Source organism: Paroedura picta, chromosome 2 (genome assembly GCF_049243985.1).
Source record: "Paroedura picta isolate Pp20150507F chromosome 2, Ppicta_v3.0, whole genome shotgun sequence".
Classification (NCBI taxonomy): domain Eukaryota; kingdom Metazoa; phylum Chordata; class Lepidosauria; order Squamata; family Gekkonidae; genus Paroedura; species Paroedura picta.
In genome coordinates this window covers 48,746,179-48,818,267 of record NC_135370.1, presented here as the reverse complement: position 1 = coordinate 48,818,267, position 72,089 = coordinate 48,746,179, and the positions used below count along the sequence as shown (strand labels likewise).

Below are 72,089 nucleotides of genomic sequence, written 5' to 3'. Positions count from 1 at the left end.
TTCTGTAACCTTGAGGCCCCTTCTTTTAGAACTTCTGTCTATAGCCATCTTGATGGCTCAGTAGAATCTGGGAGACTAAAAGTTAAATGGAATTGGCAGTTAAATAATACTATGAATGAGTGGATTAATTCAGAGCACAGCATCAAGGTGTACTCCAGATTTTTAGGAAAATTAGACAACAGTTTTGACATCCTTAAGGTATATAACGAACTCATCCAGATTCTGAAACCACTACTCTCTAGGCCTGGCTCAACCTCCACTGCTGTAAAGGTACCCTCAAGAAAGTGGTTTGATTAGGATTGTATAAATGCTAAGAAAGATCTTCTTTTATCCTTTGCTGCTTGCGAAGCTAAGCCATCTCACCTTGCTAAATTAGAAGTTATAGAAAAAAAGAGAGGGTACAAAACTCTTTTAAGGAACAAAAAGAAGGCAGAAGTCCATGAGAATTGGGCATCTATCATTAGATCTGTCAAGAACAAGGACTCTGTAGGCTTCTGGAGATTAACATCTACCTGCTCTGACTTTGCAATAAGTCATATGGCAAATGCAATCACAGCTAAGACTTGGGAACCAACTCTTCTTCAGTAATCTCAGGGCTCTCTCAGCCTCATCTCCCTCACTGGGTGTCTGTTGTGGGGAGGGGAAAGGGAAGGTGATTGTAAGCCACTTTGAGACTCCTTTGGGTGGAAAAAAGCAGCATATAAGAACCGGCTCTTCTTCTTAATATTTGCGGCAATTCACAATTTCGCAAGTTGCAGTCAACATGAGTTATGTTTTGTACACCAACACAAGATTAATCTGTGTTATCTCCAGGTTAAACCTGGAGGATATTTTGCATTTTCAAAAGGGATCTTTTGAATTTTTCTCTGGGAAACATACTTCCAGGAAAAGAAAGAACTTGGACACCACATTCATGAATCTGATGGAATTTTGATGATGATGTTAGCCATTTAGTCAAGTCCAGCTCTTGGCAATCCTGTGGCTCAACTTTCACCATGTTTTTCAATCTTGTACTGCTTCTTTTGTTTGGATAATGTTCTGGCCAATGTCCATTTTGAGTATATCTAGCTTTGGATCCTCTTTGCCTGACTCCTATTGGATTGATTGATTGATTATTTATTATGGTCATTGACCAGCATCAAAGTATCTACAGACCACATATATTATTACAGTGTTTTAACAGGACATTCAGTATCAGGGAGTTAACAAAGGCACAAAACATTAATTCAGCATTTTGACAGTCAGGTCACTCAGCATCAACAGTAACCAAAGATTACCGCACTCTGCTGGCAGTATAGCAAAACTTTGCCACCATGCAAGAAACAGAATTATCTTTATCTGCAAGCAAGATGTTAATTAGATGATCATCTGTAAGTCCAGGGAAACTTGATAGCAAAGGCAAGATTAAACGGCTTCTGGCAACCTTATAAAAGTCACAGTATAATATAATGTGGGCAATTGATTCAATCACACCTGAATTACAAGGATATAATCGGTCCTCTATAGGCACACACTGCAGTCTTCCACTTAGCAGTGCTGATGGAAATGCATTGAACCAGGCCCTCGAAAAAGTCCATCGAAATTTAGTAAAGGTGATATATGTTAGATATGGTGCAGTAGAAAATGCCTCCCAGTACTTTAGTAACCTATATGGGCTTGGGAGTAGGGCCATCTCATTTTGCAGCTCAATATCCATAAGTCATTGATAGACGAGATGTTTTGCTTGCCTGTGCCCCATTTCCAATAGATGATCTGGAGCTAAACCAATTTTAAGAAGTTTGTTAATTATTTCTGTACACCAAGTGGGTTGTGGGTTAACTGACAAGAAAGAAGGAATAAGGCCTACAGGTTGAAGATGAATTTTTAGCCAATAGTTAATTATTGTTATCCATGCCCTGGTCTCTACTTTTGTCAACCCTGCTTCCTGCCGGAGAACTACATTAGCTGTACACCTTGGAACATTAAAGAGGGCTCTTAGAAAACCTGCTTGAATTTTCTCTAAGGGAGCAAAATTGGAGTAAGGGCCTAATTGGGCACCGTATGTAAATTGAGCCAGTAATTTGGCTGAAAACAGCAGGAATGAAGCCACCACCCTTAGTTCGATAGAATCTTAAGATAGCCGCTGCACTCTTCTCACACAAAAGATATTTGAAGCATTTAACTTGCTCAATACGATGTTGGTCAATATGCCAAGTAAAAAAATTTGCCCTGTTGTTAAAGCACATAATTTTTGTTTTGGTATAATTGATAACTAGGTGTTGTTCCTGGCAATGCAAAGCCAAAACTTCCAAAGCCCTTTTCAGGACTATTCTGGTCTGTCAGAGAATTACTGCATCATCAGCATACATAAGTATGGGTAACCTTTTGTCTGCAAGTTTAGGGGCATGAATGTCTGAGTTCTTTAGACGTTTGATTAATGCATCAATATAGATGTTAAATAAAAAAGGAGCCAGAATACAGCCCTGTCTTACACCTTTCTGTGTAGGGATTGAGTTGGTTAAATGACCCTTTGGGCTGAATCTGACACGAAGACTTGTATTTTTGTGAAGTTTATAAAGTAATAGCAAACACCGTTTATCAATTGTTGAGTTGGATAATTTTGACCATAGAAGATCTCTAGATATTGAATCAAATGCAGATTTAAAGTCAACAAAGGACACAAAAAGTGATCTCTTACCAGAATGCACATACTTGTCAATTAAGTGCTGTAAGACTAAACAGTAATCCATAACTGATCTGCCATGTCTAAAGTCAGCCTGTTCTTCTTCTAAGAAACCTTCCTGATCAAGCCAATCACACAATCTTAAACTAAGGTGTTTAGAGTATAATTTACTGATTATGTTAAGGAGACTTATGGGTCTATAATTGGCCGATTCTTCTCTACTGCCTTTCTTAAAGATGGGAACTATGACTGCAAGACCCCAGTCTTGGGGAATCTGAGCTGTCTGGTCAATGTACGTGAATAAGGGGGCTAAAATTGGGGCCCACCAATCTAAGATGAGGCTGAGAGAGCCCTGATATTACTGCTTGGTCCAAACAGCTTTATCAGGGCTGTGGTGAGCCCAAGGTCATCCAGCTGGTTGCATGTGGGGGAGCGCAGAATCAAACCTGACTCACCAGATTAGAAGTCCACACTCCTAACCACTGCACCCAGCTGGCTCTCTACACCCAGCTGGCTCTAGTTGGCCATAAGGGCATTGAGGGCTCCTTTAATTGTCATGAGGGTAGTGTTATCCTTCTTATGTTGGTCCACAGTAATAGCAGTAATTGACAGCTGACCAACCCAACCAATCACGGGCACCATTAAATTAAATTAAATGCATTAAATTAAATGCATAGCAACTTTCAGTTCAGTTCTTATTATTTGAATCAAATTGATATAATGATTGATTGAATGTTCATTGATCTTAAAGGTTCTACTGGGCTCAAAATTTGTTCTGCTGCTTCAGACCAACTTGGTTACCCACTTAAATCAATTCAGCCCCCAGGCAACCTTCAGTCCACTTGACCTGAGGAGCAAGGGTGTGTGGAAAAGAAGCATTCCTGTGTTAGTCAGAAATGGGTTTATTCTGAACCCTAGCCAGACTGAGGCTCTTTTCAGTTCTATGTAATAAATTGACTAAGGATCCAATAAAGATTTCAAGTAGTTTTTAACTATCAACTAAATAAACAGCAACCCTTCCTGATTTTTAAACAGTTTGTCTCCACCCCACCCACACCCCAACCAAGGAACCATTTACAGTCTAATCAGATAAATACCTGCCCCAGCCACAGAAACAAGCAGCCGTCAGGATCCAACATTTCCAACCAAAGATCTCCCCCCCCAAGTTAGTTCTCAGAGTGGGACTCAACAGTGGCCTGCAATTTGGCCACTTACTGGCAAGCCCTGACCCCTCCTCTTCATCCACCTCAGTTTCTGATCTATGGTGCTTAGGCAAGCATCCATGTTTCAGACTTTTGAGGGGAGAAGTGAAAATCATTAGCATTTATTAATAAATCAGGAATTCAACAGAGTGGTTGGCTATATCTTTTGAGTTACTTATACGCTTACAAGTCATGATGCATCACCTTTCCAAGAAGGTGACAGAACCTCCAAATATCCCCTCCCCACCATGGATTTTAGTCAGGAACTTTTTAGGGAGGGGAGCTTTGAACTCTCTAGAGAGGGCTGGAAAGTATAACATCACAAGAGGTTTTTGAGTTAGAATCAAGTTTTTGGGAGTGCAGTCTTCTGCATTCCTTAACTTTTATTAATGCTGGATATACTCCTTTTCCTATTCTTGAGGTGGGGGATCCAGGACCTGCTGGAGCCATCTCCTACTTGGCCTCCTCAGGATGTTCCTCCTTGGTCTAATGGAGTTTGGCTGGCAGCTGTTTTGTTTAAGGGAGAAACGGGGGAAGTATATTAAAAGGTATGTCACTACACCAAGATACTAATTAAATAGAAACAATGTTGGCTAAAGCAGTTTTGGTACAGCACATCTACCACTGCACTATTGTGAGCCACAGTGCTTGATGGGAGGCCAGTTTTGAGGTCAACTTGTAGTCGTGGGTCACATTGGTGTTGTTTGACAGCACAACTGCAACACCACCTAGACACCACCTTTTCTTTGGCATGCAGCTTATGTTCAAAGGGGCTCCCATCTTCACCCACTCCTTTCTGCTTGTTTGTCAAGACCCCAAAGAACATTTTAACCCCTTGAGTGAACATTTTAACCTTTCAGGGAATCTACCATCCTCATGGAAAGCATGCAGCCCATAGCACAAATCCCCTTTTTTACTACCAAAGAATTTTCATTTTTGTCCATAGACAGCTTATAAAAAAACTTTAAAAACCATGACAAGTATGTTTTATTCAGTCAGGGAAACTGATAACAGCAGCACAGTGGCTTTCAATTGAGGAAACAAAAATTCAAGGACACACCTAGGTTCTTTTATTGCAGCCTCAGCGAGACTGACCTGACCCCATAGTTAAGCCCGCTGCCTTCCTGTTGATTTTAATACACAAGTGATTCCTTCAACAAAGTCATTGGGAGTTGAGAGTGTTTTCGGTTTGCTGTGATTATGTCTGAGGTTACCAACTAGCCAGGAAAAAACAATGTCCTGTCTTTTTCACAGAAGTGAATGGCAGAACTAATGGCAAGGGACAATGGGATTTTTTCATGGTATTAAGTTAAATAACACCAACTGATATTATTGTGACAGCTAGAGGAGCATTTAAAAGTTGGCCATGCTAATTATGTCCATGTTAAGGACTAAGTTAGAATGTTAGTAGCCATCAAAATCATGGAAATCTAACATATTTTAAAGAGTGCTTAGATTCCTACACGTGTTGCCCATTCATACCAGGATTAAGTCATATAGAAAAGAAACTGCAGTTCTGAAACATAACTGATAGTGCCTCTAATTTTGTTTCACATGTAAGGCCTTCTAGTACAATGACAGGAACTTGTCAGCCTGAGGACTTGTACTTTCCCTCCCACAGAAAACCTTGTTTTCCAATTGTCCTATAGGTATGTGTATTTTAATTCCAGTCATAGCCTTAACCTTTCGTCGGGAGCTTGCTATCAGCATAAGATGGTTGTAAGAAGGCAAGCTCCTGACAGAAGTGAAGAGGAATAAGCTTGGCATATTAGATATTGCCATGCTCAGAGACAGCACACTGCTGAGGCAAAGGAGGGGAGAAAATGGCATCACTCCTCCTTCAGGACCGGTGCCAATTCAGAAGGGGTGAGTGGAAGCTTCTTATAGACCATTTACGCACTGGAGGTTTCATGCCGGGCTGCAGGCTGGAGTTTTAGTCGTGGCAGGTTGCCCCACCTCTTCCTGCACCCACATGGGAGCATTTGGCCCAGTGCGCCTCATCCGCCCCCAATTTGTGTTCCTGCACGGGAGCTGGGGCTGCGAAGTTCCCAGTGGGTAAATGGTCATAGTGGTGCTCAGCCCAGTTTCTTTCTCTACTGTGAAGAGGACAATCTCCATGGATCTTTTTTGGACCTTTCCCGTAAGCATCCTGGGGGGAGAGCTTTAGACAGCCCTGGCCACAACCAAGGCTACCCTAGTTAATTTGTGAATAGAAGAGGCCAATGCTAGAAGAAGAAGAAGAAGAAGAAGAAGAAGAAGAAGAAGAAGAAGAAGAAGAAGAAGAAGAAGAAGAAGAAGAAGAAGAAGAAGAGTTGGTTCTTATATGCCGCTTTTCTCTACCCAAAGGAGGCTCAAAGCAGCTTACAGTTGCCTTCCCTTTCCTCTCCCCACAACAGACATCCTGTGAGGCGCGTGAGGCTGAGAGAGCCCTGATATCACTGCTCGGTCAGAACAGCTTTATCAGTGCTGTGGTGATCCCAAGGTCACCCAGCTGGCTGCATGTGGAGGAGTGCAGAATCGAACCCGGCATGCCAGATTAGAAGTCCGCACTCCTAACCACTACACCACTCTGGACATCAAACACACTAGGTATACTGCTGCTATTTGGTCTCAATGTTTTCTTCTAATTATTGTGTCTTTCAAGATTTTTTAATTGTGAATCCAGCTAACGGTGGTGAATGTGAAGTGAACAGGATTATATGACAACAGAGTACAAGATGTCCTCTTGAATTCAAAAGCAGCCAACTGAAATTGCTTCTTGGATCAGTCACATGGATAGTCCCAACCAACTGGGGCTGATATGAAGGAAATGACTTAATGTATTTACATAGCCAATCAGATCTGGTTCAGAACTTGTTGGCCAAATGTCTATGGAGAAGTCATGGTACTAAACTGATTAAGAGTAACAAAAGCTTTATTAGTGGAACTACTCGACTGGATTGGACAGAGATGAGATAAACCCAGACTTGCTACCAGAGAGAGACAGTTCTCCAAGAAAAGCCTAAGAGCAGGGTTTCTGCAGACAGACAAGGGGGAGTCCCTTTGAGAAACATTGTTCTTGCCTTGCTAGAGCTTACTGCTCCCTTGTAGTACTCAAGACATTTCGATATCCCAAAAGTATTGAAGCCACCAAGGACAACAAAGCCACGCCAGAGTGAGACCACATTTAAAGAATCCCCACCCCCAAATCTCCATGGTTGCCTTTCTATGATGCTGAAAATATCCACCCAAAAGTGTTACTCGTGGTTCAATGCATATGATATAAATGTGTAGATGAAGAGCTATAATGACAGTGACCTCTTTGCAATTTCAAATTGTTGCCATAAACGAGACAGAGAGATTGTTTAACGTATTGCCTGGTAAAATGAATTATTGTTCTTTTTAGCAGAAGTACCTTAATTTGGTAAAACTGCTGTCATGATGTCTGGAAACACAACTGAAAGGGAAATATTCAATAGCTTTCAAACAGTATTTTTATATTTGCTGCAGCTGTGTTGGAAAGGAATTTTATCAATTATAATTTCTCTCCAAGCCATCACAATCCACAATACTCACCTCCAAAGTAACAATGATTAATGGCAGTGTCTGCCCAGCATACAGAAGAGAAATGACTTCACTTATCGGGGTGTCCACGATGACAGAAGATTAGTGGCAGGACCGTGAGCGTCCTGCCACAAGCTGGGTATAAAGAAGGTATTTGGGCTCCTCTAGAGAGGCTCTGGATAGCTGAAATACACTTAAACAGAAAGTGCTGCATTTGGAGGCAATTTATAGAAATATTGAAATTTAATTATGCAGATAAGCATCAGTCTGTCGACTTGCTGCGGGTGTTCTTCCAAAAGACCTCCCTATCTCATGGTAAGAATGTATAGCTTGATCCAGTGATGCGAGGTCTGCTTCCATTCAACTCATAATCCACTTGCCTATTACCAGGACATCTCTGGGTGTTAAAAAATAACTTTTTGAAAAAAATTGGATTGCAAATGTGTTGTGGATTGCAAATGTGTAGGTCCAGGCAACCATGCAGTGCTCCCTTTCTTTTTGCTCTGGATGTCGATAATTTGGTTATTTTGCCAGATACCCAAAGTGAGTTTTGACTCATCCCCTGGAAATTTCGTTGATCTACTGGACTCCAGTTAAGGACTCTTAGAGGTCCACTAATATCTATGCAATGCTTTCGTATCTAGCTGGTTCTAACATTTATGGATCTGTAAATTATGATCCCATTGACAAAACTCTGAAGTCAATTTCAGCAATAGAGATTCAGAACTGGGTCTGAAGAGATGAAGGGTTTAATGTAATCAGATTTTGAGCATGTGCCCAGAGCAGCTTCTGACCAGCTGCTTCATAGGGCAGCCAGTGTAGTGTAGTAGTAAGAGGGTCAGACTAGAACAGGAGGATGCCCAAATCCAGACTGATAGTAGACATGAAGCCACCGGCTAACCGTGGGCCAGTCACTCTCTCAGAATAATCACACTCAGAGTGGCTGTGATGATAAAGCAGGAGGAAACTAGAAGGACCCCACTAAGGTCCACAATCAATCAAAACTCATGATTTTAAGAACATAAAAGCAACACAGATTTTATTATACCTTGTTGCTTAATTGCAAACACAATAAATGATAGGAAGAATGGACTCATGATAAAATGAAAATTATTAATAGTTACTTATTTGACAATGCAGTCCTAAACTGAGTTAAACCCTGTTATGTCCATGGAATTCAGTGAGCTAACGAAGGTTTAACTCTTAGGATTTCTAAGGATTTAAAACATGATCCTTTTCTTTTCAGAGCTGGCGATATCACATGCTTCATCCTGCAACGCTCAGGTCAATATAAGTCTTGACTGATCTTCTGCGAACCATGACAAAGTATTCGAGCATGACCCCAGTGGTGTGCCAGATCCGGATCCATTTTCCACTTGTCTCGTATGCACCTGTAGATGACCTTTTGATAAATTATTTAGACAAAAATATATGAAGTATTTTGGTCTCTATTAGATTTACAATGATTTGCTTCACTCAGAGACAACACTAGCTTTTTCTTGGACAGTGTAACTGTTGGGCGTACAGGTCAGAATTAGGTCTCCAGTGTGCCTATTCATACCTTCTTGCTTTGGAGAGACAGTGACCCAGAATGGGTGCTTAATCTTTCCTTACCCATTGCTCCTCCCCTTTGACTGCATTCGTTGTCCGCCCCCCCCCCACAGCCACCCTTCTGTCAGAAATTATTCTGGAACCGTATTTTCATTCATCAGCCATCTGGGCTGCAGCAAACACCTGCCACTGTTTCTCAACTGTAAATTGAGTCTTCTGATGCCTACCTTGCCAAAAACAAATCTTCTTGTGCGATTAGGTAGCAAAACATACTAGCCCTGAACGTGTTTGATAAATTCAATGGTAGATTGTTCTCCCTCGGCACAAGAACATGGTGCAGGACTGTCTTCTTTGAGCACAATGTGCCAGGCAGGCAAGAAGAGGTGTTGTGTGAATGGCAGGCTAGGTGCACTAGATGATGATGGTATCTGCTCATCCATCATTCCAATGAGACAAATGAAAGATTACAGGCGTACCTGAAAAGGCAGCGGTAGTGGCGGCAGCACAATGCCTTTTGCTCAAAATTAATTACCAGTTTCCCCTGAGCATTCTGACAAGTAAATTGCCAGAAAACAGAGGGACACAATAGCATCACTTCACCAACCTGGGCCAGCCAAAGGTATAAAGTCTCTTCTATGGAATTGTTTCCTTGAATGGTACATCTAAGCCTTCCCCCAGAAACAATATTGTTTTAGTTGCCTCAAAGAGTTTGCCATTTACTCTTTACAGCCTCTGTAATATTCTCTCACACGCATGAAGTAGAATACCAAGATGTCAGACAAAAGGAAGCAACAAATCCCCCTGGCTACATTTTGTCATTGTTTCTGTGTCTCTACATAAATTTCCCATTCCCCTGGTTTTATGTTCTTCTTCTTAGAGTTCTAAGGATTGTTATATTGTCTTTCCAACATTGATTCTCTTTTCTGAAAAACACTTGTGAGTCTTCATTTTAACACCATTTTATCTTGTCTCATGAGCAGCTGTTCCATGTTAGAATTCATACATTTCCCAACATTTTTACATATTTGTATAGGATAAATAATGTAAAAAATGGCTTGACAATATAAAATGGTATAAAAATGGCATGAAAAAACAAAGAACAATGGCTATAATAAAGTACATCTAAACCAATGACAACGTACATTTTAAAATGTATTGATGATCCCCAGCCCACGAGAAGTATGCCTGGCCTCGATTACGGCCAGGGCTTTTTTAATCCTGGCCCCAACCTGGTAGAATGAGCTCCCGGAAGAGCTGAGGCCCTGTTGGAACTTTCATAGTTCTGCAGGGCCTGTAAAATGGAGCTCTTCCATCAGGTATTTGGTTGAGGCCAGGGTCAGGAACATCAACTGGGTCCCTCCTCTACTTACCCTTCCAGTAGGGCATGGGAGGCATACGCAGTCTACTGAGTTCCAGGAGGGGAGAAGGGGGGTGGGTTGAGGTTTGGCTGAGTTATTTAACCTGATATATTTTATTCTATTGATGTAAACTGCCTCCAGCCGGCTGGCTGGGCATGGTGGTGAATAAATGAAATAAATAAATAATAATAATAATAAGTAATAATAAAAACTGAAAATATCCATATCACACAAAGCTGCCTTAGACTCTTACATGTCTTATTTTTGTTGCTTGTGTGCCCATATGTCTCCTCCTACCTTTTTATGTTAGAACTAGCAAGAAAGCCCATTGCAACCAGGGGACACCGGGAGATGCAGAGCTCTCTCTGTGTGTGTCTCTCTCTCCCTCTCGCTGCTTGTCTCTCTCTGTGCTTGGCAGCAGGAGGCATAGCAGGGCTGGTTTGTAGGGGGGAAGCAGGGCTTTTGTTCAGTTTCGGGCATCTCTGTCTCTCTCCCTGCCTCCCTCGCAGCAGGAGCGATAGAACGGAATGAGGGCTCATGTTCAGTCTGGTAGGGCTTTGTGTGTCTCTCTCTGTCTCTGGCAAGTCTGAGAGGATTGTGGATAGCCAACTTGGACAGCCAGACATATTCCACCCCCCAGGCTGTTTTACAAATATATGGAGGAACCATGGATAAGAATTAACTCTCTGTGCAATGTCTCCTGACGTGTGACTCTGACTGGAAACTTTCTTTGCCATAGAGTTAGTGAGACAGATAGGAGCACTGACCTCTCACCATCATCTCACTGATCTATCCTATAGGGCAATTTCCTGTTTCCGGAGTGTCTGTCTATCTCTCTCTTCTCCTCCATCCTTCAAGCCTGCAACATGGAACGCACATCTGAAGCACCACAGTTTGGTCACTCTTGCCCTGTGAGGTAGATGGAGCTGAGAGAGCCCTAACAAAACTGCTCTGTGAGAACAGCCCTAAGAGAACTGTGACTAGCTCTAAGTCACCCATGTAGCTGCATGTGGAGGAGTGAGGAATCAAACCCAGTTCTCCAGATGAGAGTCCACTGCTCTGAATCACTACATCATACTGACCACAAAAACAACAACAGCTGCATTCAAGTAAATTTCAATGTACTTTGTTAGTAAAGAGAAAGAAAAATTCTACAGGGAAAAATTCTTTGAGCAAACCTAAAAAGAGGCAAAAGGCAAAAAAACCCTGAAAGCAGCCATCAGCAGTAGTACTTATTGAAGTAGGTAGTAAGCCTGTTTAGAAAAGGGAGAGTTCAAACTAGGTCATGCTCAAGAAAAGTTGCCACCTAAGGCAGAATAATACGATTCTCTACAGTAAAAAAAAATTAAGTAAATGGATTATTTCTGCTACTAAATCTGTCTCAAACCTGTCACTTCTTCGTGGCTAATAATAAAACACAGCCCTGGATCTAAAGCCTATTTTATCCCATCCTCTACCTTCTCTGTTCAGTATGACTGCACTAGCATAGCTCACTCTCAATTTCTTCTTGAAATCTACCATCATTTTCCCTCTTTTTTTGGTACAAATTTGGAGTCACTTTCTAATTAATACCATTTTGATTAGGGAACAATTCAAATAAATGAGAAACTGGGAGGGATTTTTTTGCAATATTTCAGAACTTTACTCTGTTGATGCTTAGAGGTTGCCTCTTCTCAAACCTCCCTCTCCTCTTTGTTGAGCATCACCTTGTGGCCAAGAAGATAATATAATTGCAACTTTGACCTTTTATGCACTTGTGTTTCCCTTTGTTTTTGCCCTGCATTCCCCTTGGGTGTATTTTTCTCTTATGCATGTCAGCCTACTTTCACTTTGCAGGTGAGTTGGACTTACATTTTGCTTCTGACTTGTGACTCCCATTCATGGATTTAGCTCGGATTGTTTTCAATTCACTGTATGTCCATTTCTTTTAAAAGTCCAATTGTCCCAGTTTTTCCTCTTTCTTGGCTACCAAGTCAAAGGAAATTCACAAGCAAAATGACTCCATTGGAGTTTTTCCACACCACTACCTAAGAGGCTATGCCTCCACTACTGACATTGTATCACAGTCTCTGCTTATTGGTCAGTTTCAGACACGGGTGCCTTTTGAAATTGTAAGAGGATATTTTTTAAGCTGTTTTCACATCCGGGTAATCATCTTAATAGAAGGTGTTCTGTCTTCATTTTGTCTAAGCTCCAGTACTGTTTAAACAGTTTTTATTAGCACCCCTTAAGTCTTGCAAGAATTGGGGTTCAGAGCTAGTGACAGAGCTATAGACAAGCCTTTCTTCTGGATTCCTAATTTCCAGCAGCTACTCCCTCGCCTTCCAACATGTACATCACACTGGGGCAAGGGTGAGAAATGTTTCCGAGGTGAAGGTGGGAAAACCTACTAGCACAGCTACCTGGGAGTGAAAGAAGCTTTAAGAATTTTTCCTTTCAGTTTCAAAAGTCACTATTTGCCTGTATCTGACTAATGAACAGACACCAACCAACTGCAAGAAAGAAACTTGGCAATCTGGTATTTCTCATTAGTATGCAGAGTAATACTCTGCAATTTGAAGGAGAAAAATCAGAGAAAGAAGAAATATGCAGAGTGCAGGAACAGGATGCAAACAGAATGTGAATTAAAGATATATTGGTTTTAATTCAGTGATAATCAGAGTCAAGTTGTGAATTCAGAAAGGACCTTTGTTGATTTCACTTTGAAGAAAAGTGGAAAAAAGCAATGAATCAACAACTATATCTAAAAAGATGATTTTTAAAAAATCACCTCCTCATAACAATGCTAGCCTGCATACCTATATCCATCTAAGTTGTCTTCATTTGCCATTATATGTTAAAATTGGAGTGCAAATGTTTTAATAATTAGGTCAATAAGTATAATTTTGCCTGCACATGTTGTCACCCATTAAGCAAAACACACTAAACACATGATCTCATTGGTACTGTCAAGCGTAATATGGGGCTGATAGGCTAAGGGTGGGTGACACGCTCCATGTAATCCAAGCTTCAATAAGCCATATGTAGCCAGACAGAAAAGTAAATTTTATTAGATGAATTCAGACACTCCTACTATATTGGGGCTACTGAGTATTTTTTGTGCTAAAAAATTCGAGATATTTACATAACACCATATTATTTCTGGTCCAATGGAAAATTGATATTCTGGTAACAGAAATCAATTTACTGGGATTTTATACAGACACTTGTATCCCGCCACGAGCCATCTGGGAGTGGTGGGGTAATAAATCAAAATCATCATCATCATCATCATCATCATAGCTGAAATATGAATTTTCAAAGGTTGGGAGCTTTGCTGTACTTTTCACAGATGATGTTGTGTTCCTGAGTAAGGGTGCTTTCCCATGGCAACAACCAGCAGTAGTAGCAGATCAGATGCAGAACTCAAAAAGAAACAGGAGCAAGAAACCAGAGCATGCTTGGTTGTTCCTGTTGTGCTTCACTGCAATTTCAGCAGTTGCTTTGTGGCAGCTTTTCAGCATTTGCAAAACTGTGAGTCAGCAGAGACATTCAGAAACACAAACCACTTTCCTGAAGAATCACAAAGAATCTAGCCATCAACAAGTCTTTGTTTTCTTCATGTATCGTAATTTTTCATGGACCTTGTTGATACCATTTTTTGATCAACAGCTTATTGACAGAAACACCCAACATTAGTCATCATAGTCATTGCTGAATAAGCTTTACATGTCATCCATAAACTATGTGGAAAGGTTAATCAATTCCTATGTGGATTGCAGATTGATCCAAACAGGTGTCACTACAAAAACTTTCCTACCAGAATCTCCCAATGGCATCGGCAACTTTTACTGATTCTGCCTACACAGCACTAAGTGACAATTTAAAAATTCCTGCTGACACACACAAGTTGTAAAAGAAATCATTTTCAATCTAATTGTCTAAATCAAGCCACTCAGCACAGTTAAGAAATGTCAAGTTCATTACCTTCTGGGTGGAATTTAAAAGTTCTACCTCCAGTCATGGTCTTTTTAATATTCTTGCCTTACTTCTACTGAAGCTTAAAGGGCAAGGCAATAATCGAGCACAGAAATAGTCATCCCTAAACCCATAATTTCCATATGCAGGAGAAGAATGCCAAATGTCATGTACATTCGTAAACTATAGACTTAAATTTTAAAATGCCAATTTAACAATAATTTAAATTCAATACAGCATTTCTTTGGGTGCAAAGACTTTCACCTGCAGGTCTTGACTCCTGTAGACTCCCCCCATTCTGTGGCAAACCCAAATCCTGTTTCTAGAAGTGCCATCTTGTACAGATCTAAGTCTTCTGTAATGTTGCACTGGATCCAACCCATAGTGAATTCTGGGAACTGTAATTCAGTGAGGATAGCTGAGCAACTGAGGCTGAGAGTGTGTGACTAGCTCATGGTCACCCAGCAAAATGTTGGTTCAAATTTGGATGTCTCAGATCCTAGGCTGACACTGTAACCTGCGAGGTGGGGAGAGCAATAACAATTACATTGGTATGTTGGTATGAAACTATATATCACCCCTGCTAGATATGCTTTCAGTGTAGATACTGTTAAAACCCTATCATCTGCCCTTTTCTTTTCTCCACCCAAGAGTACCTGAATGGTAGAGCTATAGGAATACTCCAAATTAGACTTTCTCTGTAATAGACCTATTTAGGATAGCTCCTGTCCTAAAGTTTGAAACTTTTCCCACACCCACCTAGTAGCTTCATGGCTGAATTTGACTCACTAAACTAGTGGCTCATAGACTGACTTTTAGTCAATGCAGTGCAGTATTTCAAGTAGCTGATGCATCATTAGAGATTCAAAGTGCCATCTTCAGTGCACTTACATGCTTCCAAGTCTACTAAATCCATTGGGTTTAGATTGGAGTAACTCTATACAAGATTGCATGGTAAAAGTCAGCTCCTTGGAGGAAGCTTCGACATGCAATCCATACCACCTGGGTTTCCATCCTGGTCACGAGGTGGAGATGGTATTGGTTGCCCTGATGGCTGATTTCTAGCGGCAGCTGGGTAGGGGTGGTTTGGCTGTTCTCATGATGTTAGAGCTGCCAGTCACATCTGATGTGGTCAACCATGATGTCTTAGCCCACTGCCTTACCAGGACTGTGATTTGTAGTACAGCCCTTCAGTGGCTGCTGTCCTTCCTACAGAACTGGACACAGAGGTTTTGGTTTTAACCTTCAAGGCCCTAGCAGTTTGAAACTCACATATCTGAGGGATCGCCTATTGCCTTATGCCCCCGCAGGGCCTTGCACTCTGTGAGTACTAATGTTGGTGATTCCAAGGGAGGTGTGCCTGACCTCGACCAGGGCCAGGACCTGGAATAAGCTCCTAGAAGAACTGAGGGCCCTGCAGACACTTTCTAAGTTCTGCAGAGTGTGCAAGATGGAGCTCTTAGGCTGGGTCTTTGGTTGAAGCCAGAACAAGGAAGATGTAGGGACTCCTCCATATTTAGCTACATCTACACAGCAGGCACCCAGACCCTTGATGTTCTGGATAGAAGGGTGGGGTGGGAGGTGAGGTTGGGGTTTTTAGTTTGCCATCAGTTATTGTGGGGTTTTATACTGTTTTACTTTTTATGTGGAGTTTTTATGACTGTAATCCACCACGAGATGGTTTCCAGTTGTGGTGGAAAGTAAATCCAAAATAAATAAACAAATGAACAAATAAATAATAAAGTCTACCCGTGAGCCCTGGGCTTTCTGGATAAGTCCCACACCAGCAACTGAGTGGTAATAATTACTTCCCTCCTAAAATTGATTCCTCAGAATAATGACTTTCTTTCTTTATATACTATGGCTCTCAGGGCAATCCACAGTCATTTTAGTGTCCCTCTCCATTTTTCAGGTAAGGTTCATCTAGAGATTCTCTGTCTCGGTAGATTTCTAGTCTCACTAATTGGAAAATGAAAATCAAGTGACCCTGGAGAATCACTTGGGCATTTTGACAGTTTTGAGTTATATCCTGGTTAAGCCTTAATGACCTTTGCTATACTGAACATCTCACTTTATGGGAGATTTAATCAGTAAAATCAGTAATTATAAAACCACCTCTTTTTGATTTATGTCCAATTCTTTTTGCAATGCCACCACTCTGTGAGGCTCTCTGTTGTTTGTGTTACAAGGAGACTTATCTAACAGTTTAAAGAATTTCCCGAGAACAACTTCCAAATATATTGCTTTTATCAGTATGCCATATTCCCCTTCTTGAGCCCTCAATGCACCCAACTGAATACATTTCCTGGAAACATATTATGACTATCTATGCATTTTTGGTAGAATGCATTTGTCATATTCCAGAGTTTCAGGGCTAAAACTGAGCTTATAAACAGATTTCTGGATAAGGATTGATATAGTATAAAGAGAAAGTCATAGTGGGTCGTAATGGGTCCCTCAGGCACAGCATGAACCAGACTTCTAATCATTTTGGCATTTCTATGTATACATCCCAGTGAACTGAACACTGGTTTCAATGTCAGTCTTCCCCTATATTTCAGGCCGGTTGTTCACAAATGTTGCTTTTTAAAAAAATCTTATTTTGTGTGATTGTTCCAATGGATTTGGAAGAATGTGGATTCAACTGAAGGGGCCCAAGAAAGGAATGTGTCGACTGGTTATAGAGTGTGTTAACTTTGCCGACTGAGTTAAGGGAAGCAGCTGTTGAGATGCCATCAGAAGGCTGCTGGTTCCTGCAGGCAACCCGACTGCACACACTGCGTTCCATACACGAGGGAACCTGCCCCCACTTGCACACAGAATCATGCTAAATGATTCTGAACCCCAGCCTGAAACCCTTCGTTGGAAGTCCCCAGAATTCATGACTAATGGCTGATGTAGTGTAAACAGCCATGAGCTGGTGTGGTCCGGGAGTGGCACTCAGTAAATTTAAAAATAAAATAAATGAATAAAAAAGGCAAAACAGGCTCTGGGCCCAAATGCCGTCACTGAAGAAACTGCAACAGTCCTTTGCTGTTGGGGCTGAGCAGAAAGGTGGGAAGGAAATAGGTGGGAAGAAAGATTTCAGTGCCCAGTTTTGGCAAAGTTGCAAACATCTTTTTGGTAACTTTTGATGATTGCTTATTGGTGTGATGATTAGGAGTGCAGACTTCTAATCTGGCAAGCCAGGTTTGAATATGCACTCCCCAAGATGCAACCAGCTGGTTGACCTTGGGCTTACCACAGCACTGAGAAAACTGCTCTGACCAAGCAGTAATTTCAGGGCTCTCTCAGCCTCACCCACCTCTGTTGTGGGAAGAGGAAAGGGAAGGCGATTATAAGCCACTTTGAGACTCCTTTGGGTAGAGAAAGGTGGCATATAAGAACCAACTCTTCTTCTCTTCTAAAAGGATTGAAAGTGTTTGTCTCTTCAGAAAGCATTACCCAAACTTTGATCTGAGTTTATTGGCCACCAGAACATAGTCAAAATGACTTGGTAAAGTCACCATGCCATTCTTTCATAATGTGATACTCAGGGTTGGTTTATCAATGTAGCACAGGCCCTGCACTTCCAGGGGCCTAGCGCAGTGCCTTCCTCCCCCATGGATCAGAGCTAAAGCTTCTCTCCTCCCCCCTTTTCCCTCAGAGTGACACCCCTTTCCACTGTGGAAGGCTCTGCCCTCATTCTGGCTGCTCCCACCACATTAGTCTACTAAAGGTAAAGGTAAAGGTATCCCCTGTGCAAGCACCGAGTCATGTCTGACCCTTGGGGTGACGCCCTCTAGCGTTTTCATGGCAGACTCAATACGGGGTGGTTTGCCAGTGCCTTCCCCAGTCGTTACCGTTTACCCCCCAGCAAGCTGGGTACTCATTTTTACTGATCTCGGAAGGATGGAAGGCTGAGTCAACCGTGAGCCGGCTGCTGGGATTGAATTCCCAGCCTCATGGTCAGAGCTTCAGACAATATGTCTGCTGCCTTACCACCCTGCACCACAAGAGGCTCTTACACATTAGTCTACTAGGACCCTACAAATCCGTAACTGGTTCTGGTGCAATCAGATGATACCTGATTGGCTGGAACTACCTATGCAACTGAAAGCACCACACTCACTTTCAATTGTCTTGTTTACACTCAGTGATGGCATCACACAGCCAAATCAGATTGGCTACCTAGTATCCTGATGTTTCTTGTTAACAATGGGGTCTCTGCCTGGCAGTGTATGATGAAAAATTAAGAGGCTGGATATTGAAAACAGAAAATGCTAGTATCAAAACAGAAAAGCATATAGAAGTGCACAGTGCAGCAGTGAAATATCAACAAAGGATTAACCCTCTCACACATAGCAGTTTTTTTTCCTGATATCCTCCCCAAAGTACTAAGTCAATGCAAAAACAGAATTACAAGATAGTCCAGCAGTATCATGACTGTATTATTTTTCTCTGTCTGAATATTACAAGATTGTTTCATTGGTTAGCTTTTTAACACTACTGAATTTATATTGTATATTGGTCATAAAAGAGAAGGCTGGTTGTTTTATACCCCACTTTTCTCTACCAGAAGGAGTCCCAAAGTGATTTACAAACACCTTTCCTTCCTCTCCCCGCCACTGAAACCCTGTGAGGTAGGTGGCAGGGCTGAGAGAGCTTAACAGAACTACTTTGCAAGAGAACTGTGCCCTATGAGAACTGTGATTAGCCCACTGGCTCCGCATAGAGGAGTGGAGAATGAAAACCTGCTGACTCAGTCTGCTGCTCTTAACCACTACACCAAGCTGGCTCTTCATAGGGGGAGACTTTGTTTCATTTGGTCTTCCCTCAATGATCCCTCCTTCCTAATCTATGTTTCTTTATACTTTGTATGCATTTTAATGGTTTTGCATGTATTTTAACTGGTTTTTCCCCTTTTTTAAAAGTTGTTTTAGTGATGTATGTTTGGGTGGGGGGCTTGATAGTAATGGTTTTATAATATAAAATGAGCAACATGTTTTCAATTGTTAGTTTGGCAGCCCTTGCAAGGGCAAAAAGGCAGGATACGCATTTTGTAAACAAATAATAAATAAATTTAAAATGTGCTCTATTGACCTGTAGTCCCTCTCCTTTTTCTCCTTAGTACTGTTTAACATGATGAGATGGTGTTAGCATTTTCCCCCATGCCTTGCAAATGGCAGTTAACAGGAGCTGAGTAAACATTAATGTAATTACATTGCATGACACTTTTCTTCATTGATGCACTATTGGCAAACTGCAGGGAGAATGTAGGCTGATTTTCACAGTGAAGTTGTGTGAAAGATAGTTTCCCTTAAAAGACAATTACTCTAAAGCAGGTGACTGTAAGAACCATGTAAGTACCAGTATGCCCATTGCTGTAAAGCAGAATACTTTTACTTTTCCTCTGCTGATCGCCTACCCATTGAGGGTCCAAGGTGATCCCAGCTGGTGATTGATTGGTTAGTGCTAATTCAGTTATCCATTCAGCTGTATCCTTGTAATGTGGACAACACACACACACACACACACACACACACACACACACTTTTCCCCGACACAGTAGGTTTGTGAACTCAGTGATAGAGCTCTACATGAAACTCCTTCTGTGCATGGATTCTCCAAAGAGACTCATACCCGCTCATCCAGGGCAGAGTCTGCACTTACTTTCTTTATTCCATTTTGTCTCTGCGGTGTGCCCTTAGTACCTTTTTCTCTTGTGCTTGTATTTTGTCTGTTTGTGCATCCCCTTGTCCACCTGTGCTCTTGCTCTGCCCCTGCTGATTGTCATTGTCCAGGGTTCTTTCCACTGGATTCCCTAGTTTTCTTGGTTATGTTATCTTTCAGTTCTGCTACTGCCCCTGTTCTAGAATAGATGTGGCCAAACTGCAGCACTCCAGATGTCCATGGACTACAGTTACCATGATCCCCTGCTGGCCATGCTGGCAGGGGCTCATTTTACTTGTGGTCCATGGGCATCTGGAGAGCCACAATTTGTTCTAGAACATCTTCTAAACCATTAATTCCTACACAATATGCCATGTCCACGTGGGCTATGCATATGGCTTGAAACCTAGCCTGCAGCTGGATTCACTTCCTTGAGTTATCTGGCCTCTGCATGCACTTTTAGTTTGTGCTTTATGCATTTCGTTAGATTTATCCATGATGGACTGATGATATGACTGGACAACTGTTCAATTAAGCTTATGCAACTGCTCTGATTAACGGAATAGTGTCTAGAATATGCCTGGGTGCCAGATTTGTAATCTTCCGTTGAGTGTTCCTTCATATCAGGCCGATGTCCTTTACATTCTTTCAATGGCACTCATATATTCATTAGCTCGGTATGTTCCTGCATTCCACAGTTTTCTTTCTCATCATCATAATGAGGAAGCATCTGATAAGCACAGAGAGCAAGGATGCTTAAGGGGGGGGGGAACGCAGCATGTCTAGTCGTGTGAGCTGGGAAGAGAGTACTTCTGCTTGGGGGGAAAGACGAGGGTGAAATAAGGGATTATTTATTAGACTCTTGAGGTTTTGTTTTTGTTTAACTAAGGCAATTTGTCTAAAGACAGTGCCAATTAGCAAACAGATAAATAACACATTAAGGCATTATGGGCTTCCTGTGTTCTCTTCTGCAGAGAGTAAAAGGTTTTTAATTTCATACATCATTTACATGTTTGCCGAATCATCTCTCCAGACAACAAAGGAGATATAGCAATTCGATTTTCCTACCACCACTATTGTTATTTGGAAGGCTAGGTGATCAGGACCAAGATTTGTCTGTAGTTATGAGGAAGAAGCACCTCTTTCTAAATAATCTGCCCAAATGTACTCATGTTTATTTTCAAGGAAGTGAGTGCGGATACAGAGGGCCATTCCACACAAGGACCAACGTTGCCAATTGCTTTCACAAAGTGGAAACGCTATTTTAAATAGTGGAATCTCGGCATTCCACATACCTTCATTCGTAGTGGAATCCAGTAGTGTTTAATTCGTTCCCCACAGGTTTCCGGTCTCGCAGGAATCGCTAGAAAGGAAGCGATTTTTTTCTGTTCTTGTTCCCGCCCCTGGCTGTCAATCAAATGGAACAGCCAATGGCGGTTGTTATCATGCTCCCGAAAAGCCCCTTTCCCTTTAAGCACAGGTTTAAAACACACGCACATACACACGTTGTAATGAATCTGTATTAAATTGTTGTATCGGAAAGACCTTTTTGCTGGCGTATCAGCTGGCAATTAATCGTTTACATGCTCCTCGAGTAGAAAAAAAAATCCCCCACACAGGTGCGATTTATAGCCAAAATTACAGGCAGTGCTGAACAGAGGGCTGTGTTGTGCTTGGGGACTTAGGGGAGCTTTAAAGCACTTCTGTGGAGGGACTGTAGCTGGAGAAGCCTCGCTGGGTGAATGAAGCCTCGCTGGTTCGTTGCTTTCCCTGCTCCAAGGGAAAAAAATGGCGATCGCTTCGCCGGAAATTCAGAGGAGAGCCAGGGGGAGGGACTTAGTTGCAACCACTACATTGAGAATGCACATGTCTTTTGCGCAAGTGTTGCAGGTTGTTGGCAAGAGTGTAGTGATTTTCTGAGGGTGAATCCACTTTTCCCGATTCCCCGAAAATCACTACAACGAAGCGATTTTGGCGCTAGTGTTGCAGGAGTGTTACAGATTGCTCACGACGTCATATGGAATGCAATTTTTGTGGCGAAAACAAAATGTAAGACTAGTGCTATATTAAAGTCGTGCGGAATGGCCCAGAGACAACAGAAGACATATGTTGAGACCAGTGCTTCATTCTTCAGATTGACTTCTCAGTTTCAATTATTTCAAAGCAGCCTTTAATTTTCTAGTGTGTGTGTGGGGGGGGGGCAGGTAGTTCAGAATTCAATTTGTAATAGGGTGACAATTTGGCTGCTGTTTTGAACAGGGAGGCCAGAATTTCGATCTCATTCCTGGCCACAACCATAGGCTGTTTTGCAGGTCCTGCAGAACTGTTCCAGGACCCACAGGAAGAGCATTCCACCAGGCCAGGGTGAAGCTGACTTGACATCCAGTTTGATATCCATTAGAAGAGATTCACACAGGGAGAGGCTCCAGGTGGTTGAAGGGCTTCCAAGATTAAACCATGTAGAGTTAAAACTGGAACTAGACTAGTAATCCATGAAATTGTAACGGCTCCAGGAAGGAGATGCACCACTGAGTTCACCTTTTTGTTATTTTCAAATTTTCCTCTTAGAGCACATTACAATAATCAAAACTGTAAAGTCCAAAAACATAAATCAGATCTAAACTGTTAACAGGGGAGGATTAGGGTTGCCAGCTCTGACTGGAAAATTCCAGAAGATTTGGGGTGCAGCCTGGGAAAGGCAGAGCTTGGGGAGGCATACAAAGACACAAAGTCCATCCTCCAAAGCAGCCAGTTATTCCAGGAGAACTAATTTTTGTAGCCTGGAGATCAGGTGTAATTTCAGAAAATCTTCAGCCCCCATATGGAAGTTGGCAACCCTACGGAAGACAGCCTATGCATTAGATGCAACTTGAGGAAGTTTAGCAGAACAGAGAAACATTTGCATGTTCACCTCTAGGTGGTCTGCCCGCTGAATGTATAGGCTGATTCTATAAAAGCTCCAACACAACAGAAGGATTTAGCAAGGTAAAAAGAGATCTGAATCCATATGAAAAATAGAGTGAAACCAAGCAACCCTCTTCCTTAATATTGTAAGACTCAAAACAGAAAATCAGATCCTAACTTTTACCGTACACAAATTTATCACTTTTATCATGGGGCAGATGTTTAAATTGGTGGTAAAGCTCTACATTATTTATACATAGTGGACAGAACAAATCTAATGTTCTGATTATGAGCTTCTTTCTTCCCTCTAACAGAAAAAGATATTTATGTTGGCTAGGAAAAGGAAATAAATGTAATCACTTGCTCCTCTCCAGCGTGGGCATGCCTAAAAAATAAACAATTCTGCTTTTTTGGGGGTGGGGTGTTATTTCTCTGTCAAGATGGGTGGACCTAACAAATGAAGGCCAACCCGGGAATTAGACAGCTGGTGCATTATAAGAAGTGCTTTTCAGAAGGGATCTCAATTGTCTCTTTTACCTTGTGGTCACCCATCTGTTGTAAGCTCAGCAGCACCTCTTTTTCTGTGAATAGGTTGGAAGATGGCTCCCCTTCCCGCATTCTTAGGGCTACCTGCCAAGGATGACAGACATGTCACCAATGGTCATTTTCCATAGCCATCACTGTGCGAAATTCAAGGAATTTGTTTCCGGACACTGCTATCCTCTTCACACAGACCTTTAAAAATAGTGCTACAATAAGAGGAGACGGTATCTGTAACTGCAACCTCCTGCCCCAACCCTATGCCGGTGGAAAAATAACATGTATCAGGACCTTTGTGGAAATTTATATTTTATGAATGGTTAAGGTGCTGCTGAAGTTGCTCCAGAAGTCTTTCCTCAAATTAATATTTCTGTTGTGAGGAAATATATTCTTAATGGGAAAATGGACTTTCTCTATTTCTCTACTTCTAAATAGCTTGTTTGTTGCTGATATGTTTGCTTTATGGTAGCATAGTACCCACGACACTATCACCAGCAACAGAAGCAAATCCTCTGCCCTCGCCCATGTTATTTATGATGATCTGAAATGTTGGGGGAAGAGGCAATAAAGAAGGACAGCAATAAAATTGCTTCTCCTTCCTCTTCCACCAGGTGCAGCTCCGCTGAGGAGAAGGTTTGATTTAATCCCTTGGTCCCTTCTCACTCCAACCCACTGTCGCCTATGGCTGTTCCTGTTTCTACGCCAGAAATACACTTTCCGTGATTCAGAAATGCCTACTGGGTTGGAGAGAAATGCAGGGATACTGCTTTGCAATAGCATTTTTAAAGTAAAATAAATATATTTCAAAGGGACAGAAAGAAACGGGGTTGCCAGCTCCAGGTTAAGAAATTCCTGGAGATTTGGAATTCGACCCAAGTTTTATATATGTACATAAAACCTGGGCCTGTTCTGCACGCAATAAATAATGCACTTTCAATGCACTTCAGAAGTAGATTTTCCTGTTTTGCGCAGGAAAATCCAGCCGCCGAAGCACATTGAAAGTGCATTATCTATTGTGTGCAGAATGGCCCCTGTTCAGTTCCTTCATAAGCAGCTGGGAGCAGTGCATTGTGAAACCTGCCTGGAGAATCTTGATAAATTCCCACTATAAAAGTTGTCAGGCCTAGTTTTGCCAACCGTGGCCCAGAAATTACTGAAAGGAGGAACTTGGGCAGGGACTGTACACCATGGTGTAGCATAGAATCTCCCCTCCAAAGCAACCATTTTCTCCAGGGGATTTGATTCCTATAATCTGGAGATGAGTTGTAATTCCAGGAGAAGTTGACTACTTAGGTGGCACCCAAATACTGGAGCTATAAGTAATAGAGTACAATTCCCCCACTCTCTCCACACCCTTCATAATTTCTCTTTTTAATAAACTAAAAAGTCCCTAAAACTTCCTTGTAGATATAATGCTACAACCACAATAATTTTGGTAGAACTATTCCATCATACAACTCCTTCTGCCACATACACTGTCCATTATACATAGATAAGCAATGCCAGGGTTGTGAAATTCCTGGAGATTTTGGGGTGGAGCCTGAGGAGGGTGTAGTTTAGGGAGGGACCTCAGCGAGGTATAATGCCATAGAGCAGGGGTGGCCAAACTGTGGTTCTCTAGATGTCTATGGACTACAATTACCATGATCCCCTGCCAGCATGCCCTCCAAAGCAGCCATTTTATCCAGGGGAACTGATATCTTTTACCTGGAGACCAATTGTAATTCCAGGAGATCTCCAGTCCCCGCCTGGAAACTGGCAACCCTATTCAAAATATAGGCTATCACAAGTTGACTAGGGTAGGGCACTTCGGCCATCGAAGCTCTGTGCCTGCGTGCGTACATCCCCCACGCCGTGGCATTGGCTGCTTCGAGCATGAACGGCTGCTTTGACGGCCAAAGCGCCCAACCCTAAAACTGACTGATCTGAATCTAGACCCACTAAACCCAATTGGAACTGCTGATATAATGCTTCCTGGGCATGTTGATCTTTTAATCCCTTTGTGTTTAAATCATTATAACTTAAAGAATCTCGTACAATGAGACATGTGGCATATTTTATAGTAAATATTATAAATGAATTGGAGATTTGAGAACAATTTTGATAACTGTACTTTGTGCTTTATTTCTATTCTATATTTTATAGTGTATTCTATATGTTTAATGTTTTATGCTTTCTATAATTTTGTGATGACTGTTTCATATTCAGTAAATTCTGTTTATGATTGGTCTATGATTGGCCTATGTGTACCAATAAAATCTAAATCCCTTTGCGTAAGGAGTGAAGACTGTGCAAACCAAGGATGGTCATGATCTGGATTTTTATGGATTGGTTCATGGTTTGTGGCTGGACCATGAAATGAACCTCAAACCAAATTGAAAGGATATGCTAGTTCACTAATCAAACTGTTCGTATAGGTCTCTGAGTCATTTACAGTTTAAACCAATTTTTTGCTGCAAGAACAACAGGGAACAGAAAGCAAGCCCTCTGGTTTTGTTCCTGGCCCTGTCAAAGTGGCAGGGAGCATTAAGTGGGGCTTAAATGGCTCTGAGACATTTAAATCCTCGGGATCTGTTCCCCTCCTCCTCAAAGCATCAGGGAGCAGATCAAGAGGCACTGTACCCCATCCCTGGCCAGCAAAAAGATAAGTGCCCCCTGGCCAGCAAGAAGATAAGTGCACCCATTCCATGTAAATTCTGCTTTTTGTTTCCCATGAAAATACATAGGGAGTTAAAAGAAGGGTCTAAATGGCTCCCAGCCATTTAAATGCTGCTTTCTGCTTACCACGGCTTTTTGTGGCAGGGAGCAGAAAGCAAGGGTGGTATAAATGGCTTCAAGACTTCCAAATCCTGCTTTCTACTCCTCATGAAAAGCATTTATACCATTTAAACCAAACAGCTGAACTGGGGGAGCTCCCAGACACTCAGCTTTCTGCTTTTCACAAACTGTCATACACTACCACAAATTACACCAAAATTTGTAGTAGTGCATTGCAGTTCTTCAATTTGTGAAGTTCCGTTTGCAAATGCCGAATAAGCCGAAATTCATAATGAACTTTGGTTTGTCAGTCAGGCTGTGCCCATCCCTAGTGTAAACCCACCCCTTAACTTAACTCTTGGCAAATTTGCTTTTGATTTGCTCCATCACTGAAATGAAATGATCTTCCTTTGATCTGCATGTTATGGTGAAAGTGGTGAAGCCATATATTGCTTATTAAGATTTCCAACTAGACTGAAAAACAAAAAGAAATATGTCTACCAGTGGCTCCTAGCAATGGCTCTACTGTTCAGTTGGAACATCTGAAAAAGGGCATCATAGAGGACCCCACTTTTGAAAATAATTCTGCTGAAATAAATCAACCCCATTTTTCCATTCCAAGGCAGCAACTGATTTCTGAGCCCACGCTATTAGAAACTCTTTTAATCAGAAAAAAAAATGTATTGTCATTATTTGTAGACTTTGAGATAATGCCTTTTCAAATGTCAGGAAAAAAACCTGCATTCCCTACAGTGTGGCATTAATCCCAAAACAGACCGTTTTGTCTATTTTAGAATAGTGGCTCGCCTGATTGCAAACCCATTCACTTCATCTGAAGGTAAACCTTGATCAGTACTTTCCTTCCAAGTTAAGTAGAAAAAATGCACCACAAAAACATAAGCTGGATTCAGGGCATAATTTTCAAAATGACATCTTTTTTTTTTTTTTTAATGACAGAACGTGAGAAGCTGGTCAAGGGTGGAAGGATTTACTATTTTTTTAAGTGCAAAAAAAAAGAAGAAGAAAAGAAATCTCCCAAACAAATCCCCAAACAGTTAGCTGGATTAAAAATAGGCTCCCCTTTACTCTCCCCTCAAATTTACAAAGGCCTTTACCTTTAAGGTAGGGGAAAACAAACCTGTTTCAGAGATTGGTGTGGCATAAAACCGTATTGTCTGAGCAACGTATTCTAATTTGGAGGACACTGGTGTAATTAATACAAAGGAAAGGCCCATTTCTTGCAGATGGATCTGTAGGGGGATAATGGAACAGCAACACTAGGCTGAACTGTCATGCATCAGATACTACATCTGTTATGGAAATCAGTGGCTGCTAGGGCCTTTTGTTCAGGCTAAAGCCCTCCCAACAGGGATTTGGCTGAAGTAGATTTTCTTGTTATTAAGCATGATTTCTGGCTAGTTGAGAGCAGATGCGACAATGGCATTTGGTGCTACTAATAACCAACCTTCAAGCGTGCGACGTCCTGCTATGGCCTGAAAGACTTACTTTGGTTAAAAAGATAATGTCCTCAATTCAGTTTGTGTTTTGCACATGAATGCAGCTGACACCAGGACAGGCCTGTGGCTTCCCTCCACAGCAAGGAAATAACAATGGCCCCCACGCTGTCTGTCAGCAAAGATCAAGTGCCCATTTTCAGATCGCCTGAATGAAAGTGGGATGAGGCCCTTGAAGCCTACCTATATTAGATATTCAAGAGTGGAATCTCGGTAATATTGCTAGAAATGTTATCAGGAGAAACAGCAGAAATAGAGACCGAACTGGACAGGTTCTTTTGACAATCTTGAGTTTCACATAGCCTTGGTTCTTTCTAGCTGTCAATTTAGGTGAAAGGGGAAATCTCCATTTTTTCTATGTTAGTTGAAGAGAAAACAAGCTAAAGGGCAACTTGAATCACATGATGCCCTCATTTGGGCCCCCAAATTATTTTCCTGTCCTCTAAATATACTAAATATGAAACCAATAACAATTTATCAGACAGGCTAGATTGTTCTATTATGTTTCATTACTAGGGGCAAAGCCCATTGTATCCAGGAATACAACAGGCGCTAGAGCTTGGCAGTGGGAAGAGGAAGGGGAGGAGTTGTCCAGTCTGTAAGGGCATTGGGGTTGAATGTGTGTGTTGTTTGGGATGTTGTGGTGGCATAGTGGCAAATGAGGGCATGGGTGTGGAGATATGGGTGTCAAGAACCTGTGGTGTGCACTGTTCATTGAGTGGGGGAGAGGACTGACCTTTGAGAATTGTGGCCTAGTGCTTACAGATGAGCTTTTCAGAGCCATATCTTCAGATATGTGAAAGGAAAATCAGACTAGAGACTCTTCTTAGGGGGAAATTACATGGCATCCAATTCCTCCCAGTTCTGCATTCAACATCATTTCCCTTCTTGTCCCCCTGCCCTAATAAACACGAGGTAGTCACAGTACACAGGTGTCCACCCTGCTTCTTCTGTCTCCATTTTCTTACTGTTGATAAAATGTTATGTGCCCAAATGCTTCTTTCACGGTTGCTCCTTAGAAGAAGAAGAGCTGGATTTTTGTACCCTGCTGTTTACTACCCAAAGGAGTCTCAAAGTGGTTTACAAACACCTTTTCCCTTCGTCTCCCCACAATAGACAACCTGTGAGGGATGTGGGGCTGTAGAGGTATGAGAGAACTGGGAATGGGCCACAGTCACCCAGCAGGCCTCAGGTGTCTCAAAGCAGTTTCTAATCGCCTTCCCTTCCTCTCCATATAGCAGACACTCCATGAGGGAGGTGGGGTAGCCTCACTTGGAAGATGGCAACCCGAAGAGGAGGTCCCTCTGTGCACAGCAGTCTTGACCGTAGTCAGGTTTATGCACACCTAGGTAGTGTGGAATTCCAAAAGATGAACCTACACCAATCTGGCAACCTTACCTCCTCTCTGCAATGTTTTCTTGACATGAAATAGGTCAGGGGGTGCTAGGTAGAACATTTTTGAGGCCCCACTTTCAGACTTCAAGAAATATGTTCAGACCAGGGACAGCCAACCTCCAGGTGGGGCCTGGAATTGCTGCTCATCTCCAGACTATACAGACCAGCTCCACAGGCAAAAAATGGCTACTTTGGACAGGTGACTGTGTAGCTTTGTATCCCCCTGGATGTACAGCTCATCTCTAGGCAGTTAGGCTGAAAGGAATGCTCTCTCCCCTCACATACATCCCTTCAAAGGGAATGCATGTGGCCCCAGAATCCACTTGGTTGCTTGGCTGGTGATATTTGCCCTCCCGAAGCCTGAGACCTACTGCTGGCAACTGCAGTCTCTATTGTTGTCTGCAAGGCCAAGTCATTGCCTAATAAAAGTGGATCACCTAGTTTCCCCCAAAGACTCACTGTTTACTTTCCTGTAAAGCTAACTATACCTGAAATTCTGGGCCACTTATGCCTTTGAGTTCATCAGAGTTTTATTTACCAGGCCAAGCTTGAAAAAAGACATAGTTCCCATGTCTCTCCAGCCATTTACTTGTTCACTATTTACAGTTTTAGGCTGTAAATATTCTTTATTTAGATCTTCCTGAACTTTCCAGACTCGCAGGATTGACATTGGCCTGTCTGTCTGTCTGTCTGTCTGTCTGTCTGTCTGCACCCCAAAACACAAACAGTTGCTGGTAAGGGCTGGCCAAAGCCCATAGCCCAGGAGGGACACACCCACAACCACTCCACTCCCACCACAGTCTGTGAGCTCTACCATCCTCTCTAGATCGCTACTCATCTCTAGATTATACTGATCAGCTCTGCAGGCAAATATGGCTACTTTGGAGGCTGGACTCTGAGGCATTGTAAGATTTTAAGGCCCACCTCCAAATCTCCAGGAATATCTCCAACCCAGGGGTAGCCAACCTCCAGGGGGGCCTGAAGAGCTCTTGGAATTACAGCTCACTCGCAGAATATAAAGATCAGCTCCCCAGGCGGAAAGGGCTGCTATGGAGTTTGGACAGGGTTGAGGAGAAGAAACATTTAAGGCCTCCCATGCAGGTTGTTGTGGAGTTGAAACACTTGAGGCCTACTGCACAGGGTTGTTGTGCAGATGAAACAGGAGGCAAAAGAACCTGTACAACAGCTTTCAGTTTCACCTGCACAACAATCCTTTGTGGTATGTCTCAAATCTGCAAGAGAGTTGCTTGGCTGTTTCATCCCTCCAGCAGCATGGCCAGCCACAGCAGTATTTTAAGTGAGAAGAGGCTTTTTTGTAGCCTCCCTGTCAGCCAACTGTCTGGCAGAACAGGAAAGCTCCCCCCCCCCCAAAGTAATGCCCACACTCTCAGGCTCCCCGGCCTTGCTCTCGGAAATGTCTCCCTCCCCTCAGTCAGGGGCTGTCAGAGGCTCCTTCCCAGCAGGCCTGAAGGGAGGGGGAGGGAGAGCACTCTCCAGCCTCCTGCCAGCTGGCGCAGCCTGTCCAAGCCTCTGGCCCATTCCGCACCAGGATCAATGTGGCAAATTGATCATGGAAAGAAAAAACGCAATTTAAAATAGTGGAATTTGTCATGATGCATACCTGCCTTTGTAGTGGAAGCCAGTTGCATTTCAATCATTTCCCACAGGTTTCCTGTCTCGGCAAAAATCGCTATCCAGGAAGTGATATTTGCCTAGCTTTGTCCCGCCCCTGGCCGTCAATCAAACGAGCAGCCAATGGGCGGCCGTTATCATGCTCCCGAAAAGCCCCTTTCCCTTTAAGACAGGTTTAAAAAAAAATACGTTGCAACGAATCTGCGTTGATTCATTGCAACGGAGAGACCCATTTAGCTAGCAGGTGGCATGTGAGCTGCTGTTTCATCGTTGCCACGCTCCCCCCGAGTGAAAAAAAAAATCCCCCCCTCCCGTGCACGGGCGTGATTTTGGGCCAAAAATAAAGGGAACCAGCAAGCGGGGCTGTGTGGTGCTTGGTGACTCAAAACAGCTCTGTGGAGGGACTGCAGCTGGGGAAGCCTCGCTGGGTGAATGAAGGCTAGCCGGTTGCTCTCCACTCGCTCTGAGAAAAAAAAATGGCGATCGCTTCACCGGAAGATCAGAGGACAGAGCCAGGGGGAGGGACTTTGCAGAAACCGCAACAATGGTAACGCACAGAACTTTTTCGCTAGTGTTGCAGATTGGTTGCAAGAGTGTAGCGCTTTCCAGAGGGTGAATCCACTTTTTGGGATTTCCCTGGAAGCGCTACAATGAAGCACTTCTAGCGGGACTGTTTCAGGCGTGTGGCAGATTGTGTGCGATGTTGTGCATAACTGCATTTTAGTAGCGATTACAATTTGCCACACTCCTGCTACAATTAATCTGTACGGAATGGGCCTCTGTTCTCATCCCCCTTGGCAGCCCTACTGACCTCCAGTTTGGTGTAGTGGTTAGGAGTGCGGACTTCTAATCCGGCATGCCGGGTTCGATTCTGCGCTCTCCCACATGCAACCAGCTGGGCGACCTTGGGCTTGCCATGTACTGATAAAACTGTTCTGACCGAGCAGTGATCTCTGGGCTCTCTCAGTCTCACCTCTCTCACAGGGTGTCTGTTGTGGGGAGAGGAATGGGAAGGAGACTGTATTCCGCTTTGAGCCTCCTTTGGGTAGGGAAAAAGCAGCATATAAGAACCAATTCTTCTTCTTCCTCCTCCTCCTCCTCCTCTCCTTGTGGTGGTCAGGGGCAGACTGGCAGTGATGTCTCCGGATTGCCCCTGGCTAGGCTGGGTGGGCGGGCCCTGTCAGAACTTTGGCCCTGTCAGAACTTTGGCTTCATTCCTTCTGACTGGCTGGAACTCTGGTCTGTCCTGGTGAGGGCCCTGCCCACTCTCCTCCCACTTAGGCCTTAGCCTTTTATGTTTATACAGTGACAGCTGTATAAAGATGTTCCATTATGTTCCCCAGAGAGCATTACATTCAGTGAATGCCAACATGCTGGTGATCCCTGGCCCTAGAGACAGCTGCCTAGTCTGAAACACAGCCAGGGCCTTTTTGGCCAAGGCTCCAGCCTGGTGGAATGACTTGCCAGCTACAATTCCTATCAAGGCAAAACCCAAATATTTGTTTTCATTTGTAGCATGGGACAATGAAATCGTCATAGGTGAAAAGTGGAATTTTCATTCGCTGTAGTCCCACCCAGTCCCTGACCTTTGTGCTGGGAGAAAAAAAATTATTCAGAAGCATTTCTTATCAGTGGATCCATATAAAATAAAAATCCAAATAAATAAATACTACGTGGGCAGCCAGTTCATGCTCTTGGTGACTGTTGGGGGCCAGATTTGGCCTCCTTCCACTCTGCAGCTAAGATGCTGCTTCTTTTAGGCCCGCTCCCTTTCTCCTCCCCCCCCCACCCCATTTGAGTACTGCATAGTATAACAGTGCTAAATGCCTTTTGCTGCCTCTCTGTCTGCTGTCCCTGCTACCTTAGTGTGCTTAACTGCCACCTATGCTTGCATTGCAAATGAGAATGTAAATGGTATGTGAAATGGCAAAGTACTTTTTCATGTGCTAGAAATGGGCATAGGAATGTTCCTTGAGGGAAGGGTGCAGTCCCTGAGAATTTCACCCTAATTGGTTGGGGGAAGGGAGAGTCAGAGCTGAAAATGGGTTGTGTGTTCAACTGAGTATAAAATGGTGGTGCTTTTTTCTACCTTTTGTGTGCATCTCTGAATTTAAGAAAATCCTGACATCTAAGAGAGTTTATCTGATCTGAGAGTGAGAGAAAGATAGATTCTCACATTTTTCCAAACACAAATGAATGTTATTTCCTTGGGAAATAGTTTGAACACTTCAAGTATCTATCTATCTATCTATCTATCTATCTATCTATCTATCTATCTATCTATCTATCTATCTATCTATCTATCTATCTATCTATCTATCTATCTATCTAAAATCTCCAAATTATTAAAAATCATACTTTGCAGATGGCAGAAAACAAAGAGAAAAAGCCCTCCACCCCCTGTACAACCATCCACAAAGTGTTCATTAGTTGATGTAGAAGAACCTGGAGGTGGGGGGTGGGGGTGGGAAACGCTCTTACATAACTTGGCCTCAACCAAAGACCTGGCAGAAGAGCTCCATTTTACAGGCCCTGTGGAACTTTGAGAGCTCCGTTAGGGGCCTCAGCTCTCTCGGGAGCTCATTCCACCAGGTCGGGGCCACCGAAAAGGCCCTGGCCCAGGTCAAGGCCAAGTGTACCTCTCTAGGGCCAGGAACCACTAACAGGTTAGTACCCGCAGACTGCACCCCTGCATTAACAGATAAACAGATAGGCAGGGCCCAAGCCGCATAAGGCCTTAAAAGTAATAACCAAGACTTTGAACATGATCTGGACCATAACTGGTAACTAGTGTAGCTGCCTCAGCACAGGATGGATATGGGTCCTCTAGTGGTCCCCAACCTTTTTATTACCGGGGACCAGTCAATGCTTGACAATTTTACTGAGGCCCGGGGGGGGGGCGATAGTTTTTTGCAGAGGGACGTTGCCACCACCTGAGCCCCCCGCTCCGCTTGCTTTCCCGCTGATACCCCTGACTTCCTGCTGCCCACTGGGGGGTGCTGTCAGCAGCAGCTGTGCAGTGCCATGCCTAGGTGGAGCCCCAGCCATGCCCGCCAGAGAGCACCAAAGGTGAGCCGGCAGCAGACTGGCAGGGCAGCCCCCAAGGCAGTAGCCGGGAAGGAGGATGAGGAGCCGTGGCTGGGTACTGACTGATCTACGGACCAGCACCAGTCACCAGACCGGGGGTTGGGGACAGCTGCTCTAAGGTGAACCAGTGAGTACCCCAGCTGCTGTGTTCTGTACCAGCTGGAATTTCCGGGTCAAGGACGAGCGTAGGCCAGCAAAGAGCAAGTTACAAAAGTCCAGTCTAAAGGTGACTGTCGCATGGATCACAGTAGACAAGCAATCTGGGGGTATGTAGCAGCAGCTGCGCCTGGTAAAGATGGTAAAACGAAACACTGTGTGCTACTCCAGTGACCTGTGCCTCCATTGATAGGAAGGCATCTAGAATCATACCCAGATTCCAGGCTGTGGGTGAGATGTTAAGCTGAGACGTCATGAAGGTGGTTAGGCGACCTTCCTGTCCTGTCCCTTTCCCATTCAGCCACAGGACCTCTGTCTTGGAGGGGGTGAGTTTCAGGCAGCTCTGCTTCAACCATCAAGCAATGGCTTCCAAACATCTGGCAAATGTATCTGGGGGAGAGTCCGTGTGGCTGTCCATGAGGAGATAGAGCTGGGTGACATCTGCATATTGATGGCAACCTAGCCCATAGCTCCAGACCAGCTTTCCTAGAGGGTCATAAAGATGTTAAATAAAGTTGGGGAAAGTGTCATGCCCTGTGAGACCTCACAAGGGAGTCTATATGGGCCAACAGGGTCTCCCCCACTACCACCCTCTGTGTCCAGTCATGGAGGGAGGAGCACAGCCACTGAAAGGCTGTTCCCCGGATCTCCTGCAAGGCGGTGGGCCAACAACTCGTGGTCAATCACATCAAACGTGTCTGACAGATCAAGCAATATGAGTTTGCCTGATCCGCCTCAATCCAGTTGGCACCAGAGATCATCCCCCAAGGCGACCAACACCATCTTCCAGGATGGAAGCCCAACTGGTATGGATTGAGCACCGAACTTTTCTCCAAGTATGCCAGAAGTTGGTCTGCTGCAGCGCTTTCAACTACTTTTCCCAGGAACACAAGATGTGAAACCAAACGGTAGCTGGCTGGGTCCTGCGGGTTCAGCGATGCTTTTATTCCAGCAAAGAGCGAATCACTGCCTTCATAGCACCTCCGGGAACTCCCCTATAGACAGGGGGAGGTTGACGATCTCTCCCAGAGGGCCTCCTATCCACTGGTCACTCATTTTGAGTAACCAAGATGGATAGGGATCAAGGTGGCAAATTGTCACCCTTACTGATCCAGCAACTTGTCCACTTTGGTTTCCAAGAGCTGTCTAAAGCCATCAAACACATCATCCTTCGGCAAGCAATAGACCTCTAGTTCCCTCTCTGCATTAAAGGTGGTGGGAAGGTCCCAGTAATGCCTCATAGCCAAGGGATAATTGACTACTATTTTTGTGCCCTTCCTCAAGGTCGGTCAGAGATTGAACTACCATAAATAATTGGGCTGGGTGAGAGCTCGCGGACACAATAGAGGCAGCGTAAAACTCACGTTTTGCCACCCTAACCGCCATCTCATATGCCCTCATAAGCAGTGGTCCCCAACCTTTTTTAGGCTGGGGACCGGCAGGGCATTGGGCCGCGCCCGCAGGGACCGCGCCCGCGCGGGCCACGCCCACGCTTCGGGCCGCGCCCGCGGCCACGCCCGCGGATCGGGCCGCGCCCGGCCGCGCCCGCCGGCCGCACCCGCGAGCCGCGCCCGGCGGCCGCACCCGCGAGCCGCGCCCGGCGGCCGCACCCGCGAGCCGCGCCCGGCGGCCGCACCCGCGAGCCGCGCCCGGCCGCGCCCGCGGATCGGGCCACACCCGCGGGCCGCGCCCGTGGATCGGGCCGAGAGGGCGCGGCCTGCACGGGCGCGGCCCGGCCCTGATTCTCCCCGCCCTCCCGCAGTAAGTAGCTTCCCGGGCCGCAGGCTTGCGGCCTGGGAAGTTTTTTACTGCGGGGGTGGGGGGGGCGGGGAGAGGGAGCCGCGGCCCGGCGCCATGGCCTTTGCGGCCCGGCGCCGGGCCGCGGCCCGCAGGTTGGGGACCACTGCTCATAAGTATGTGATAGGATGTTCTTGCTGCTTCATTGTGAGTTTTGCACCACACTCACTCTAGCCGTCTCACTTCCCTCTTCCTCTCCCTCAGCTCCCCAGTATACCAGTGAGCCAGCTTGAGGAAAGGGCGGAGACGGTGCTTGGGAGCAATCTCATCTATGGCAGCAGTTAAGCAGGACTGCTAGGCCTCCACCAATGCTGCCAACGAGTCACCAGGAGGCATTGCATCCCACGGAGCATTCAGGAATCTAATGGGGTCCATAAGTTTCCATAGGTGGGCTTAAATATGCCAGTCACCCACACAGGGAGGGGGCGGTATCCTGAGCAACTAAAATCTCTCAGCCTAAATATAAAGGACCACTTCTACAGTGACACAGAAACAGAATTTCCCCTGCTACAGACTGTCATAAAAGGTAAAGGTATCCCCTGTGCAAGCACTGGGTCATGTCTGACCCTTAGGATGATGCCCTCTAGCGTTTTCATGGCAGACTCAATACGGGGTGGTTTGCCAGTGCCTTCCCCACTCATTACTGTTAACCCCCCAGCAAGCTGGGTACTCATTTTACCAACCTTGGAAGGATGGAAGGCTGGGTTTACCTTGAGCCGGCTGCTGGGATTAACTCCCAGCCTCATGGGCAGAGCTTTCAGACTGCATGTCTGCTGCCTTACCAGCCACAAGAGGCCCTGAATTTTGAGAAGAAGAACCTGAAACCCCTCTTTTCCAGCTGTAAGCCTTTCCCCCTGATCCCCAATACAGGAAGCCTCTCTGTGCTGTCCTCCATGTGAGAAAAATGCTCTGAGCGTCTACCTACTCTGGGGAATTTTAATCTGCCTTTTCTTCACACATTCCAAAGTTAAGCCCAGGCCCTGAAAAAAAACCCAGATGTTTAGCCTTAGCATTGGAGAGCTGGGCACAAATTAATTCCCAAGTGAATCCGGAGAGTCTTATGCACATTGAAATCTGCTGTAATCTTGTCTACTCAAAAGCAGGGAAGCTGCACTTTACCCATGCAGGGCATCCATGGGAATGGCAATGCCGGTCTTTAAGAAAAGGGATTAGGGGATTATCAGCCTTCTGTGCTGCAAGCCCATGACACACAGAGGAGGTTACAAATCAACCCTGGAGCAGGGCCGGTTTATGTAGCATGGACTATGTATGGGCCCTACACTTCCAGGGGCCCTGCACAGTGCCCCCCACCCACGAATCAGGGCCATAGTTTCTCTCTTTCTCCTTTCCCCTCTTTTAGGACACTCCAAGTGACACCCCTTCCCCCCCCCCGCCCGCCCCCAGTCTCACTCCTCTCCTCAGAATTGCACTCTGTCAAGGCCTTAAATTGGGTCTGGTGCTCCGGGCCCCGGGAGCTGCGTTCTAGACACACATTGTGTTCTAGACACTGTTGTTGTTCCCAGCCTTCACACCAGTATCTGTGCAGTGTCAGAGAGTGAGGTCTCCAGTGGAAATTGTGCAGGGACAAACAATTTTCAACCTCCTTAAAAAAAAAAAGAAAGAAGACCGAGGGATCTTTTTCTTTCCAGGATTGCACAAGAATCCAGGAAACAGTTCTCACTTTCAAAATAAAGATGTTCTGCCAAGAGTTTCTCTCTTTCTAAAAATAGTTTTCTCAACAAATGCATCAGGCAGCTGGGGGGGGGGGGGGATGAGGAAAGAAAATAAACCGTAGCAATTATTTTTTATTTATCGTACGGCGTGTGTCGTGTAGCCAGGAGACCCGAGGGCTGCCAGGCAAGGGACATTTAGAGGTGATTTGGCATTTCCTGCCTCTGCGTCATGACCCCTAGTGTTCCTTGGAGGAACTCCATCCAAATGCTTGAAGGGCTCCCATCCAAATACTAGTCATTGCTGGCTGTGCTAAGTTCCCAAGACTGGGCTTGCCGGGGCTATCCAGGTCAGGGCTGCCATCACAATATCCAATAAAGAGAAACCTCCTCCTGTCCTAGCGTATGTCTCAGGGAAGCCAAGCTGTCAAGGGCTTACAATAACACTGAGATGTTGGCTTTTGTGCAATCTCCATTTGAATTAACACCTTTGTGTGTTTCATCATATCACACTTTTAATGTTTGGGTTTCTGCTACCTTTGTGACCTTCTAAGAAGAGCTTAGCATGGTCACCAACCCCCCAAAATATTTTGGGCCTCTCAGGACCTTCCAATATTTGGTTCAATGCTGCTGTTGTTATTATCAGAAAAGTGTTCCTTTTCAGTTTGCAAGCATAGTTTGAATTATTTGAATTATAGCTAGAGGAAATAAAGGTTCAAGAAAGAAGAAGAGTTGGTTTTTATACCCCACTTTTCTCTACCAGAAGGAGTCTCAAAGTGGCTTACAATCCCCTTCCCTTTCCCCACAACAGGCACTCTGTGAGGTAGGTGGGGCTGTGAAAGGCTTGGTGTTATTGCTGTGTGAGGACAGAACTATCAGAGCTGTGATGAGCCCAGGGTCTCCCAGATGGCTGCATGTGGTGGTGCGGGGAAGAATAGAAACTCCATCTCTTAACCACGACACCAATCTGGCTGGATAAAAAGATTGTAATGATACAAAGTTCTCAGGCCTTTCTTATGCAAGTTTACTGTGCCTGAATTCTATAGCACTCACTCCCAATGAAGTAGATGAACTCTGCAGCTTTCATGCTTCAGTCACAAATTCCTCTGAGCACTGTGAGCTGAGAAAAACAAATTGCCTTCTGGTTCTCCCTGCTGATTCCCAACCAACCAGCGGCCAGGCCAGGCCTATCACATCTTCCTAATAGTTTTCACATGTGCCCTGTTTTCAAATCTCCCTTTCCAACAGGAAGTATATCTTCACCTCATCTGTCACCATTTGGCTAATTCCTCCTTTCAATGATGAACAAAATGGCTCCTTACTTGAAAAGAAAACACTTCTTCGTGAGGGGGAGAAGTTTGAATGCTGTGGTTTGGGGGCCATACTCCCCCCCCCTCCGTTCCTTTGTGGAAGAATCACTTCATCTCCAACAGCCTCAGATTATTGTACTTTATTCTTTAATGCCCCCCCCCCCCAGCTAACCTGTACTTTGTCTGTGTCTTGTTAGCATTATTTTAAGTGACTAAGAAATTCCATGGTACAATAAAACGGAGACCAGTATGTTTGGAAAGAAGCATTCCAACAAATGGGGAGGATACACACTTAGTAGCAAAAGACCCAAATGGTAGCAAAAGGCCCAATTAGTGTCCCTAAAAAGCACTCCAGATTCTTAAAAGACAAATGCACAGGATTAACAAACATAGGATCAAAACAAGCACAGCCAAACCTGGTAATCTCCTGGAATAAGACTATTTATATGCCTTCCTAAATAAAGTAAAAGATGGTGTCCCTCCGTATCCATTCTCTCAGTCTGTTCCAAAAGCCAGCCCTGAGAGAGGACACCAGTTGACACAGGGTTCTACAGCCATGGGTTCTACGTAGCTGACCCCAGAGGAGGAGGAGCCACAAATCCAACGAAGGCCCCTTGTAAGACAGCTGGAGCCACCCCGCCTCTATCTTGCTCAGGTTCCCTGGGGGAGCAGTGGCAGCCATGGTGGAGGTGGCAGGGAGCCCAGGATCAACAGGGGACCACGGAGGAGCAGCAGCAGTGATGGGGTGGGGGGAAGATGGCTGGTCCGAAGTAGAAGAAGAAGAAGAGTTGGTTCTTATATGCCGCTTTTCTCTACCCGAAGGAGTCTCAAAGCAACTTACAATCGCCTTCCCTTTCCTCTCCCCACAACAGACATCCTGTGAGGTGGGTGAGGCTGAGAGAGCCCTGATATCACTGCCCGGTCAGAACAGTTTTATCAGTGCTGTGGCGAGCCCAAGGTCACCCAGCTGGCTACATGTGGAGGAGGAGCTCGCCATATTAGAAGTCCACACTCCTAACCACTACACCAAACTGGCTCTCCGATAGAGAAGAGCTGTGCCAAACTGAAGGGAGGAGGCAATAATGTGTGTGTGAGCGGGGGATTAGGGAGCCCAGCTGTGATGCTGGGGGGCATGGAGTTGCTTGTTTCTCCACCTTTCCCCCTCAACAGTGGGGCAGGGAATCACATCAGGGAGTCAAGAGAGCCTGGTGACTGTGATTTTCCTGGGCAGTTGCCCCCGTAGTGGTGGAAGTGATTCTCCCAGCCCCTGACAGCATAGGGAGGTGGCAGATTTCTTGGTTGGCTGCCCTGCAGTTTTGCCACTGCAGCTCCACTCGTGGTGGTGGATCGCACAGCTGACCTGCAGCTTTGGAGCTGCAGCAACTCTTCCATCTACCTGGCTAACAGCTTTGCATCCTCAGTAGCAAGTTTCCCCGTCCAGTCTCTTCCCCACCCCCCTTCCTCCTGGGCCCTCTTCCTTGCCAGCCTGCCCCAAAGCAGTTCCCTGCACTTGTGTAATCAACTATTCTTTTTTGTTCTTGTCATTTTTGCGGGCAACACCCTTTTTTGGGTTTCCCGATTTTTCTGCAAATTATTTCTTTTGAGTCAGGGTGCTGACCCAGTTCAACAGATGTTCAGGGTCCACAAATAAGACTCATGCCTGACAAATGGGAGGAAAGGTTTTAGTTCCATTCTGCCTTTGCCCTCCTCTGACCAGAACCATCTTGCACTCCCTATCCTAGAACCTTCTCCCCAACTCCATCGTCCTCAAAGAACCAAACGGAGTGACATAAAGTTCAGCTCTGGTTCACTGTAGAAAAATCTCACTCCGTTTAATTCTCTGATTCAGACCATTGCAACTGGAAGACTCAGCTGTTTCTTAACAGCAGTTATAAATATGCTGCTGCAGCAAGACAAGCCCGAAATGTGTGGCATTTAAGAAAAGTAATTGGTGATGGCTCATTCCAGGGCCCTGTGGCAGAAAATAAATGGGGGGGGGGGGAGAGAAGAAACTTCAGCTGAATCAGCTATCCATCCATCATGGGAACAAACACACAGCTCAAATATATGCCTGGGATGCTCATCCCTCAAGTTTTGTTGTATGTGTATGTGTGTGCGTACTTACAGGACATTCTTGGTTCTTATTCTTTTCCAGTTCCATGCAACTTGTTCATTCTCTTCACCTGTCTATCAAGTGAGTGAAAGCCATCTGCTTGGATTTAGACAGCCTGGAGAGTGAATACAGCACAGGGACTGTGTAAGAATGACTACTTTCCACAGCTTTCCCTGCTCTTCCCAGCAGACATTTGAACTTCTGGGGTCCCAGGATCCTATATATCCACAGGATAATATAGACCAGCCTTTCTCAACTTTTTAACTATTGAGAAAACCCTGAAACATTCGTCAGTCATCAAGAAACCCAGAAGTGATGTGATCGTGCAGAATATGATCGGGAAGCATAATTGTGTACACACCCACCTGGGTACCCCACCCCACCCCTTCCAGGCCCATCATTGGCCATTTTAGGATGGAGGGGTGGGTCGACACAACTGTATATGGTCATTTCACCCAATAAATGTTTAACAAATGAGATATAACACTCACCCATTCAGGAAATCCTGGTTGAGAAAGCTTGCTATAGAATAATAGCCAAGTTGGTTATTCCTCTTTTGTTAGCAGCACTCTGCTCACAGGAGAGGCAAGGGGAGCTATTTTACTGTTTCACCTCTGCACTGCAGCCCCACCCCCATGCCCCAACCTGCATGGCTGCTACTCCAAATTAGTCCTGCAACCTCAGGAATAAACTCTTTGAGGGCCTGAAATGGCTGCTGGACTGGAGAGGGAAGGATGAGAAAGCTGGAGATATTTGCAACCTTCAGTCCCACAATAGATCACAGAATCCAACCCAGGAGTCTGATCCCTGCTACAGACTTCGCCAGAAAAATCCACCTGATGGGAGACAATGGGTGGTGCCTTAACCTTCTTTGCTCCTCTTGCAAGTTGTGGAAAGTAGGAGGAAAAAATACAGACAAGAAACCCAGCTGATTCACTTCATTACATTCATTTCATCAAAATTGGCAAAGTATAGCTTTTTAATTAATAATAAAACTACATTTCCCTTCAGATGACTGATCTTCCACCTTAGCCACAGCTTACATGTTCTTTCCCCCCGAAAAGCTTGGCAACTTTGAGGAGGCATGGGGGAGGGAAAAAAACTATTGTATGAGGGGACTTTACCAATTCACAAGGAACTAAGGTAATGTTCAAGGATAACCAGCTAATTCTGAAATGGCTGGCTCACCCCCTCCTCTCATTCCCCTTCCCTTGTGGAATTGTTTTTCCATCCTCCTACAGTAATCAGTAACTTCTTGAAATTCAATTTTAATCAAATAAAGGAAGCTGGTCACACACTGCTACATAAAATGGTCAGGACACTACAAAACCATAAAGAGGAGTTCAAGGCTGGGCTGCTGTGTGAAAATTAATAAACACACACCAGAAGCTGATATTCAAGTCCGGAGGGGGAAAAACAATCTTTTCTATCCTGCATGACACACTAGACAAGTCAGCTTCTCTGGAAGTGAAACAAACTGTCCTTTAAAATGAAGGTTATTTTTTAGCTAGCAAAAACTAGATTTGTGATTTAAAAAGTAGCCATGTGTCAGCCATATCTGAAAAGTTCAATATCTTGGATGGGAGCTGTAATCCTAGTGGACAGCCCTTCAATGGCTGCTCTCCTTCCTGCAGAACCGGATACGGAGGGTGGCAGCAGGGGATGAGCTGCCACACCCTTTGACTCCCTGTGGGGAGTCCCACAGGGGGTGATGCTCTCCTGTACACTCCAACATCTTTATACGCCCTCTTGCAAAGCTGGTCTGGCGTTTTAGACTGGCCTACCATCAATATGATACTCAGCTGTATCCTCACGGACAGCCACCTGGACTCACCCCCGGAACCATTTGCCAGATGTTTGGAAGCTGTAGCTGGCTGGCTCGAGCAGTCTTGCCTGAAACTCAACCCCTCCAAGATGGAGGTCCTATGGCCAGGAAGGAAGAGGGCGCATTTACCCATCCTGGCCTGGATGCAACTTAACATCGCGCCTCTGGCCAGAAATTTGAGGGTGGTCCTGGATGTCTCGCTTTCCACGGAGGCGCAGGTCATGAGGGTAGCTTGCCAGGTGTTTTATCATCTATGCCAGGAGAGGTTACTAGCGCCCTGTCCACCTTTAGAGCCCCTGGCCATGGTGATCCATGCAACAGTCACCTCCAGAACTGACTCCTGAGAGACATGACCCTAAGTCAACATGCACTGTAAGTCACCAACTCAGACCAATAGACGCTGCACAATAACACAGAAACAGAGATTTACCCAACGACTAAACTTTTTTATTTAAAAGGAAAAAAAAAATAAATACTGCAGAAACAATACCCAAACATACAAAGTGACCGACATTTGTTCAAAAGTGATTGCTGTTTTCTGTTGAAACAGTAAACTTTTGTTTTCCTTTTTACAATATTTAAATACAGAAAGCGCTTGCCTGTTTTGTTTTGCTTTTTAATACTGCCTTAAGCATACCATTGCATCAGTCAAAAGCAGACTATGGTGGCAACGTTACCTGGAAATGGTGGAAATCACACTTAAAAACAAAAACAAAACTGAAGCTTTGGCAAAAAAGAAGAAGAGGAAAATGCTTGCCATTTCAACAAGCTGTAGAGAGCTGCCCTCAGCATCATCTACCGTGTCCTCTACAGCATAACATCTGCAAACTATTTTCTAGGATTGGCTTAGTGGATGTAACAATAGTCATCAGTCAGTGAAAAGGAATTTGACAGAATCTGGGTCACACAAGAAATGTTTAATGATCAACTGAATATTCCTGCATTAGACCTTCCGGATTAAAGCAATATCCAGTTTCCACTTGGGGCCTCTCCAAGGCTCCTGCTCATTCTTCTGCCCCCCCCCTCTCCTTCCCAGATTTTCCAGAGTGCTCATTACATGTAAACAGAAAAGGTGTAATAAGAGATGGTCATTCATATTGCAGCTGTTTTCAAAAAGCATCATAAATGGGAGGTAATTGGGTACATTGGCTCATGTGCTCGCTTCAAAACAAATCGACACCCCCCCCCCATTCTCACCCCAGAATGATAGAAAAGTCATATTCGCAGAACAGCACTTACTCCCTTACACAGAGCTGAGGTTTGCCTCCTTCTTACAAAAGGAACCAATTACAAGGGCAAGAAGACTACAACTCCTTTCTAATTAAGGACCTTTCATAACTAACTCTTAGCACCATTCATTAGGCTTTGCAAATCAACCCATGGCATCCATGTAGTATTAAAAATGTCCTTATTAAAGGCATCCAAATGTAGCTTTGAAACCATGGCCAAAAATCTTGCATTCGTCACTTCACTGAATGGGAGAATTCTGTATTTTGAGAAGAGGTAATTGATATTTTTCATCCCTTTGCCTTCTAAAGATTATTTCCATAACTGCCTTTCTTTCTCTGCTCATTGGCGAAATGTGTCTTTTAAAGCTGGGGTTTCCTCTTGATGACCCAAAATACATTTCCTACTTTTTTTCTTTTTTTAAAGGATGAACTAGAAAGAAATAAGCAACTACATTTGGGGGGGAAACCAAACTATGTCATGGGTAAGCTCCACAGTGAAGAAAGAGTAGGAATATTTTTAATTTTTTTTTTTGAAAGCAACATATTAACGTGTAGTCAAAATCAAAAGTAGGTATTCAAAACTGATCTAAAAATTGAGCATATGCCAGGTTTCCTTCAGGTGTTGCCGTTCTTTTCCTTGCTTTTGCACACTCAAATAGTTTCCTTTGGATTTGGTATTTCAACCAAGCAACACTGACGTCTCTCCAGCCTCCATCTCTTTCCAAGGCATACTCCAAATACCACTCCCAAGCATAGTCTCTTGCATACAAAAACTGAACCACGACCTTGAACCACGGATTCGTGCCCGAACAACAGACTGTTTCCACTGGGTGCTTTACGCCAAGTCTTTGCCATCTCTCCCAATGACAGTGTCCTTTGCATCTCCATTACATCAAGAGGCCCCTTCACATCACTGTACAGCTCTTAGCTTTGTCCTTTCGCAGATCTGTAGTGACTGTAGAGAGTTCTGGCCTCCCAGGCATGTGCGAAATTCGTTTTGTCGCCCTCTGTGACTTGTTCCGCTTAACGTTTTTATTTGTTTTGTTCACGCACGCCAAGGTGGCAACATGAAAAATGTCTCTCACACTGTTTTCGGACTGCAAGGCGGAGCATTCAATGTAAGTGGCTGCTCCAATCTGCTTGGCCATGTTGGCACCCTGTGGGATGGGGAGAGAGGTACACAGAAGATGATTGTTATTGTTATTATTATTTATGTATTTATTTATTAAATTTATTACTCACCGCTCCCTGAAGGAATGAGGCAAGTTACAATGTTAAAAACCACAATAAAAATCCCCATACACACTAAAACACAAAACAAAGATATGGCAAGAAAAAGCAGTATCTAAGTACAACGCACTCTGAAGAAACCGTACTGGAGGGGCGGGAGAAAGAGGGCGCTGCTGGCGTTCACTACTGCTACTCCGATCCCATAGGGGGAGCCCTGATTTCCCTTGCTGCCCAGCCTCAACCAACAACCTGGCGAAAGGGCTCTGTTTTACAGGCACTGCAGAAAGATGGAAGCTCCCACAGGGTTAAAGAGAAGTCATACAAATCAAATCATACAATTGTCTTAATTGCAGCTTGTATATAGCTTGTATATATGCATGCTGACTAATGAGGGGAAAGCAATATAAAAAGTTAAATTGTTTCTCCCTTATCATCTCCATTGTGTGATTCTCACTGGGTGACTTTGGGTAGTCACAGTTCTTTTGGACAGAGCAGTTCTATCTGAGCTCTCAGTCCCAACTACCTCATAAGGTGCCTGGTGTGGGGAGAGGAAGGAAAATATGTTTGTTAGCCAATTCTTCTTATTGTTCCCACCATAGCCGGGCTTTTGACATCAAATTGGATCACTGATCTCTTAAAGATAAATATGCTTAATACAAAGGAGGAACGGAGGAGTTCAAAAATAGCTGTAACTAAAACCTTCCCTTTTAAAAGCCAGCTTGGTGTAGTGGTTAAGAGTTCTTACTTCTAATCTGGCGAGCTGGGTTCGATTCTGTGCTCCCCCACATATAGCCAGCTGGGTGACCTTGGGTTCGCCACAGCACTAATAAAGCTGTTCTGACCGAGCAGTGATATCAGAGCTCTCTCAGCCTCACCCACCCCACAGGGTGTCTGTTGTGGGGAGAGGAAAGGGAAAGCAGCTGCAAGCCGCTTTGAGACTCCTTGGGTCGAGAAAAGCGGCATATAAGAACCAACTCTTCTTAATGGGCATTTCTGGACTGGAGCAAGGGCATTCAGGAAGGAGAATCACATCTGTGTTTACACTATGCTGCTGTATAGGTTGAAAGCATGCAAGTTCGGATCAATGCTCTCAAGAACTGGCAGATCATACCGTAGTCATCAACACTTTTGCAGTGATGTCCATGTAGTAAAGCCAATAATGTGCCCTATTAGTAAAGCCAATAATGTGCAGCTCCAACAGGGAAAGCTAGGAAGGGATAAAGATCTGCTGAAGCCCATTTATACAATCCCAGGGCAGTGGCCTTTGGTCCTACGTGCCACATGGCCGTCTTTTAGTCTATGAGGGGGGGGGGGGGGAGTTATTGTTTAGGTGTGATCCAACACAGCTGGAGAAATTTACCTCACTTGTCAAGTGCTGCATATGGCTTTCATTATGGCACTAGCCAATGTCTGTACAACAACTAAAGTAGACATCATTTTGGGTTGTTTCCCCTGAAATTGGCTGAAATTCTCATGAAATAGCTTCAAGTTTATCCAGTGGTGACCTTCAGCTTAATCATCTGAGAAACAAACGCATGTCAACACAAACAGCTTTGAAAGAGAAATCCAGCCATATTTCTCAAGGGAAACCACCCTGTCCCTTTAAAATGTTTCCTAAAACTCCTTACTGGAGCTACTGCAAAGCCAGCAGCTTGTGAGATGCAAGTAAGTCTCTGCAAGCTCTGGGGCATCAGACAGCTCTGGTACAATGGAACAGGCAGTGAAGAAAAATAAATCCTATTCAGATGGTAGCTTGGGTAAACTCTGAGATTTACAGTGGAACAGGTTTAGTTTCAGCTGTACGGTGTATGTTATTTCTAAGCCAAACTTTTAATTCTCTCATCATCAGGATTAGCCTCAACTACCATTTGAAAGTCCAAATTCCTAATTATTTCTACTAAACCACTTACTGCTGCTTAACGACAACCAATGGGCTTTCAAAGGTAAAGCTAAGAGATGCCCACAGTGCCTGCCTCAAACTTAGAGGATTCTCTATATTCCAAGTTGTCACAAACATAACAAAATGCCCCAAGTGCTTCAGCATGGTACAGCATCCTATTGAATCAGAAAAATTGGGACAACACCCAGAAACTGCAGGCTACTTGGTGTTCGGAGGAACAGAGATGGAATTCTGAGTTGGGTCACTACTATTGAGACAAGGACTTTGGCGCTAGTTTTGCACTTAAAAAAACCTCCCTAAATAAATTTTCATTAATATGATTTATTTTTATTCTTCTTTTCCCCCAAAGGGGGCACAAAGCAGCTTACATTGCTCTTTCTACTCCATTTTATCCCCAATCCTGTGAAATTATGTGGGGGGCTTTGTTTCAGTTCACAAAATGGAGCCCCTTGAGAACATTAGCTGTAGTCATAAGGCCCATCAAGGACAAAGGAGAAGCAGCTCCATCTCCTAAATTTTAGGACTCCTGCTCAAACTGAGAAAGGCTCCATGGTGTTTACCATCTGCAGTCCCACTGGTGTTGGAAATCCATGGCTCAGCTAACAGTGCAGATGCACAGAGGAACCGTTGGAGTCTGGAGGGAGCTCACAATGTTATGCATATCAGCAATTCAAGGAAGATAACTATTTGTATTAGAAATAAAGGTCACCACTTTGTCTAGGCTTGCTCCTGGAATAATAAGGAGCAATTGTACTTTACTCAGCAACCTCTTTTTAGAGACAGAATTCCTTGTCAAGTTCCAATAGAAGAGCTGGTTTCTTTTACCCTGGTTTTTACTTCCCAAAGGAGTCTCAAAGCAGCTTACAATTGCCTCCCCTTCCTCTCCCCACCACAGACAACCTGTGAGGTAGGCGATGCTGTGAGAGCTCCGAGACTGGCCCAAGGTCACCCCGCTGGCTGCACGTGGAGGAGAAGAGGGAACTCAGATGGGGTTATCCAGATTGTGCTGCTCTTAGCCACTATACCAGGCTCACCCACAATAGGCAGATGTCTTATCCCTGTGTTAGGCGAGGAGGTTAATGTCATGAAACTGCATGTGTGTGCTGAGGACCTGAATCACAAGGAAAGTCAAGACGGTGAGACTGTCATGCTTGGAAGCAGGCCTTCCTGTTTTCAAATGGAGCCTTTCTTCTGTGTAGTGGCCTTAGGAGGAGGCGATTTATAATTAATTAAAAATAAATCCCATAAAGGGTTAATGTTGCAATCCCATGGAGAGAAGAGCAACTGAAATTAGTTTCACGTGTATTTCCACTTCCCAGTTTGGGGCACAGCAATTATTGCTTAGCATAACAAAGGACCCAAAAAAGAAAAGAAAAGAAGTCAGTCTTCTCTCTTTTTGCAGGAAGAACATTGTTAAACCAGATGGATCTTTGCCCAGTTTTGTTACAGAGCTTGGACAAAAGGTGAAGAAATTAAGTATAAAACTGGCAGATGTGGATGGAATAAGAGTTACAGAATCGGTTGGGGTTATCAAATGCAGTGCTTCCTCCATCTGGAGAATTCTGGCCTCCCACTGTGAAGAACAAACTTGGGTGCCCTTTTTCACTGTCAGGCAATCCACATGAATGTATCATATGAGAGGCTCTGTTTATAGCAGGGGTAGACAACCTGTGGTCCTCCAGATGTTCATGGACTACAATTCCCATGAGCCCCTGACAGCGGTTGCTGGCAGGGGCTCATGGGAATTGTAGTCCTCGAACATCTGGAGGACCACAGGTTGACTACCCCTGGTTTATAGGACTCTTCTCTCAAAGACTATAGTCTGTATCATAGTAAGAATAGACACCTGAACTACACATCCAGCCAGTACCCAGTTTTCCTGCCATGACTAATTAGCCTAAGTTGGAAGTCACTTCGCCAGCCTAAAAGGTCGAGTCAAGACTGAATAGAATGAATGGGTGGGACCCAACAAGTTTTTGCACTGATGAAGAGAGGAGGTAAAAGTCCCCGTGGACTACCACAAAGGCTCAGGGAGGAAAACAAGACCATCACAGTCAACAGACATGGGTATGGAGGCTATAATGAGCACCATTGGGAGAGATAAAGCCAGTGGGATCCAACCCTATGAATCCTGGTGATCAGAGTAAAATCAACAATACAGTGTAGCTATATTATTCATTAAGGTACATCGTATAGGACTTACCTGATCATATGACACTGGTGTTTGCCTGTGATTGGACAGCTCTACTAACGTACTAACATCTGTACGCAGGTCAGACTTGCAGCCAACAAGAAGCATTTTGGTATTCGGACAGAACTCCTGGATTTCACCCTTCCACTGTAAGAATGTGACTTGGTTAGTATATTGGTGCCATAAGACCACAGAGATGAGCATCTACATTATAAATAACAGTTGTATTGTTTGAAGAAACGTGCTGGGTGAAATGTATGGTATGTGCTTAACAGAGAAGCCCCTGAAATAATTTGTCAGGCTTCAATGAATCCTGGAAGTGATGTCAGCTGGCCTCGCCTCCCTACCACACCCCCAGAAGTGACATCACCACACATGTTAACAAGCAGGATCGAAGAGAAGGGGGGGGGGGAGAGGAGGCAGTTTAAGGCAGGAGTAGGTGGGCAAGCTTCACCCCACCTCCCAGGAGCAGAAACCACAAGAGAAATCATTCATGTTTGGGAAAGGCAAAGGGGAGCAATGGAAGTGGCCAGTTCCCTAGCTTGTGGCCCCCCCCTCAGGGGTCCGCAGACCTCTGGTTGGGAATCCCTACACTAGTCTATTCACATTCAATTTATGAATGTTTGGGGGACATATTGAGTATTTCCAGAGTTTGCTTTTGCTGAGTGGTGCCCTCAGCTGTGAGTTAAACTGAATGTCTTCTCCTAAGGTGAGGGAAAAGAATATGAACTTCTGTACACCTGCCCTTATCAGCCTCTGAGCTTCTTGGAAGCTTTACCTGACTGAAGTCCCCCCTTGATACACAACAATCCCCTTGTAGGCATCTAAACATAAGCATGCACAGGCACATATTAAGCAGTTCTTTCACTTCTAGGGAAGTTGGAGGCCTGAACTTAAAGGAGCTTCCAACTAGCAAGTTGTGCTCCTGAGGATCTTCTTTGAGGCAGAGGAAGCCTTTGTATTGTGGCACTGGGAATAAGAGTTGGGGTTGTTTCTTTGTTGCCACTACTTATCATATCAAGCCCTTCCTATTCCCTGGTATGGGGTGGGGGTGGGGGAGGGAGCCATGACATGAAATGGAACCTCTCTTCCAGACAGGCCGACTGCCTCCACATATGTTACTCTGCTCCTCATGACTCACTGATCCAAATGAATGAGCAAGTATAATCACGGGTGTTTGTTGGAAGCAAGTTTAAACAGCTTCTCAGATGTCAAGTGACAAGCAGGTCTTCTGCAAACAACTGTATATTTAGATAAAATTATAGTCTTCAGCTCCATCTCACATCCACAGTCTAGTCTGAACAGTGTGAAAATAACTTGCATTAAAAATGCAAAGGTTAAAGCTTAAACACAAATGCCAAGTGTACATTATCTCTGGTGGTGGAGGCGTTTGCTTAGAGAAACCACCACATATCAAGTCACCAGCTATTCTAGCATGTAATAGGGAAAACGCTGGATGTGGTCCAGCAAAATGACGATAAAATTAAGGTGTATACAGTTCAGTGTTCTATATAAAATTCATTGGACTGCATTCAACTGGCAGGTTGCAATCCATGCCTATGTTGTGATCTCATACAACTTTATCTCTCCATGTTGTAAAGGACAAGATATAAAGATAAGGCAATTAGAGGTATCATCAGAAGTGTGCCCTAGATCTGGAGGCCTTCATCAATGTAGTAATTAAACAGTACAATGAATTGTTAATTGCATTCAACGAAAACACATGCTCAGTAGGTAAAAGCCAAGGCCAAGATGGCGATTTGTCCAATATTTATATAGGACCTGAACATATCAATGAAGTCAAGGTGGAAAATGGAGCACTGGGAGACCCAAAGAGGTTTTCTTGATGTGGAAAAACACTGAACAATGATGGCTAAACTGGAAATTCAAGGCACCTAGACTCTGGATTTCTTTCCCCTGCTTCCCTGTATCTTGTTTGAACCATGACTCACACTGGAGCTGTGATGATATGAAAGAAATCCATGTTCTTTGAAGCCCTCCTCACCATCCTTTCCTCCAAAATTTGCTTGAAGCAAGAGAGAAGCAATCAAGTCTCAAGTGGCCAAGTTCAGCTAATATTCAGAATCACCAGGAACTATGGGAAGCATTGTTGTCAATAGTCACCAGGCCTCATGCTTGAAACTTCAGACGATCCTTAGAATTTAGGGCCCCAAGCTTTGCTGTAGCATCTAGAGATTCTTTATGCTATGGGAACTCTCAAGACTGACATTCCCGGCATAGTCTACATACCAACTCCATCACTTCTCCTGTCTCCCCTTAAGCAGTACAAAAATGCACTCTGGTTGGGATATGTTTTGTACGCAGAGAGGCTCTGATCAATAGATCACTCCTAATACTGTGGTTGGGAGCTTGACTGAATTTTTTTACTTCATTTATATCCCATCGTTTTCCTTGAGGCGGGGAGGGGGGGGGGCAAAGCAGCTTACATTGTTCTCCTCTCTTCCATTTTATCCTCAGAAAAACTCTGTGAGGTAGGTTAGGATGAGTGTGTGTGATTGGTCCAAAGTTAACCAGCTGAGCTTCCATGGCAGAGGATGGATTTCAACCTGGGTTTCCCAGATTTTAGTCCAGTCTTTCTCAACTTTTTTACTGTTGAGAAACCCGTGAAAAATTCTTCAGGCTTCAAGAAACTCCAGAAGTTGCACGATTGTGCAGAATATGGCTGGGAAGTATAGTTGTGTACATGCCCACCTGGGGCCCCTCCCCTCTCCACCACCTCCAGGCCCATAATTGGCCATTTTGGGAGGGGAGCAGGTCAAAACAGCCACATTTGACCATATCACCTGATAAATGTTCATCAAATTTTTAAAAAATTGATTCCCACCCATTCAGGAAACCCTTCCAGGGCTGTCAAGAAACCCCAAGGTTTCACACAAAACCCTAGTTGAGAACATACATTTTCAAAAATGAAGATAAAAATACAGACATAAAAATGTAGAAAAACCAGTTCATCATCTGGCACATTAGGCCTCCTGCTTGACACTTCAGACTATCCTTAGAATTTGGGGCCCCAAGCTTTGCAGTAGCATCTAGCAGATGCTATATGCTGTGGAAACACACAGCTCTTGATTGAGTCTATTTTAAAGAATTATGACTGGTTAGATGTCAGTAGTCAGAGACCCTTGCTCCAACTTGAAACAAAATGAAGTTAGCAATTTTGTAGACTTAATCAATACTAACAGCCAGATTTTCTTGGAACTATCATGGGATCACATAAGAAACTGTCTTATACCTTTCAGACTGCTGGTCCCCCTTAGTTCAGTGCTGATGGCTTTGGATGAGTTGCTCTCCAAAACACAACCAAACACTTTTGAGTCCATATTTGTTATGGGGAAAGCCAGCATAAATACTTTCCCCCCCTTGGCTTGCTTTTGGGGTTATTTTAATAAAAGTTGCTAAAGAATGAACGTGCAAAGCATATCTGTCCAGTAGCCAGTGCAGCAGGCACACACACAGAAATTAAACTACCAACCTTAGTGAAGGGGTACAAAAGAAAACCCTTGCTTAAAGCCTGTGCTGTCCTAGGCCAGGAGACCAGAGTATGGTGGTGTAAAGTGCTGTCAAGTCACAGCCAACTTAGTAACCCTATATAGTTTCCAAGCTAAGAGATGCTCAGAGGTGGCTTGCCATTGTCGTCTTCTGCACAGCAAACTTGAACGCTGTTGGTGGTCTCTCAATGAAACCAGGGCCAACCTTCCTTAGTTTCCAAGATCAGGCTAGCTTGGGCCATCCTGAGTTGAAGGGACAAAAACCCTCCTACTAATAATTATTCCAAGTTCACTCATTTTGTTTGAATCTTCCTATTGTTATAACCACACTATTGCTGTACGGGTTTCTTGTTCTGAGATTATACACAAATATATGCACAGATGGAAGCAGTGACATTTCATAGCTCGATGTAGAGATATAGATATTCTTAGACACCTACCTTTTTCAGTACGCTGTCAAGTGTTTCTGGACGGCTAACGTCAAAACAAATTAAGACAGCATCAGAATCTGGGTAGGAAAGTGGGCGGACGTTATCGTAGTAAGGTGACCCTGTTAAAATAAGTGAAGTTGGTTAAAATTACTTGGACACCAAAATTAGGCCAAACCATTTTAATCTACAGTTAAAGGCAACACCTTTTTCTTTTTTGTCAAGATGGGGAGCCATTTTGGTGCAGGTTCACAACACATATTAACCATGGCCATCCAGACGTTCTCCACATTACTGCCAAATACTTCGGTAAATAATCTGATGTTGAGTGGCAGCTGATACATTTGGTGAAGCATTGTATATTATGGGCTGTTTCACAGATGCCATTTCTAGTGAACCAGGCCTCCCACATCAATTCCTCACTGGAAGGCCAAAATCTGAATTTTTTTCCTTGGTTCATAAAATTATAGTTAAGCTTGGCTGCAGTTTTATGATCATGATTTCCAAAATTTCCCAACATTAAGCCAACTTGGTAAATCTCCTTTAAAAAAAATAAAGGAGAGGAAAAAAAATCTGCTTTCACTTAGAGCAGGCTCTGGGGTTTCTTGATGACCCTTTAAGGGTTTCTTGAATAGGTGAGAGTTAACTGGTTTTTTATATATTAAAATTGTTAAACATTTATTAGGTGATATGACCATTTATTTATTTATATTTTAATTTATACCTCACCCCTCCCAACGTAGTCAACCCAGGGTGGCTTAAATCAGATGAATAAAACACAGTTGCCATAAAAAAACTCTTCAATTAATCCCCAGTAAAATACAAAAAAATCTAAATTTCCATCAGATGGATCACCTATCCAAACTACATCTATGCTCTGGTACAAATAGATTCAACATATCTCCAAATCAGTCCTTCAGATCATGATTACCCCTGTTCCTGATGCTGTGAACTGGTATGAATGTTTAAGTGGCTAAGGACTTACAACACAGCAACCACAATGCAGCTAAGTGGCTCTGGAGCCTGTCAGAGCCTGGATGAAAGAGTGCGCGGGATTCCCCGCATACACATCTTGAGTTTACAGACAGCAGTGGATTTTTAAAAGCTGCCCAGTTAGAGCCCAAAACCCCCAAAGCCAATATGATCATCTCTCGTCAAGAAATGAACTTCTGCATTCATGAGTCTACTTTCACATTAGCTTCTCTTTCCCACCAATACTTTCCCATTCCTGTTATTTTTAGCTCTAGTTTTGCTAACATCCGTAAAAGAAACACCAATAAGGAAAGCAAATAAGAGAGATGAAACTAATGGTGTAACAACCTCCTCCCCAATGACAATGGATGCATCTCTACTTGAATTCTGGGGAAGGTGGGGTAGAAATGCAATAGTCGGCCTTGTTATTGTGTTTGTTGGCCCACACAGCTCAATAAGTCTCTGGTGTTTTTTCCCCCCATTTCCAGACAAAAAGCAAAGAAATTAGAGCAGCTTGACTAGCAGCCATTGGGTCTTAGTATGTGCTTGATACAGGGACGCCAGTCCCCTGGTAGGACCTGGGGATCTCCTGGAATCTTGGCTTCTCTCTGGACTAACGAGATCAGTTTTCCTGGAGAAAATGACTGCTTTGGAGGGTGAACTCTATAGCGTTATACTCAACTGCAGTCCCTCCCCACCCCGAATCCTGCCCACTCTTGGCTCCACCTCCAAAATCTCCAGGTATTTCCCAACCCAGAGCTGGCAACCCTAGCTTGGTGGGATTGTAAAATAGGATGAACAGGCCTGGAAAAATGGGTTAGAGCCAAACTGCATTTCCTGTCCTAGCCCTTAAGGTCTACTGTTTGACACCAACATTCATACATGTATCTGCTCCTATTATCATATCAGTAGCATCTTTGCCCCAGCTGTTAATTTAAAAACCTTTGAAGTACCTAAGGTTTAATGAACTACTAGAATCTAATAGTTCATTACAGGGACCCATCTTCTGATGAACCATTCCCCCTAGGATCACTTAAAAAAAGAAACTGGAAACCGGCTCCAAAGAGGCTAAAAAGCTTGCTGAACCAGGAAACCTAACTGACTTTTAAAAACGAACCAGAATTAATTGGATGCAATTGTAGCACCTTTGCTATTCATCATGTATTTACTACCAGCTACACGTTACGGTTTGAAGGTGCAGTAAAAACATTTACAGAATATCAGAGTCATTCAAAAAGTTCACAAAACTGAAAACAGATCAGCACTGCACAGAAATTTGTGAGTTACAAGGATTAGAAACCAGCCAGCCACACAGCCGCCTCCTTACAAAACATACCCTGCTGTTTCAGGGTGTAATAAGGTAAACAGCCAAAGAGCTCTTCTCTCTAGCACGGATCAGCCAAAGAGGCACAAGAAAAGAATGTGAGGAATGCTGGTTCTGATGGAAGCAGGAACATATGGAATGAAGCATTAGCCGACAGAAGGTAGTCTGCTCAGTCCGAGATTTTCCGCCAAGACTTCTGAGGCTTCCAATCACGTGCAGAACGTATTCCTCCAAAATGGTGTTCTTCATGTTTTTTTAAAGGCTGCTGCTGTACATAAGCACCCTTGAAGTTTATCTGGCAACACACCATTTTAAAGTTGAACAGGGTATTTAACCCGCAGCAGGAAACAATGATTTCCTTGCTCAAGTATTCTGTTTTCTTAGAGCTGAACTGGAACAGATAACAGAACAGGAGTTTAGATCAGGCTTTCTCAACCAGGGTTTTGTGAAACCCTGGGGTTTCCTGACTGCCCCGGAAGGGTTTCATGAATGGGTGGGAGTTAATAAACTTCGTATATATTTTTTTAAATTGTTAAACATTTATAAGGTGATATGACCACGTATAAAAGCCTCTTGTGGCGCAGAGTGGTAAGGCAGCAGACATGCAGTCTGAAGCTCTGCCCATGAGGCTGGGAGTTCAATCCCAGCAGCCGGCTCAAGGTTGACTCAGCCTTCCATCCTTCCAAGGTCAGTAAAATGAGTACCCAGCTTGCTGGGGGGTAAACGGTAATGACTGGGGAAGGCACTGGCAAACCACCCCGTATTGAGTCTGCCATGAAAATGCTAGAGGGCATCACCCCAAGGGTCAGACATGACCCGGTGCTTGCACAGGGGATACCTTTACATTTATGACCATATATGGTCATATTGACCTGTTCCTCCTCTCCAAATGGCCAGTGATGGGCCTGGAAGAGGTGGGGAGGGGAGGGGCACCGGATGGGCATGTACACAGCTATGCTTCCCAACCATATTCTACCCAATCCGTCACTTCTGGGGTTTCTCAAAGCCTGAAAAATGTTTCAGGGGTTTCTCAATGGTAGAAAAGTTGGAAAAGGCTGGTTTAGATACAATGTCAGTTCTGCAAGTTGGAAGTAGAGTGGTGCCTATGACCCAGTGGACATTGGAAAATAAGGCTGGTATTTCTTCCACATATTTTTGACAGCAGGTAAGCATGATGGTGACCTCCTGCTTCCCAAGAGATCAAATGGGGATTGGGCTGAGAGCTGCTTCATGGTCTTCTGCCAGGAGTTGACAGCATTGCAGCTATTGGTAGGGTAGCCTCGCAAGGAAGTCTGTAGAAGTCAGTAACTTAGACTAGTTGAGCACATTAATGTCAGCCATTTGAGGCCTATGAGAAAAGGTCTTCATTGTGAAGCTGTCTGGAGGAAACTCTACTTTGCCAAGGGCAATCAAGAGACTAAGAACCTAATCGCCATGCTTGTTCAGCACAATCCATCTAATCCTGCCTCCTCTTTCCAACGGTGGCCCAACTGATGCCAAAGGAGAGCCAGGCAACATCTGGCAGAGGAATTCTGGCTCTGAGCCCAGATGTCCCATTCAAGTACAATGGCTAATAATTAGCCAAAGACCTTTATAAATTTGTCCAGCCAGTAGCAACAGTGGCCTTTATTCTATCTCAAAACAGTGAAATTCCACAAGCCAGTGCTCATTGTGTGCAGTATTCTGTTGCTATTATACAGAGTTCAAGGGAAGGAGACAGTGGGCAGTATCCATCAGAAGAGTTCTTAGAATGGCTTGGGTGTCCTTGACGATTCACAGCAAGAACATGTCAGTGTTAAATTTAATTAAATAATTCAAAATGTTTTAATTAAAAATAATAAACTGTTTTTGTATAAAGGTAGTGCAAAGGATACTGAGATTCTCCCCCTGCCTCTACGAACCTGTTACTATGATTGACAGTAGCCACCTTCCCCTCAAAGCAGTTAGTTGTCCTAATACTATGTTATTTGTCTTCAATGGTCAGTGTTTCATAGATTAAATTTCACAAGAACCACCTTGAAAGACACCGAGTCTGAGATTTAGGGAAAGGAATCTAACCTTCATGAAAGCTCATGGCTTCAAGAGACTAGGTATAAATAAGGAATGAAGCTGAGAGAGAAAGAGAGAAAGAGAGAAAGAGAGAAAGAGAAAACGTTCATACTGTTGAAAATAGAATCCTGAGCTAGATGGACCTTCCAAATGGGTCCAGCAGGGAACTTCACAGTGAACTGGCAGAGTAGCATATGTTCTCTAGTCGTTAAAGCTGAACTATGTTCACATTTCAGAGGATCTAGGAGGCATAAATCACATAGCAACTTCCACCCACAGCCATCACTAAGCTCTGGGCATGGGTGCCACATTCCTTTCTCATCAAGAGGCAGGTATGGGCAGGATCAGCCCTTTTCTTTTAAGGAGCATTAAAATTTGGACAGAGGCATCACTTGCTTAAGAGTAGAGTGGAGAGCCTCACCCAGAAAACAAAACAATTCCTTAGACACATACCTAAGTGCTCAGTCACCACTCTTCAGGAGATCGTACATACCATATATGTACATGCATATACACAACGCACTAATATAGAATCAGATCTGCATTACCTTTAGCACAGTGGTCCCCAACCTTTATTAGGCTGGGGACCGGCAGGGTATTGGGTCGCGCCCGCAGGGACCGCGCCCGCGCGGGCCACGCCCATGCTTCGGGCCGCGCCCGCGAGCCGCGCCCGGCCGCACCCGCGGGCCGCACCCGCGGATCGGGCCGCGCCCACGAGCCGCGCCCGTGGGCCGCGCCCGGCCGCACCTGCGGGCCGCGCCCGCGGATCGGGCCGAGCGGGCGCGGCCCGGCCCTGATTCCCTCTCCCCGCCCTCCCGCAGTAAGTAGCTTCCCGGGCCGCAAACTTGCGGCCTGGGAAGTTTTTTACTGCGGGGGGGGGGCGGGGAGAGGGAGCCGCGGCCCGGCGCCATGGCCTTTGCGGCCCGGCGCCGGGCCGCGGCCCGCAGGTTGGGGACCACTGCTTTAGCAAACCAAATAATGAAGCTCCCAGTTAGATCGTTGCAAGCTAGAACAAGTTCTATGCAATTCTCAGACCGAGTACGATTGAAACAATAGCATTTGGCCCTTTTTATTCTCCCTGGGAGAGTACTCCAGGGAATGAATGAGAGGCTTTAATATGAATCCTTTAAGACCACATAGTAATAGCTTGCCTTACAAGAAATGTATTTTCTGGCTTCTTTCATCAGCAATAGTGGAATCCTTTATCACTGCATAAAGTAAGACCGCAATTTAGGAGAATTGAATTCAATAGGGTATTTCATCATTCCAATCTCCTTACCAGAACAAAATCCTCAGCGCCTGAAGAATCTTGGGAATGTGCTCCAAGTCTAAACAGACCCCTTTCAGCACAGCTTAATAGCACTCTGTTCCATCGCTTCCCCCTCCAAGCCGGTTTAAGAAAACTTGAAACCATGCCCAATAGCCGAAGAAGAACAGGCTGAAGGCAGATATAGTATGCAACTCCAACAGACCTCCACAAGAATGGGGAATATGTTTTCAGTGCCAATACAGCCATGGGTTGGGGTGAAGCATCTGCTTCTAAGGCACCTTCTTTCTACTATAATTTGGCTGATTTATTCTTTATTAGCTTAATTCTGTCTGTCTATTTTTTAAAAAATCAGCTAAACGTTCAAAGGCATTGTTTGCAATACCACAGAAAAAAGTATTGAACATGAAAAAGTATGGCAAAACTGAGATTATCAAGCAGAGGGCCATAAAAGCTGTGCTGTCTCCCAGAATGCCCTGAAATTAGCAAAGCCCATCTGGACCTATAGGTGCAAAAAAAAATCTCAAAAAGCTTCCAGCATTCTCAAGTTAGCCAGTTTGGTGTAGGGGTTAGAGCAGGGGTAGTCAAACTGCGGCCCTCCAGATGTCCATGGACTATATAATTCCCAAGAGCCCCCTGCCAGCATTTGCTGGCAGGGGGCTCAGGGGAATTGTAGTCCATGGACATCTGGAGGGCCGCAGTTTGACTACCACTGGGTTAGAGTGTGGACTTCTAATCTGGCAAACTGGGTTTAATTCCGCGCTCCCCCACATGCAGCCAGCTGGGTGACCTTGGGCTCGCCATGGCACTGATAAAGCTGTTCTGACTGAGCAGTGATATCAGGGCTCTCTGAGCCTCACCCACCTCACAGGGTGTCTGTTGTGGGCAGAGGAAAGGCAAGAAGATGTAAGCCACTTTGAGACTCCTTCGGGTATAGAAAAGTGGCATAAAAAACTAGCTCTTCTGCCTCTTCCCAAAATTCTTTGTTGCTTCAAAGTCAATATTTCTTTGTAGTGCAGATGTCCTGGTGGTGATAGCTTCTGAAGCTATAACTCATGATCGGTTATTCTTCCCCCTCCCTAATACACTAAATAAGCAGGTGGTCTAATTAAGAGTTGTTGACACCACGGAATCCTGGCAAATTATTACGCCTCCTGTAATAGATAGCAAAACTCCATTCCCACTTGAGTTTTCCTGCTAGAGTGTGAAGACTTCATTGTTCCCTAGTGTAGGCTTTGCCTTCACCAGGGAGAGTGATACATTATTCACCATAACAGTATAAAATGCCCCGGCTTCCATTTGTGTCTACCGTAGTGACAAAGGGCAATGACTTTGTGGCTACTGTTTATATTTTAGGTCAAGTATCTGCTGGTGATGTGACCGAGAAGTGAAAGGCTACCTCATTAATACCATCACCCACTCCCGTATTATCAACAGGCCACCTATCTGCTTACGAGGTCGTTCCCTACATTTCTCTCATTAGAACCAAGTGCATCAATCCAATTAATTCAAACAAGGCTTGCTTTTTTTTTTAAGATTTACTATTTCGGACAGGCACAAAGCCAGTTGTATTGATCCACATACTGGAATTTGGTGATGTTTACTATGTTTAAAGAGGGAGCAAGTAGCCCAAGAGTTCAGCCAATTACCATTGCAAGGGACCCTGGTTTAGATCTTTATACATCTTTCTTCAAGAAATGAGTGTTAAGAGAATTAGGCTTCTCAGTTCCACTTACTGGCTCCCTTTCTAATACGACATGGAGTGAAATCCTTGTCATTTCCCTCCCAGTTGATGAAGCCTCCAAGAACAGATTCTGTTAGAGGGAAACCTGAACAGCTGTCCAATGACAAAAGAATGCCCAAATATTGGGGCGTTTATGGAATCCTTCAAGGATGAAGCACCTCACATTAGAACCATTCTAGAGTGAGCATCATACATAGGAGTCAAACCTATGTGTTTTGAAGCTCTGCTAGTTTTAATTACAAATTAGCTGATGCCATAACAGCACTTGGGCTCCTGTTGATACCCTTTAGCTCAGGGGTAATCAACCTGTGGTCCTCCAGATGTCCATGGACTACAATTCCCATGGGCCCCTGCCAGCGTTTGCTGGCAGGGACTCCTGGGAATTGTAGTCCATGGACATCTGGAGGACCACAGGTTGACTACCCCTGCTTTAGCTGAAGCCAACACTGTCCAGGCTTCCTCAATATTATGGTTAGTAAAGTGTAATAAGATTAGTTAGATTATGATCTGGACCACAGATGGTTCACTAAACCACGGAGATTTAGTAAGATTTTAAAAGGGGGATTATAACGGAGAGGAAAACATATATGCCTCAGGTTTGACTGGAAATACTTAATAGACAAACACAGATAAATGTGTTTATGGTTTAAATGATATATAGAGTTAAACGGCCAAAAGAAAAAACTACCTGGAATTCATTAACTTAAAAAAAAAAACACTTATTGCAATAGGATTATCAGATATCACGGACAGCACATTATACTATAGGGAGGAAGAGGATACTGAGAACAGATGAGCATTGCTAAATCTGGCAGTCATTCCTTTGGAAAGGAAACTTAAATGATCTTTTATTCAATGAGACATGTTTATAATGCACAACTATGTCCACAGAGAGGGCTTAAGGATGTAATTCCCTTCCTGGGAAGCCTGGGCCTCTCCATCCTGTTGCTTTACACCACAGGTGGCCAAGCTGGGATCACAAGTTGCACCAAACAGCTGGATTTCTGTGGCCTGAAACAGCGGAGCCTACAAGTCTACTTATAGCCCACAAACAAGCCGGAACTCCTGCGCACTTATCCCTTGTTGCTTTTCTGCTTTCGCTCCAGGAATAGAGGTTGAGCTACAAAGGCAGCAGCAGAAGGAGGAAGTCAGGCTGCCGATGAGGGGTGAGTGGTACTTTATAAGGAGTTTCCTTGTGTACTAAATAAGCACATCAAGGCAGCCTAGCCCTAGGGGCTTGCCACCTCAAGTCCACTACCTCAGCACGTCACTCTGTTGCCTGTATAGACCAAGCCTGTGAAAATGGGACTAGCAGGAGAGCGGAATGCTACTTCAGAATTTTAGTTCATTCTGCTACGCCGGGCCACTGCTCCAGCGCCAAAATGTGCCCCATGCAGGACATATTTCACTGGGACATTTGGTGTCCCACTAAAATGTGTCCCCCACCCCGGGAAACATAGTGGTGGCAGAATGGTTCCACCGCATGGAGGTGGCCATGTAGGGTTTTATTTCATAGGAAGGTGAGATCCATCTTCCTGCCAAATAAAAACAAATGCCTTGGTCTGCCCCCACCGCACAGGAAAGTGCTGCGAATTCAACTATGGCATTTTTTGCCCCCTCTGGGCCACTGTCCACATGGGGACCCCGCAGCAGGCTAAGGGAATGCGAATTCTTCAATGTTCCCTTATCGCAGGGCTTCTAGGACCTGATCTGTGCCAGGCCTGGGAGGGTCGTGGCCTGGCAGCAACGTCATGCAGACACATGAATTAGCCCCAGGTCTATACTGACGCTGTCCTGGACTTTTCAGCCCGTGTCGAATAGGCCTTTGTGGCACATTTTTTAAGGTCCCTTTTAGTAGCACTGATTGATCCTTTCCCAACCTTTTGTCCAAGGAGGAGCTCCTGAAATAGTTTTTCAGACTTCAAGGTGCCCCGGAAGTGACGCCAACTGGCCATGCCCCCAGAAATGACAAAAATGCCCACACTCTTAGTCTTCCTTTTGCTCCCTCTTTACTACTGCTACTACTACTGTTGGAGACAGAGTCTTTACTACTGCTACGGCAGCTCTGCCCCATGAACACCGGAAAGAAGAGTAGGAACGAAGGAGACAGCCACACATAGGATGTCACTTCAGAGATCACATCGACCCTCTTCAGAGCTCCCAACGACCCCCAGATGGTTGGGAATCCCTGTGCTTATCTGTTCTATTGAGCAGTGGAATGACTGCAAAGCCTTCAAGGAAGCAACTAAGTCTGGCTTATCTGTCATACTGTGCAGTTCAGCTACAGTCACACATACAGCACATTACTTGAGATGCCAGCCTTCTTTACTCAGAGAAGAAAAGTCATCTTGCCTCCCCCCAGACGGAGAAACTTCCAATCCAATTAACTTCAGTTAATTGAGGATGCCAGTCACTCAAGTATCCCCATCCATGGTGATTCAAAGAAGTCGTACTTGTTTAGTAGGACTAATCTTTTATGCCAGAGACTAATAAAGGCATCCTGACATCTCTTGTGAATACTGCTTCCAAAGACAAATAAGCTGCATCTTAAATGGTAGCACCTCCCAAGTGGTGCTATTAATGGAGCCATCATCCCCTTTTATAGTACAATCCACAGTGGACACGTCTGAATAGGAAAAAAAAAGAACGATATTGTTTCTTCTTAAAAACCCATATCCCCATCTCTCAACTGAAGCCCGTGGACGGCTATAATTTGTCACCTTCTGTGGTTTGAAACATCTGCCCCATAAACAAAGCACAGGAATGTCTAGTCCTTGTTAGAGACAGAGTAGCTTCATTATCTTCATTCTGGTTTCGTAGGGTTGGTCTTATCTGCAGAGAGCCTGACAAGTGCCAACGCGGTATGCCTGGGACCATTAGTGATCTTCATGGCCCACTCACTTGCTGCACCTGTGACCTACATTAGTGACACCAAAATGATAGAGCAAGGGTTGTGCAGGAGGGACCAGCCCACAACCTGACTCAGGAAACCAACAGAGCCAGTCCTGAGAAACTATCGTGCCAACAGGAGGTCCAGCCACTTCACTCGTGGTTGTAGAGAGCCTGAGTCATTGTCAAACCAGAGGGGACAGTATGGAAGAGATCACAATGCTCCATCCAACAAGCGAGAGGCTTCAAATATGCACAAATAATGTGGAATCATATCCTTCAGGGCTTTTTTAAAAATACAAATAAAAATTACATCTTTGGAAGGCCTGGGGGAGGTCACGTCTCACTAGTTCCCTGGAATAGAGACAATTCCTTATTCCATTTCAAGAACAGGAAGAAATAGTCTTATTGCGTTGGAAACATAGGGAACAGACTCAGAGTAATTTCTAACACCTGTATGCAAGAGCACCATATATACCAATTCCAGCCTAGTCCCAACATGTTTACTCATCACACATCCCGCAGTTCAGTTCTAATAGTTTCATTTAGGATTGCGATCTATGCATCATTCCTTGTGCCAATTTCATGCACAGGACTGCATTACCAAGGGGAGTGCTGAAGTTTTGGAGAATCGCCTTAGACAACCTAGCCTTTTAGAGAGAGACTCTCCTATTAATTTCAGGTTTGGAGCTGTTTTAGTCTGTGGTTGTTTATTAGCAAAGGAGCCTGATATTTAGAGCCTGATATTTCACAGCCTACAGTTCACTCAGGGCTCTTTATAGTATGACAAGGTCTTTCTTTAAGGATAGATTCAAATGAGTAGCTGTGTTGGTCTGAAGTAGCACAATAAAATCAAGAGTCCAATAGTAGCACCTTTAAGACCAACAAAGATTTATTCAAGGCGTGAGCTTTCGAGTGCAAGCACTCTTCGTCAGACTAAGAACTGACCATCATAAGAGTAGGAATATATAAGCAAAAGTTATTCCTGTTACATTAGTGAACTGTGTCACAGCAGCCCCACACAGCCACATGATAATTCCAGGTCTTTCCTGTTACTGCATTTCCTGGAGCTGTCTTATTTCTTGGTCATTCTTCTCCCAGTGTCATGGGAGGGGGGGAGAGAAGAGGGGAACTCCAAAGGACTTTTATCCTACTTGAGAGAAAAAAGGCAGGACACATTCCTCTGTTGCAGAGATTAAACAAAAAAACAGAAAAGGAAGCAGAACGGCTGGCCACACAGCTGTCACCCACATCTGGAGGCAAGCATTCCAATGATGCCAACAACAGCAATGTGTTCTGCGGTCTGCCCAAGACGGAAAGAACTTAATTGTGGTTTCTTCAAAAGAGCTGTACAAGTGTTGCTGGATTTACAAGGCAAGCTGAGTCTTGCCTCTGCTGTATTTATTGCTGTTAAACTTCCCTCTATGCCACAAGCAGATTACACGCTCGAGCATTCACTGATGTCACGCCGAAACCCTCCCTGATACCTGCACAATTAATTCTCTCTTTAGAAAACACCCCCTCCCAAAAAAAGAAATAGAAAGAAAACCCCGAGGACCTTGTTCAGCTATATTTTACTTCTTTCTCCTTGGATGGCTTGCTACCACAGTGGGTGATCTACTCCCTGGTGGTGTTTTCAGCCCTTCGAAGATCGCCCTCACATTCTCTGGTGAGCTGTTCTCACCACATTCCTGCACATTCCTTTGTCTCTGTCTCTCAAGAGCACTCTTTCATGCAGCAGATATTTAATCTGCCTTTGCCCCACTGAGAACAGACCATGTGAATTCTCCTCCATAAGCATAGAAATTTATGGTCCTGAACACCACGATAGCCTGTCTCCACATCCATCAATCAAGCCCAGGAGTGGGAAGCTCGATTCTTTATGTCCTCAAGACAGACCTCTTGGGAAGAACTCCTGGGCACAGGAGACTGTGATTCCAGTTAGGATAGCACTGTAGGACACTCACTCTGTGGTCCCCTGTCTCTTCAGCTAGGTTATTGAGCCAAGTCATTCTTTTAGACAAGCTCTCCTTCTTCATCCCCTGCACACAAAACTCATTTCTGTTCCCCCCTCTCTAATATCCCCCAAAACCCAAGTACAACCAGAAAAGAAACGGACAACTAATAGGCCAGATGTAGGCCCTGAAGTTATTTTATCAGGCATCTGATGCCCCTGCCAAAAAGAAAAACAACAACAGCCCTGTTCTAAGCAGCAGATCCCAGATCAACACTACAGCTCCCCATTTCCTGAATGTATAATATATACAATACACAATTATTAATATACATAATAGTATGCAGTTTTGCTCTGTCACATGGCCTCCATTAACTGTGAGCCCCGTTCTGTTTGCTCACATCATTAACTTCATGATGGTGCTAATTAGTGGCCTTTGAGCCACAACATGAAGGGAAACGTGGCTCATAATGTTACAGGAGTCCTCTGCAAAGGCGGGGGGGGGGGTTGTTTTTTAAGTGTGTATCTTACAAAGGTGTCCTCCTCTTTGACATCTTCCTTCTTATTGTGGCTGCTGTTGCTCCAACACCCAATTTTCAAAAGGAGATAAAACATTAAACCCTCTTTGGGAGGAAGCAACATAAGTATGCTCCAATGGAAAGATGTGAAACAATCAACTGAAACGGTTTCAGGACAGGGAAGTATTGGAGAAGACTGGGCAGGGGGCAACACAATAAAAGAGGGAGGTCTCTTCCATCTCTAGTTGCACCCTCCGTCCTTCTTGTCATGGTATGTTCTGAAAGCTTTCCCACCCCCTGCTGGTTTCACAGCCAAATTATACCCACATGTGCTGAGGCACAGACTAGAATTCACTCTTTTCTCTCTAGTCCAGGGGTAGTCCAAACTGTGGCCCTCCAGATGCCCATGGACTATAATTCCCATTCGCTGGCAGGGGCTCATGGGAATTGTAGTCCATGGACATCTGGAGGGCCGCAGTTTGACTACCCCTGCCGAGCCGAGCCCTTCCTGTGAATGGGTTTTGGCTCTCTGAAAAACAGGGAATTAGACTCTTAACGGTGGACACCTCAAAAACTGCAAGAAAGAAAAAGCCTAACATACTCAGATATTTGTTTAGTTACTCATCGTTCTTGTTTCTGTATAATCATCGTATAATCAAAGGAGAACACATGCTGAGTTTCGCAGCAGCAGTGACAAATATTAAAATGAACGGCTCACGAAAGGCCATAATAAGCCTCTCCCATCTGTTCAGTTGATTAGCACAAGAACCTTTAGAAGGGAAGGGGACGTAGAAGAAGGCAGGTAGCAGACCGGAGACACCCACAGTGGCAGAAATAGTTGTCTGTGCTTCTTTTTTTTTAAAGGGAGTTCACAAAAGTCCACAAAAACTCACAGAAGGCAAATGAGCTATTCATTCAGAGGGTGTTAACAATAGAGGTTTTAAGCAATGGCTCATAATTATGTGCAAATCGATATGAGTCACCCAATTAACGTGGAAACAGAGCGGGCATTCCTGATGCACCACAAGTCCCTTACCAGAAGTGTCCCAGAGGCTGAGTTCTATCCTTTGTGTGTCGATTTCAAAACTGGCCGTGTAATTCTCAAACACAGTGGGGACATAGTTCTAGGTAACAAAAGAGAGAGAGACACAGTGTTATGCACCACCACATCACACATGAGTATCCATCTTGTAGATTTAGGAAAGGTGGGTGAAGAATTAACTAAAGCCAAGGGAGCAAGCAGAGATATTATCCCCCCCCCAGTTTTTCCATTCACCTCTCCAGCCATTTAAATAATTCCCTTACCAAATGAATTTCTGTGAGTGATTAAAAAAAAATCCCTCAAAACTGAAACACCATGCCTCTTATATACACATCCCATTTACAGATATATACACAGCCCATTTAAAACGGGGTCTTTTCTGCCTTCTGCCCCGTATTGACAGCGTTCACACGTATGCATGTCATACGAAGACGTGTTCTCGGGGTCTTTCCCACAGACTTGGAATCTAAACCTGTGACGTCAGGGAAGCCGAGTACTTTGGAGTTTGAAAAACTTGCCTTATGTACAGACAAATAAAAAGGTTTGTTCATTTCAACTCTTCAAACGTGAATCGGAACTTCCGTTTCGGGCGGTCTTAAGGCGCCTGCGAACTATTAAGTTCCCTCTCTCTCTCGCGTTCGGCCTCCCCACTGAAACGCATCCACGCGTGGACCACACGGCACAAGGAAAAGTGCTTTTTAGGGCGTCTCGTGCGAACCCGGCGGGAGGGGGAGAGAGTTCTCCTAGGAAACTCTTCCGGAAGCCGCTTTAAACTGAGTTTAGGGACCGCGTTATAAGTTAAAACGTACCCCCCCCCCCCAAAAAAGGTGCCTCAACCCCAGCGAGCCCCAGGCTTACCTCGGGGAAGCAGTCTTTGGCGAAGACATGCAGCAGCGCCGTTTTCCCGCACTGCGTGTCCCCCACCACGACTATTTTGCACTTGACGTTCTGATTAGGATCCATGATCGATTTGCTGGCTAATTTCTGGCTCGCCCTCCTTTCCTTCATTGAGGTGCCCTTAGTCTTGTCCTTCCCCTCCGACGAAACCGAGCGATGCCCTGGCCCCTGCGGAGATCGAGAAAGCCCAAGAAAAAGGCGTCCAAGCCGCCGCGCCAAAGCTACTCCCGAGGAAGGACGGAAGGAAAGAAGGAAGAGCGAGCGCTTGCCGGGCTCCCGAGAGCTCCGCTCCTTTTCCCCCGCCCCGCGTGGCGTCCGCGGAGGCTCCTTGCAGCCGGCGAGGTCCCTGGCAGACTGCTTTGTTTCTCTCCGCCCTGCCTCTACTTATACGGGCCGCCGTCCCCCAATCCGCTGCTCCCGGAGCGCCAGCCAGCGATCCGCCTCTTGCCCTTTTATGGAGCCTGCAAAGCGCCGCTCCGGCCGGCCGCAACGCGCCCTCTAGGGGAGAAGCCGGCGGGATGGAGCGCGCCGCCCCGACGGCGGATAAAGAGGGAAGGGAGGCTGGCGGCGGGTGGGAGTCGCAAGTCGGGGTCCGGGCTGGGCGGGACGTCTGCGTGGTCTCGGGAGGAAGCGCCGTGCATTTCAACGGGGCTTCCTCCTCGGTGCCCCGAAGCCTCCCCGGGACCCTTTTCGGTGTGCAGGATGTGAGTTTGGGAGAGCGCGAGGCGACCCGCGCTGCCTCTGGCCGCCTGCAAAGCGCCTGCCTCGTTCCCAGACCGGAGGCTCGAGTTTCTATGGCGAGCAGAGCGCGTCGGGGCTTTGCTGTCTCTTATCGCCCCGGCGGAAGGCCTCAGAAGGCCGGAGCGGGGGAAAGAGGGGCTGGTTGTCTCCACGGCCGCCGGCATGCAAGCCACAGCAATGTGGGACGGAGCAGAAAGGCCGGCTGGTGGATTTGGGAAGGGCGCTTCGGTCGCGAGCCCCCTTCACCGGCCGGGGTCCCGCGCTTTTTGTGACATTTACCGGGCTGAGGTCGCCTCTTCCTCCCACCGCCCGCCCCCCCCCCCCCGTAGAGACGCAGCGCTGGGACTCGTTTAATTGTTCCTGGCATAGGAATCCTGCCGCTGCATCTCTAGGAAACAGGCTAGGAAGAAGGTGGGACCCCGTTATGGGGATGGGCGGCTTGGATGTTCCCTGTCTGTGAGGGGAACCAGTTTACATGAAGGAAATTCCTGGTTGCCATCTCTGGATTGGAAAATACCTGGAGAATTTGGGGGTGGAGCCAGGAGTGGGAAGGGGGGGAATCCACCCTCCAAAGCAGCCATTTTCTCCAGGGGGACTGATCTCTAGTCTGGAGCTGACCTGTAATTTCAGAGGATCCCCAGGTCCAACCTGGAGACTTATTCCTAGAAAGCGTGCAGTGGCGGTCCTAAGGCAACTGGGCAGGGAAAGTGGGTTCTGTGGGAACAGAACTGGGATAGGGGCTGAATTGTGGGGTCCCTCCTCCAAATGATCCATGAGGATTGTGTACTGAGTGTCTGAAGGCCACAGAGCCTGAGAAATGGACACCAAGAGAGGAATGTATTGGTAAATATTTTGATCCCACGCGTCCTCCACTCACTGCCTAGTTCTCCCTTCCATTTGATGCTCACAACAGCCCGATAAGGTAGACTAGTTGAGACTGAGAGCTTCAGAGTGGTGGTTTGAACTCAGGTTCTCCTCAGTCCAACTTTAACCATATCAGAATACCCACCAGCCGAGGGTTATATTTATCTAAGTATGGAAAGGGGCTACAGATACCGGAACTGCTTTCTTCAAGAAGAGGGCTGAGAACAGGGGAAGGCGTTGATGGGGATAAAGAGTCACAATTTGGGGGCATAAAGCAAGAAGCTATGTTAGACGGGCACCCGATGTCAGCACTGAATTTAATCTTGAATTGAACCCAAACCAGTTTGGTGGAAACAGCGACAAAGTGTGAGTCCAATTAAAGTGTGAGTCAGAGTTTACTGTTCCTTGAAACTGAAGGGAAAGGGTGCATTCCTACATTTCAAAAATGATGTTGGCATGATAACAACAATACAAACACACAAAGGTAGCTGAAGCTAATGGGGAGAAGAGATCTCAGATAAGGGTTCTCTCACACCCCATCCAGGAAGCACCTCGCTTATATTCCCACTGCAACCGCCATTGATCCCAGATGTCATGGCAGGAAGGATGCAGCCGCAAGCCTCTCCTCATGTTCTCTTCATCTGTCTTCCATGGGAAACGGTGCAGGGTCTCTGATAACCTGAAAAGGGTCGCTTCGCAGTGTTTCCATGTCTAACTATGGCGGTTTCATCAAACCCTTGGTTATCTGAAAAAAATAAAATGGGCTTTGAATGGGAGCCTGCATTCTTTCTGCTCCTACATATGGTTAGCCAGCTTGTGCAACACTTTGTACACTACCACTATGAAATTTGCTTAAACTATGATCCTTCATAGCAGAGGGGGAGCGGCACACACGGGGTTTACTGAGGGAAGGCAAACAACCAATGTACATCGCAGTTTTGGAGGGCCATTTTTCATCCAGATAGTTGTGTGGATCACCCTGAAGCTAAAAGTCAGTCATTCCACTGACACACTGGGTGAGTTTTGTGCTTCCTGTTTTAACCACTGCTAGTATCTACACTCCACTGTCACCAACCAACTAATGGTCCCTGGCCCGAAAGTCCACCTGGCCTCAACCAGGGCCAGAGCATTCTCTGTTCTGCCCCCCACTTGGTGGAATGAGCTCCTGGAGGAGATCAGGGCCGTGACGGAGCTTAAACAGTTCTGCAGGGCCTACAAAAGGGAGCTCTTCCACCAGGCATTTAGTTGAGACCAGGCATAACCAACACCGAATGAAGGGCCCCTGCTCCCCTCCCTCAGAACTCCACCAGAGTGCTCTGGACCTGTTTGCAATGTAGCATTGTTTACACTGTTCTGTTGTTACAACTACCAGTTATTAATATTATTGTATGGTTATTCATATGTTATAGATCAGTGGTCCCCAACCTGCGGGCCGCGGCCCGGTGCCGGGCCGCGAAGGCCATGGCGCCGGGCCGCGGCTCCCTCTCCCCGCCCCCCCCCGCAGTAAAAAACTTCCCAGGCCGCAAGCTTGCGGCCCGGGAAGCTTCTTACTGCGGGAGGGCGGGGAGAGAGAATCGGGGCCGGGCCGCGCCCGTGCGGGCGCGGCCCGATCTGCGGGCGCAGCTCGCGGGGTGCGGCCTGATGCGCGGGCGCGGCCCACGGGCGCGGCCCGATGCACGGGTGTGGCCCGCGCAGGCGCGGGCCGCGGGCCGCGCCCCAATGCCCTGCCGGTCCCCAACCTCAGAAAGGTTGGGGACCACTGTTATAGATTGTTTTATGTATTGTTCATATGTTCATTGTTCATATGAGCCTCCGGGGAGGGCGGTGTATTAGATAGATAGATAGATAGATAGATAGATAGATAGATAGATAGATAGATAGATAGATAGATAGATAGATAATCTGCTGATTACAAATGTAGGAGATTTGCCTTGGATCTCATTCATAGACATCATTCCCTACATTACGTCCTCTAAGGAGTCTTCAGAGCAATACTCCATATGTTTCAGCAAGCTTTGTCCCCAGCAAGGATTATGTGAACAGAACAAATTGTATGGAAATTCCAGTTTATAGCATAAGCTCTTCCATATGGCATAGGTTGGGTTACAAGACAAACACAATTTTGTAAGTCAGAGATGCACCTGATAGCAACCTACCCTTCATTCTGCTAATTTCTGGAACAGTGGGACTTCTTGCTACCATATGTTGTGTTTATTCATGTATATACTATTAGTTGTATGGCTGGGGTTCTTCCTAAGCATCAACTACATTGGTACTATGGTTTCTACTTTCAGTTTTGGGTTCCTTTTGTTCATTTGTCACTTACTGTGCTATGCAGTGTTACTTTTTAAATAAATTATTGGACTCATAAACCATGTCTTCCTTGGCAGAGGGCAGGATTACACACAGTCCATATATAGCAATTGTGAAAATGTGAAAAATCTCAATTAACAATTTCATTAACATCAAAGAATGGGATGTGAATGCACCAACTAACTTACAAGGGTTTATGCATGGAAAAAATGTTTTGTTTTGTTTTCCATGGATCTTCCTGTATTTATGAAACTAGGTTTATAGCCTTCTTTCTTATAAGTCTCTATTTATTCCCCTGGGATAGTTAATCATAACATGTATTTGCAGATATAAAAAGGTAAAGGTAAAGGTATCCCCTGTGCAAGCACCGAGTCATGTCTGACCCTTGGGGTGACGCCCTCTA

The 72,089-nt window shown here is 44.8% G+C and overlaps 1 protein-coding gene across 1 annotated transcript; it reads right to left on the bottom strand.

Moving 5' to 3' along the window:
• Positions 1 to 43,050: 43,050 nt before the first annotated feature.
• Positions 43,051 to 68,176, bottom strand: RND3 (Rho family GTPase 3). The gene is made up of 5 exons (XM_077320098.1): positions 67,730 to 68,176; positions 66,866 to 66,953; positions 53,125 to 53,234; positions 49,188 to 49,322; positions 43,051 to 45,011 (listed from the first exon to the last, which is right to left on the bottom strand). The coding sequence occupies exons 1-5, from the start codon at positions 67,877 to 67,879 to the stop codon at positions 44,760 to 44,762; spliced, it is 735 nt and encodes a 244-aa protein (XP_077176213.1). The 5' UTR covers positions 67,880 to 68,176; the 3' UTR covers positions 43,051 to 44,759.
• Positions 68,177 to 72,089: the final 3,913 nt, after the last annotated feature.

What these genes read in the sequence shown, in the direction of transcription:
- RND3 (XM_077320098.1), bottom strand. Translation starts at nt 67,879, where the DNA reads ATGAAGGAAAGGAGGGCGAGCCAGAAATTAGCCAGCAAATCGATCATG. An exon ending in CAGCCTCTGGGACACTTCTG is followed by an intron (nt 53,235 to 66,865) that starts GTAAGGGACTTG and finishes TTATTTTAACAG; the next exon opens with GGTCACCTTACTACGATAAC. An exon ending in TTGACAGCGTACTGAAAAAG is followed by an intron (nt 49,323 to 53,124) that starts GTAGGTGTCTAA and finishes ACATTCTTACAG; the next exon opens with TGGAAGGGTGAAATCCAGGA.